General features: G+C 44.3%; 1 long non-coding RNA gene across 1 annotated transcript; it reads left to right on the plus strand.

Moving 5' to 3' along the window:
• Positions 1 to 20,039: 20,039 nt before the first annotated feature.
• LOC146174219 (uncharacterized) lies at positions 20,040 to 44,502 on the plus strand. Its single transcript, XR_014701880.1, has 3 exons — positions 20,040 to 20,135; positions 29,477 to 29,534; positions 44,290 to 44,502. It is a non-coding gene; the product is annotated as an uncharacterized LOC146174219 (long non-coding RNA).
• The last annotated feature ends 27,587 nt before the right edge of the window (positions 44,503 to 72,089 follow it).

The following is a 72,089-nucleotide window of genomic DNA, read 5'->3' on the forward strand; positions in this document are numbered from 1 at the left end:
AACCGGCGACCGCTGGGCACCAAACGACCACCCCCTTCTGTCACTACAAGGTAGCTGAATTCCGGCTGAGCTTGCCACGCAAGTCGAGGGCATCTCCTTTGCGACCGGAACAGCTACCCCCCCTCACTCTAAGGGTGTCTGGGAGTGTGCGCACCATTAAGGGCGCATCGTTAATAATAATCCCCCCCCCTAATTATTAACGGGTGACAATTATTCTGGCGTCCGCGATGAAAGAATTCAAAGAAAATTTTGAGGAACAAGAAGTAAAAAAATGTGAAGAGAAAGAACTCCCAGTTGAAAATGAGTCCTGTCGCGGACGCCAGAATAATTGTCACCCGTTAATAATTAAGGGGGTATTATTAACGATGCGCCCTTAACGGTGCGCACACTCCCAGACACCCTTAGAGTGAGTGGGGGTAGCTGTTCCGGTCGCAAAGGAGATGCCCTCGACCTGCGTGGCAAACTCAGCCGGAATTCAGCTACCTTGTAGTGACAGAAGGGGGTGGTCGTTTGGTGCCCAGCGGTCGCCGGTTCAAACCAGAGTAAGGATCGGAGTCAGAAGTAACAAACAAAACACAATTTATGCACAGCAAGAGACGATACAAAGGAATACACAAGATCACTTGAAATACAACAGACGAGAGGTTCACAGAATACAAACGCTAAGCATGCAACTACAGAATGATTCAATAACACAGGCTTTACAACAGATCAAAGACGAGAGAGTTACACAAACAAACACCAAATTGTTCACCGGGCACTGTTGCAGTCCGACGCCTCAAGAGTCACGATGTGGCCGCCATACGAGACGAGCGCCGCTCCCTTGAAAGTCCGTGGGCTTGCCAGCAGCGGGTGATCCCCGGGAGTCCAGCCGAAGTAGAGGCGAGCACGTCGCAAAACACTGACGAACTGACTGACTGGCTGACTGACTGACTCATCAAGCGGCGCGGTCTCTTTAAATAGGACGCGCCGCGTCTGTTTGTTAGCACGCGTCAAAGCTAGCGCGCACACACACATAACTTCGCTGGTTATAGCTCCCTCTTCTCCTCCAGTCGAGCCGCGCGTTGTCATTGGCCAGGTCCCATAGAACTTTCTCGAAAGGCCTGGCTGATTCCAGTCCGATGAACCACCGTCCTCCCCGGGCAATGGGAAAGAGGGTGACGGCAACGCGTACAAAGCTACGCGCTCCCCCGCGCGGGAAAGGGGGCTTTTTCTCTCCATGCCTTCCACGCGACGCCGTGCGGGCCTCGCGCCGTACCGGCTTGATGAAAATGGGCGCCGATTTCGTGACACAGTCATTGGCACCTGATAATGAAGATTAACAGAATGTGCTTATCTGCTGTTTATGTAAGCCGAGAGTAAGAAAACCTTTTGCTTCAACGCTGTTGCACCAAGCAGAAAACATGAATTCTTCATGAATTCCAATTTCAACGCACTGACTTGGACAAACTAATTTTGTAACAGCGGCAAATTTTACTTTTCATGAACAGTTTGCCCAACCTGTACTAAAAAAGAACAACTCTGCATGATATTGTCTCTTATTTTTGTTTTCGCTTGCAGATGTTTGTAGAAAAGGAAGATGGTGACATGCAAACTGCTCGAGCATACATAGGCAAGGGCTGCTGAAAGCTGCTGTTCTTAGAACCGAGAGCAAAAGGCGCATGTTAGAGATGCTGGCTTGGCAGACACCTGAAACTGCCTTTAATGCGGCGTCTTCCTACTGCCTAGGATCTGCCGACACCTTGTCAGTGGACCTAACCAGAGATCAAGTCCTGGAAGTCTGAAACAATTCTTCCTGTACTTTTTTTTCACTATGTACCATATGCGTACCTAATAAATATCCATGTAACGAACAATTCTGGCGTTTTTGTGTGAATGCATGTATAATTTTAGGATGCTGTATGTATATTATTAGCTGCATGTAAAATACCTGCACCAAAACAAACTCTGCCCCAAACTCTGCCAAAACAAAGCTGCCTCTGCCCCGTAACACCCATCAAATAAAAAACTAGTCACTAAATACAACATTAAACAATAATGGGATTGCCTGGATGTCAATGATGCAAAGCCAGTGGACAAGCTTGGGTGGGCGATGTTGGGCAGCTGATGAGCCTAGCTGGAGAGTAGTTATTAAAAGCCAGTGAGAATGGCTGAAAGTGCATTATATAGGAGCCAGTGGGTATGCTTGGATGGAAGATATTGGTTAGCCTTTGAGTGAGGCTGCACGTCAATAAATAACCTATTCTGCCATTGGTGGCCATTGTAGGAAAGTCAGTCTAGTAGATTGAATTAAATCTTGGCACGGGTAGCGCCCCCATGAAACACCATAATTGGTCCCAATATTGGGGCCGGCTTCCCCCAATACAGGGCTGATGGCGATCGATTGACGCCATGCTACCTGGGTAGGCGCTTTTGTCACTGGCTTGGTGAAGAAAACAAAACGAAAGCAACAAGCACTTCAAGAAACTCAATGTAGAAGCGAGTGGTTCCACCCAGAGTACTCTTCACTGCCCCCTTACACTCGGATACTGCCTCTGGCAACTTTAAACACAGAAGACTGTTTTTTTTGTTAGAGGTTGTAGCTTCCTCTAACCTCTTAAAAGTGAGATTCTCAGTGGAATACCTAAGCGCTGTAACTCACAAGCAACTGCATACGGACCTGCTTGATGTAGTGATGCCAGTGGTATTGTATCGACCATCACACTGTGGAGGGGAATGTAATGATGTCTTAAAAAAGGTTAGAAATGACAGTATGGTCGTCAGCAGAACGCTTTTTCTTCCTTTTACACTGTTGTCCGTTGGCTGTTAAACCGTGGTTGCGGGAAAAAGGTGTCTGTGCAGTGGTCGGAAACCGTAGACCATATTTTTCTTGACTGCTGGGATGCCGTCGTTCTGTGAGATATCGTGCAGAGGACTTTAAAAAGGACATGCCAATTACACCATATCATATACGGTTCTTGCCAGTCCATAAATCCGGAGTGTGCCATATGACTTATTCATGTTGCTTTGCCTCCACTGCCTATGCAAAACGAGAATGGCTGTGAGACACGCGGACGTGGATGCTCGCTCCGCGAGTGAGTATTTCATTCAAAGTGTCAGCACCCTGACCGCCATCTATAATGCCCAAAGTGAGAAACCTGAATGAATGCCAATTTTGAGTGAACTAGCTAACTTAAAGCGTTTTTGACACTTTGTGAACCCTTATTTTTGCTAGAGCTCTTCGTGGTATCATACGTTACCTTTTGTGCTGCTGAAAATTTCATTGTTAACAATAAAATAAAAGTGGAGTAGTGTTTTTGTTTTTCTTTCTCAAATTGGCAAACCACCCGTTTCTAATAGCTGTGCTCATTAGACGTCTTAGTCCGCATTTGCCTCCTTTATTCGCATCGACTGGGAAGGCTCGTCATTGGCCTTTATGGGGATTACTTAAGGAGGTTGCTGACAATTTCAATTTTGTCACTGTGCGTTTCTCTGTAGATTAACCTGTATGGTATCTCGAGAAATAAGATGACTCAGGTTCTCACAGAGTCTTTGTTCTTTACACCGTTGTGTCGGCAGCCTTATCTGGGGTTTATGGATACCACTGCTCTAAAGCGTGTTAGGCAAATGTGCATTCAGGCAGCTACAAAAACGGTCTTTTTCAAACTGCACACCACGACGTTGCCTGCAAAGACATTTCTTCATGATAACGAGATGTTTGTGCCCTGGACGGTGAATCGCCATCTTTATAACGTACCTGAGAATCGATCATTGCTTTATTCTATGCCATGATGCTATATTAGTTTGGGACATACTACAAGGAACTCGTAAAAAGGACATTCAAATTACATCATATACTACTATATTTTTGTCTTCAGACAAAAACTCTGTCGTGCCTTACGATCTATTTGTGTTGATGGGACTTGTCAGTCTTTGGAAAAGCCATAAGATAGACAGGCATGCCCAGCCACCAAGATCGTCCAAATCCGTGTTTAGAGGGCAGTGTGCTTTGCTGAGGAGTGCATATGTGCATATGCTGCACGTGAAGAACCTCAAAACTGGACGCCATACTTAGATGCATGTGTGTGCCTCCCAGAATTTTGATGTTTTGATGATGGTGCATTGTGGGCTAGGGATATGACGTGCTCGTATTAAGCAGCCCGGTAACTTTAGACATGGACAAGTTTAAGAAAGTGGAGTTTTTTCTTTTTTACGGAAGTTTTCCCATGTAATAAAAAAAAAGTAAAGTAGTGGCAAAAGCATCCGCCTCAACGGCGTGCAGACCGAAGTTCGAATCCAAACTTGTCGGTACATGTTTTTACTTCTTTTATAATATTTTTATTAATTTTTTAAACGTTGTGATGTTATTTTATATTGTTGCATGCTTTTTCCAGCCTGTCGACGCGTTTTCTTCGGAAACGATGGCCATCAACCATATAGTAAATTCCGATATCAGAGCTCGTGTGGTTTCATTCCGGACTTTCCTGTACAGTAGAGGAAATTCCTGTAATAGGGTACAATCCTGTACCCAGATCGTGTAAAACAAACCTCCATACGATTTCCTGCATGCATTTTATACAGGAGTTTTCAGTAGAGTATATATATGTAATTGTGTTTGTGTGGGCGTGCGTGTATATGTGTACAAACAGAGAAGCTTTAATACTTGTAAATATCTTTAGAATGCTCTCAAGAAAACGCTAGGACTTGGCAGGCAATGCGCTGTGCAGGTCTATTGCTCCTTGGCACGCTGATGGTTGCATCATGGGTGCTAGTGTTTGGCTAAGCGAGGTTGTCGGATTCAAGCGATTAGACCAAATTCAATACTAATCTTCGTCCCGCGACATGCACGCGTATCATGTCCCTTATTGCTGAGGATGAAACAATGCAACTACATTTTGCTTGAAAATGAATCACGCTTGCCTTGCGTGCATACTGAATATCAGTTTTCAGTGTTATCTTTTGTACAGCCCTGCTACGGAGAACATTTTTAAAACAAACCTTAAGTAGTTAACCCACTGCGGATACGGTCTGGTGAAAAATGGAAACAATTAGCCATACTGCATTTTGCTCCCCACATTGATTAGAGAGTTAGTTTACGCATTGCCATCCTTGTACTGCTTTCTCATATTGTGACAGTTTCCCTACCCAGGCTGTAAAAAATGAACTATATGAAAACGCAATATACAAGTTTTGTAAAATTTTAAGATAAATAAATGAATTGCGAAACATTGTATACTATGGCTGAAAGCAGCGTCACATGTTGAAAGTGCATGAATAAGGTTCGAATTACACTAAACAGTGTGCCTCAGTATTCATTTACATTAATTCGTATGCTGCGCCGTTTAGTGGCGGTAGCAAAATGCAAAAAATAATAACTAATATATTCATTGGAAGCGTGATAAAAGAAGTAAACACAGATATACACTCGAGTTTATATTCGACGATGTGTTATTCAGTGGAGTAGGAACTGATCAGCTGATATAAAGTTCAGACTACGAAACTCTGCTGGGAACCTTGCGCACAGGAACCTGCAGGTTGGTAAAGCTCGTAAATGTGCTGCGCGCGCTCGCGGCAATGTAATAAAATAAATATACCCCATCATAAATACTATACAAAGTTATTTTCGTGTAAACGAGAAATAAATGGCGCTTTTTGATGAGATCCAGTGGTGACCAAGATACAGTAGGCTATGCTTGTCATCAAATAAAAAAAGTAAAGCATTAGTAGAGTGCGCTTCATTGATGTAGTGTGTGTCTGCTCTGTATTGGACATAAACATAGCAAACGCAAAATTATAGTCGTCAAATAATAACAAACAAAATCTGAAGGATGATTGATGAGCTCCTAATGAACCATGTTTTATTATTGTTGACAGAAGTCAAGGAAAATGTTTTCAAACTATCTCTGCTGTAAACAGATCTTATTCCACCAGAACCCCATAGGAGAAAATGCCCTGGTTGACTATTGACGTTTTGCAATTGTTCATAAACATCAATCTTCTAAACAATCTCTGAGTGTTCCTTAAAAACAACTATTTTGGCCATAAAAACAACCTCTACGTTGCACTTAGCGCGTGAAGTCATTATTTCTCAATACGCTCTAAAACTGAAAAAAAAAAGCACAGCTCATATTTTTGTGTGGGAGGGTAGGTTTCGTTCTTTATTTTAGCGAAACATTTATTTAAAACGAATCTGTTTAGCTCCGAAACCTAGCTACGTTTTTTAAGGCTGTTAGTAGTGGTTCCATACCTAAAAGGAGGCCGCCAATCGGAACACACATATTTGATTGCACTCTGCGCAGCAAAGCAAGTGCTGATCTGCATAGTTCAGATGTCCCAGTACGACACTAGCCTCAGCATAACCGGTATCAAAGACTCCCTTGTCCTTCAGCCTATAGAAACCCAACGAAAAATTGCACAACTTTGTCTGTTTCATAATCTGTACTATTTCCTCATCCAACATGCCCTTTCTCACAGCTGGCACTATGTAATTCTCACCGCCATTTTAATTAAATGAGTGGTCAGCGTCTTTACGCTCATACTGATGCTTTCAACGGGTCCTTTTTTTCCAGCCCATTTGCAGCTCGGAATGAATTACCCGAATCAATTACCTCCGAGCACGACGGACTTGACTATACCTGCTGCCCATCTAAACAAATAACTACAACGGTTGCCTTCTTGCACAATTTTTATTCTTTAGAGTTTATGTGATTGTGGTCTGCGTAGCGTTTTTTTCATAATATTGCTGTTATACTCCTTATTGTCTGCTTTAGGAGTTTTTGAATATTGGTTGGTTATAACTTATGTTATCCTAGAACTCTTATTGTATTACTGTATTGTAGTGCCTGTTCTCGTTTTTTATTTACTGACGCTCTTATGTAATACCCCACCTAGGAGCCTTTAAGGGATAATAAATGATAAAGAAAGGATGATGATGATGATCTGGTAAACGACTGTTCGCGGTTGTGAATATGAACAATATTCGCTCTATTCTACATCGCATTTTTGTCACATCAAAAAGTACAAAATGAAGACAGCATTTCATACAAAGCACAGAGTAAAAGGGGAACAATAATGATGTTTAATAATAAAAGTAGTGCATTGAAGTGAACTGCAAGACGTCAGTTCAGTGAAATTCCCCAACGTGGTGAATAAAACAGGTTTTTTAGGGTATTGAGTTGGACGGAGTCAAATAATGGAACGCAGCAGAGGCTATTTTACCGGCAGGGACGAAGAAAGCTTTTGCAGGCTATTTTATTCATTATTGCCAAACTCTTCTATTTGTAATGAAAAAACTAATTCCATAACTTTCAATAAATTACTTCTGTTTTCAAAAGTTATAAAGCCGAACTTACTGAACGCTATGTCTTCCGCATAACATAAGTGAACACCTATACCGGCCGCTGCTTTGCAGCTCGACCATTTTAAAACGCCTATGATTATGCCAAATTTCAGGTCGCACTTTTGGTCAAAATGTTTTTGCAATACTGACACACGACTTGTTTTTCTATATTTCTTCTGAGGTTGCCCTTACTCTTCAGGACGTCGGTTGCAATGAAGCATGGCCTCAGTAAACGGCTGTTTGCAGCGTGCTGCGAGCAGGTAACGATGACTGATAATTGTTTTCAGTGAAGGATGTCAATAAACTCGGTTAAGGATTTTGTGAACTATTCTGGCGTTCATCATTGCAATATATAGCACGTGTGTAAACGATAGACACCAAGATTTTCGCTGGTGACTTCATTCCTGTAGTTGTTTGCAGCTTTATATGAAAGCTTGGCGCATACAATGCCGCTACTGTAACTATACAACGAATTTAGCGGATGCATATAGCTTTACCAAATATACTAAATCACTGATGATCAAGGCTAGTGCCTCTGCAACTACAATGCTGATATTACATAAAGACACCTGGAGTGTCAACACGGAAGGCAATAAACGATGACATTGGCGATACACTCAAATGAACTCGCTGTTGGACTGAATTGTTCTCGCAAAAGAACTACATAATTCTCCGGTGGCGATGACAGGAAGCGTTCCCGTCGATCGTATTGATACAAATGGCTGTTCAAATCCAGAGGGTTCCATTTTAGGGCCGCGAAGAAAAATCCAGATAAAGCTGCCTAGGGTGAATATATTACCCTGGAACACCTTGGAAGCAGGCGCGGGAGATGTAATCAATCTGGACGCCTCTAAACGCATATTTGCGGCTAAGAACATAACAAGGCCGCACCACGCTGCTTTCAGCCTGTATGCACAGAGAGAACGAAATGCAAGAAGCATTGCTTATAACATTTTGTTTCTTGCAAAAAATGTGGCAAATGACCGCGCCTGCTGGGAACAAGGAATAAATATTACAATTTTTTGTGGCATTTCCTGTTTTTAAAAAGCATCTCCTGAATTTTTCTTAAAAAGCAGATCGCAGAAAATAAACTTTAGATACTTAAGCATCAAATGCCTTCAGCACAAGTCGTTGGGATACTGAAGCATAGTTGGGAAGGACCTCATAGTCTAGTTGTTCCACGTACCGGAGGATGTTGTGAGGGCTTTGGGCGAGCTGCAGCATCGACGTCACAGCTTTGTACAGAGTCCACCGCGGCGAATAGGGATGCAAGGCCAAATTCGGTCCCTTGACTTGCCGTCTGCGATGTGTCATCATAAGCTGCGCGTCGTGCGTCTGGTGTACTGCTGGTATTTAATGAGTAACCAAACATGTACACGGGCCTCCTGTGCACGCTGAAGGCAGACGGCGACGTCGATGTTATTCTCGGCTGTTACGCTCGTCAGCATCGCGACAACGTTTGTCTTGGGCCCTTGCCATACACAGGTTGGAACGGGTTCGTTCGGGTTGTCTCATGAACGTTAGAGTTAAAGGCGAAAATTATCTATGGGAAAATGGAGTCGCAGGAGTTGTTTTAGCCGCGTACGTATACATGGCAAGAATGTCGTCAATGGTTCTGTTAGACATTTTTAACCACGTTGGTTTTCGTATGGGGAGCAGTTATCCTCTAGTGGCTTGTCGCACTGTAGTTCAGTTTGCTTACGTTGGCTCCGCACTATAGCAGTTCCTCTGTCTGTGGCGTGTACTTGGAAAACAGTGTCGGTGGAGAACGTAATAGTTGCATCTTCGTTACCGCTTTGGCACGCAGGCACGACGTCCATACGGCTTAGTTAAGCGTGACTTTATATGTCGGCTTGTAGCTCATGCCCTCGTGTCATGCCCTTAAAGTATGAGCTTAGGTGCTCACAATAATGTAGGACCTTACACTGAGAAGGCGTGATAGGGGAATAATGCATCAGGCAAAAGAAGCTTCAGCAGTTGCTTTTGCAAATCAACTAGGGTTAACCAGAGCTAAACTAAAGCCATTTTTTATAATACAATACACATACACCTTATTTTCATCCTGGTGTCTTCTTTTGCGAGTTGCAGTGGACAAAATTGCTGGCCGTACAGCACATTCAGCGCCGCTACTCGAGCGTGTGGACTCCTACCTAGCGCCAGATATGTCTACCATAAAAAGAGGTGCCGTGGCACTTTAATAGAAGAAATTTCCCCACCATTTATGAACATAAAAGTAAAATATATGAACAAAAGCTGTCCATGACATCAGTTTGGAGATTTCATATTAGTCTAAAATGATGGTAAGACGTTTTCACTGTCTTTTATGCTTGCCATCTGATTGCTTAACATTGCTTACCACATGGCAGTATCAATAATGCAGACATCTCTGAATACAGAGATCTGGATTGCGCAACATCTTGTATTCCCGAAAGCATCCGCCCGGCAGAAAATGAAAAGATGAGTCTATAAACTGACCGTATGCCATATGCAAATGTGAGAAAATTGAAGACCTCCGCCACGCTTCCTATTCGAAGAGATTGTTCACTTACTCTGTCCCAGTAAAGTGTTATCTGGGCACCGCAGAACACTGTAATGTGTGCAAGAAAAATGAATTTCGCCTTTCTGCCCTGCTCAAGGAGAATTCGGCAAACAATAGAAATATACAAAAGAAATAAAACGAGGCGCCGGACCTTGCTCTATAACAAAACTTGGTGACTTTTGCCAATATACCAAAAGGCTAGACTTAAGCTTCTACGTAGCATGTCATGCATTCAGTGGCCACGGTTGTCTGCTCGTTACCTTTTGCCGAGCTTGGGAAGGGGACGAAGGGATCCATTTTTGTTTCATAGAACCACTTACTTGGGGTGGTAAGAGGTTCAGAAGTCCCACAGGAACGACCAAGGGTGTCTCGCGTCGCGAACTCACGGTACATTTCCCTGTTTTCGGCAATGTCTGCAGCTAACCGCCGCCATTAGTACTTTTAATTCAGTGCAACGTGGTGCAGGACCTAGAAATCTTGCAGTCAGAAAATCTTCAAAAGCAGACTGTATTTACTCTCTAAGCTTTCTGGGTACAAGAAGCAGATGTGCGCTCCGGTTGGGGGAAAGACGGCATTGTAAGGTGAAGGACAGACGGCAGGTGACTCCTAAAAAGACCAGAAAAAGAAGCTATCTTGTCTTGAATGTAACTGGTTAGGCCTTTTCAGCCGGGTTGTGGACACTGATGCTGTGCACATCTGCTTCTGCGTATCAGTACTGAAAAGGCGTCCTGTTCGTCATCTTAAACCGCGCATCCGCACGGGCACACAGCAGGCACTTTACAACTAATGCTTCCTGGCAGCCTTCTTAAACCGCGCATCCGCACGGGCACACAGCAGGCACTTTACAACTAATGCTTCCTGGCAGCCTTGTAGACAACTGTGACGTTTATTTCTTAAAGGTGCAGCCTTTATTGAGCAACGCGGCAGGAGGGATCTTTAAAATTGGTGATCCAGCACAGTGCGGGGTGGTTGCTGTCATCTGTTACGGCCATCCATGCATGTTGTGGCGAAACTTAAAGCTGGCCCTGATAATACAGACACTATATTTCTGTGTTATCGAATAGTTCGCTGCTGCTTTCAACAGGGAACGACTACTGTATGCAACAACTTCATTATTGGTGCTGCGTATACGACGGAGACGAAAAGAGACAAAGACACAGCGCTGTGTATGTCTCCTTTCGCCCTCGTCGTATGCACTGCACCGATGTCTAACCAACATGCATAAGAGTTTACCTTTTTAACAACATCAGTTCGTCCCTTTGGTAATCGTTGGTAATACTTTCATAGTGCATGAAATTGATGGTAGCTTATAAAAGCCAGAGGTTTAGTGCGCCATGTTCCGCGAGTTTTGACGACTCAGCGGCTTTGACCATCAGTGAGCTTCAGCCACTCCAGAGCTGCGCTGGCTCGACAATGGGAGTAGCCACGTTGTTCGCCGCGGTGGTTCGCCGCCAGCGCTGGTGAAACTACCGCACACATGATCTCCCGCGTTCAGATATTGACTATTTGCGCACTTGGCCGAGGTTTAATCAAGAGCGCACCACTCGCCTAGGCAGTGCACGATTCGCCATGAATCGGAGCAAAGCTCGGCCATCTCTGAACTTTACGCAGAGGACCTGCAACATTGTTAGCAAGCGACATCTGACCACTTCGCAGATATCGCCCAGCGAGCTTCATCTCTGCTGATGTATAGTAATGCGAAGTGCGCTAAGTTAGAGTGCGAGAGCGAGGAAGAGTGATACAAACGGCTTACGTTTGCGAGCCGTTTGTCTCGTTTTTCCTCGACGGCACCATGTTATGGAATGGCAACTAAAGCGTTTCCTAAAACCGCGGTAAATGCAACCGCATTAAGCATGGAATGGAGGCAACGAAGAATGAAAGCGCGGTGTAGCCTAACAAGTGAAGTGTCATTGACATACGGCAAGTCCAACATCCATTGAAACCAAGAGTAAAAGTTTTTTGCGTTGTAAACCTGTGTTTTTGAATGTAAACTTTCAGCAATAGTTTTAGTCACCATGCTTTGGACACTGCAATCACAAGCTATTTTCTGTAGGTCTGCGTGAATGCCATTCTTGCTGACGACATAAACCAGGGCCAGCAGCCTCTCGTAGGCAAAGATGCATGCCTCATGTTCCAAATTGGTCCTTGTCGAATTTATTGCTTGCAGCACCCTCCGAAGTACTTTCAGGTGGTCTAACTACTTACCACAAACTGCAGATGTGTCTTGCTCTTTGTTAAATGGCTATTTTGAGTTACATCTATAATAAAAACCTGTTACGTGTTCATACCGGATTCGGTATACCGGCATAAAACCGGCTGAACTGGCATAAAACCACAAATATCTTACAATATACTTCTGCCCGAGGTCCAAGAAAGTGGACAATATACAATAACAAATACGGTCATATTAGCAAGCACCTCACAAACGAAACAAATAACAATCCTTAGAAAGAATCTGACATGCGAGCAAAAAACACGGTGCAGTGATTCCAAAGTTTAAAGACATTGAGCTATAAAACTGCATAAATACATTTCAACAAAAAAAAAAAAAGCGGAAACTGGACGAATTTTGTACCCGCCCATGCCTATGCCTCCTATGGCCTATTTCTCCTACGGAGGAGGCCTATGCCTCTCTATATTTACAGCGCCTGTATGGCCGATACGACTGTCCATTGCTCTCTCCTGTCTTTTGCTATTTTCCTTCGTTGGATACTATTCGCTCTTCTGTTTGTTGGGGAGATAGATGGGTGGATGTTAGGAGAGTCCCCTTTGAAACGTGTTGGTTATAGTCATCAAAATGCTCAGCCTTTCTTTGTTGTGTGTTTTATTCAGATATCCTTTCAATTTTACTGAGTTTCCTTTTAGGTTCGTGTTATATTTAAATGCAGGTGTTTAATTTCGAATTAACTTCATGTGTCCCCGCCCTGCTATTTTTCCACCAATCTTCCATACGTCTCTTGCTTAGCTCTACCGCCGATTTGTTCACGCTTTGTTTGTTACCCCTAAACCCTACGATCTCGACTAGAGTAACTACGTCCGCATTGACATCTGGATGGATACTGCCACATTCCAGTATAAGATGTTCAATTGCTTCGGGCATCTACCGCAGATAGCACAAGTTTCATTTTGTTGACTTCCTTTTGTAGTTTCGGGTTCTAAGACACCTTGATCTATCATCAGTGAGAAGGGTGGCGCCTCTTGAGTTGCCATAGAAGGTTTCGTTCTTAATTCAAGCTTTTAATTTTTCATTTATGTCTATGGTTAGCTAATTTTTTCATTAATTATTATAATTCTAGGAAGCTTTGCGTTCTTTACCTGTCGTTTAATGTACTTTATTTCTCTTTCCTGCCTGCCTGCGCACCTACCGGTTAGTTTTGTGGTACTTTTCTGCCACTCTGAGTCAATGCTATTTCGGTACAAATATTCAAATGCTTTATCTGCCCACCTATTGTCATCCATTTTCTTGAGGCGTTCTTTGTACAATATTTTGCTCTGAGCTTCTCGTGCCTCGAAAGAAGCCCGGCCCACGTCTGCCGGTATTGCTTCGTTTGTAGTTTTGCCGTGGGCTCCAAGCGCTACCTTTGCCACGAATCTGATTTATTTCTAACCTTGACTGGTCTTCTGCCCACAAGCACAAAACCGCCTTATCGAAGGTAAGCCCTGGTACTATTATTCTCTTTCTAATACATTTAAGTGCTTCATATCTGCTGTACACTTATAATGCCCTGTGCGTCATTATCGCGACATCCCTTCGCCCCTTTGTCTTGGTGACCGACTCATGTTTTCCACCTATACCTGCCTTTTATTATCTATATATACTTCGAGGTATTTATACTCCGCCAGTCTCGGCAATTCACTCCTTTTTATTGCAAATTTTTTATCACTGAAATCTTTGCATACCATCAGATATGACTTAAGTGCACTCAAGGTAAAGTCGACCGCATCTTTCTCCTATTCACATATATTATCCAATGCTTGTAAATCATCCTGGTTATTGGCTAATAGAACATTGCCGTCCGCGAACAAAGCGTTTGCCTTAAGCCCGTTCTAGCTTATACAAGAGATTAAAACCAAGGTTTCTTTCTTTCAGACGTTTTTTATATTCGTCATATAAATTACGAGCAACAGCGCTGATAGCGGACATCCTTGCATTAGTCCTTTGCATGCCTCGACAGTAGGCATACTTTTTAACACCTCCCATGTATTCTCAACTTTATTATCTCTATATTTCCTTTACTACTTCAATTACGTCTACAGTAGGGGCTGAATGGCGCCACACGACGGAAAGCGGGAAGAGTTCATTTTCGTGACGTTATCTTCCGAAAGAGAGCTCTTCACACCTTATGCTTATCATTCTGCCTTCTATATATTGACGTATCATGGAGCGCCCAATTCGTGATGCTGCTGCTGATGGAGCTGCTGCAAGCGCTTGTTTTTAAAGGGGGCATGAGAGTAGGGTGCCGCGGCGTTTTAATCTCTATGAATGCAATGGCAGCTTGTAATAATTTGGCGGCACTCCTCTGCGTGTCGGGCAGCTTCAAAGGAGCGGCATACTCAGATGCGTCTGGTTGGTACTGAAGAATAGTATCTAGTGGAGCAGAAGGGTGACGGCCGTAAAGAAGATAGAATGGAGAGAAACCTGTAGTTGACTGTGTAGCATTATTGTATGTGTACGGCAGAGTGGTCGGAGGAGACGTGCTTTGAAAGAATGTCACCAAGGGTAAGGCTAAAGCGTTCAGTGATTCCGCTAGCCTGCGGATGATAGGCGATAGAGGTTCGGTAAGGTATATTGGACGAATTACTGCAAAATGAGCGAGGTTACGTCTGACGCTGTGGAAGATAGAAGGGCAGCGGTTTGAGCATATCTCGTCAGTTGGTCAACCGCAACGACGGCCCAACGAATCCTTCCCTTTCAAGTTAATTTTGAATGCATCCATTTGTGAGCATATAGAAGCGAATGTGAAAGCAACAGCAAGCGAAACATGTAAAGCATTGGGAACATACAATTGCATATCTATAAATATCAGTACACTTGAAATTTCCCGTTGAGACGAGCTGCTCCAAACAAGTGCTCTACATTAATTTTACCCACAAAGTACCTTTCGACTGAACTGGGGATATATAAATTAAAATCCTATTTTGACGGATGGAGGTACAAATATTGTCGTCAAAACTTATGATGAGCTTCGTGTGTTGATACAACGGCCATTAAATGGCGCTCCCATTTAATGCGAAACCAATGGCCGCTCTTGAAGTTCATTAATGGTTCTTTGAAAGCCTGCATCCGCACTCGCAGGTATAATAGGAACGGGATGTCCAAGTTGAATGTCTCAGCATAAAACCCAGCCAGTTTAGATTGATTCGTGTACTGTTAGTTCTCGACGGTGTTCTCATATTAATGCCTACTAGCGCCCGTATTTACAAACGTGCATCGACTCGACGCTCGCCTTCCAGTGTGCGGAGTGGAGAAAACAGCCGCTGCTCCACTCCAGGGCCGATTTGGATTCGTGATTCCCCCTCGGCGTTTCCTACGACATCTCCTAGAAAACGCGTCCTTCACTTGAAGCAGCGCAAATGGCGTATGGGAACGAGATGAAGACGGACGGCCTAAACACTGTGTGCTGAAGTGTGTAGCACGCTTAGTTTTTCATGTTGAGTAATCCAAACAACCTTAGCAAGCAACAGCATAGTTTTCAATATTGTCACGCGCCTTCGTAGAACGTCGACGGAAGATGAAGAAGAGCGGTCGGGTAGATCGGTGAAGAAGAAAGAAGAGCAAGGGCAAAGGAACGTTGGGACGCTTCTCCGCAGTCCGGTTTGTACCGATCCCTGTAAATAAACCCCCCATGCGTACAAAGCACGTAACATCTTGGTGAGAGGTGCTTGGGTAGCGACCACGGAGCGTTTTATCTACCGAAGAAGCCATAGACTTGCTGGCCTGCCACCAATGCCATCAGACAAGGCTGAAGACGGCAGTATCGAGCAGCCAGGACCATCCACGGCGAACAACTGGCCCCATTATCGAGAGCCGCGTGCTTTTTCCGGAAAACCTGAGGAGGACGTTGATGAGTGGTTGAAGCACTACGAAAGAGTGAGTAAATACAATCACTGGACCGCCGCTAATAAGCTGGCTAATGTGGTGCTCTTCCTTGCCGCCACTGCCTTCGACTGGTTCGATAATCACGAGGATTCATTAAGTACATGGGCTATCTTTACAAGCGAAATCAAGAAAAATTTTGGGGATGAACCTGCAAAGAAGAAGCGCGCTGAACAAACTTTGTTTCACCGGGCGCAAGTACCCGGAGAAACTTGTACTGCATATATCGAAGCCATCTTAAAGCTATGCAAACTCGTCAACCCCACTATGCTTGAAGAAGACAAAGTCGGTCACCTCCTGAAAGGAATAGCGGAAGACGTTTATAATTTTCTTATTAGCAAAGACAACCTGAGCACCACCGCTGATGTTATAAAGCATTGTAGAATATTTGAGGCTCTCAAGTTGCGACGAATTACACCTAAATTCGGAAGACTGGCCAATGTCACCTCTGTAGCCAGTGTTGAAGCCTGTCCTTCAGTTTCCATGGCTGATATAATACGAGAGATTGTACGCGAGGAATTGTCAAGATCTAGGCACGCCATCTGTAGTGAAGAATATGTGCGGCAGAGTTGTGCACCGCAGGCAAATGTTGCCGCCCTGTCCACTCCGTAGGTTCAACCTAGTGGCGCTTCGCATATGGACGATCACCGCAGCTGTACTCAACTTTATGACCACAAGCCGATGGAAAAGAGGCCCGCCTACTCTGAAAATGTGGTTCGTCAGCAGCGAGAGCCTCGCTACAACCAACGTCGCGACTTTGTTAGTGAGGACTCTTATGCTGATCGCTGGCACCCTCAACCTGTGTGCTACAGGTGTGGCATTGCGGGGCATATCGCTAGATACTGCCGCCGTCGTTTTCCAAATGTCCAAGATGTTACGTGCTTTGTACGCACGGGGGGTTTATTTACAGGGATCAGTACAAACAGGACTGCGGCGAAGCGTACAACGTTCCTCTGCCCTTGCTCTTCTTTCTTCTTCACCGATCTACCCGACCGCTCTTCTTTATCTTCCGTCGTTCTACGAAGGCGCGTGACAATATTATAGTGAAACTTGATTTCCCGGCTGGATGAAACGGGTGGCTGTGAAAAGTGGCCGAAAATGCTTTTACGCCTGGCAACAGTCGGTGCTGGTGACCTAGAGTTTATGCAGAACATGACGTAGACTTTGAAAAATGGTGTGAACACTTTGGTTTATTTATTTGGTATGAGACTACTCTCGCCCATTGCCGCTTTGCTTTTTTTATTGCCAGACTTTGAGAGATATCAAATTCATAAAAAAGTAAAAGCCGCCAACTTCTACAAACATGGCTCGGGGGCAAACGGTGAAATCATGCATGCTGCTTCTCACTGCGTTTCCGTGCGTGCACACTGAATTAGGAGCTCTAATTGAAAACGTACTTGATAAGCCCTGCCCTTCGCTGGCCGGTAATATACCTCCATAGGACAAGAACACCAGCGTTCTCCATCGACAGTGCTGCGCGTCCGAAGACGCACACGTACCCTCAGATGATGCTCAAGCCATTGATGCATAGGGTGCAGCAAAGATGTTCGCACAGCTCACCGCGCCTCCATGCACACAAGCTTACTGTATGCAACACGCTGTTTCACCTACGACACGTTCGCCGCCGTCTGGGGAAGCCACCACATAGGGCGCGCCACTGTAGAAGTGCTCGGGCACCGCCGCTCGAGTCCAGCTGCAGGCAATTTCACCCTTAACCTAAAATGCGTTCCTACAATCTGCACTCGATAGACTCTAAAAAGTTATTCAGTTCATTGGCGATGACTTGAAATGTACCCATGCCGCAGATGCGTAGTGTGATGATCAAGTGCAGTACACTAGTGTTGGCGGCTGATCATGGATATCCATGCTAGGCGTGAGGGGTAGGGAAGGCAGGAGCCTAGCCATGGCCACACACATAAAACGACCACGTACCAGATGTTCAGGGTAGCTCTCACTTTTAGCCAATGCTTTAGAGAAAGGTATACCGGTTCAACAAAGTACACACAGCGAGCAAACGATGCGATGTCCTCCTTGTTTACAAGTGGAGTGGCAGTAGAGGAGTGGCCAAGGCAGGGTTGTTGTAGACTCGAGATTCTCGTAAAACTCGAGTTTCCTCTGCCGCTGGGGGAGTGATTCCAGCGGAGGTTGCTATTTGAAACGAAAAATAGGCCACGGGGGCCGCTTGGAGTAGACGTTTGTGCAGTGTTTTCGAAAATGGAAGAAGACACCAGCCGTCCCAAATGAGCGCAACCCGTTTATTCAGACGTATACACTCACATATATACCGAGCGACAGAAACGGCCCCTGGAGAATAAAGAATTCAAACCGAAAACGAAACCGATTATAACATACTTCCTTCTTATTATTTTTTAGTGATTAGTTGTTAGTAGGAATTAGTAGGGAAACCCCAAGACACGCACACTATAGTTATTTACATGTATTTAGATATTTACATATTTACACATATGTACAAGTGCGGACATAAGTAAACAAAGTACGCTTTACTTTTCGAATCACAATCATGCCTTCAGTATTGAAGATAAGAAAGCATTATTTGTACAAGTGGAAGCGCACTAGCATCTTCTACCGGTCTGGTCGTACCATGACTGCCAGTTTCAATTATAGCTATTTCGACGCCGGCGACATAGCAGGAGGCAGCACGGCAGGAGAGGCAGGAGGCCGTGCGGCAGGAGACTGGGGCTCTGGAACGCTGGAAAGCTTGGAGGCATTCCATGTACGGCCATCTCCAAGTCGGAAGAAAGCTGGTCCCCACCTCTCGATCATCTTTGTTGGTGGAGAAAAAGCGCAGTCTCCCTTAAACCGAACTGGTGGTTTCCTGACACGGACAAAATCGCCTACGGCTGTCTTGTCTTCTTGGCAGCCCTCCTTTCGTCCGTGTAGCCTTTGCTGCTCCGCTGTTGACGCCGGACTCATTGACAAAGTCGCGCCAATTTCTTGGCTGGGTCTTCCGCAAATCTTGGTGCTGAAAAGCCCACAACATCCAGCCTGGACCGGGGCATTCTACCAAGTAGAAGAACGGCTGGGGCGGCCCCTGTTGTAGCGTGCGGAGTGCATCGATAAATGGCAAGGCACTCCATGGCTGCTTGGAGTGGCCTTCTTTCGAGGAGCGAGACTTGAAGGATGTTCTTCAACGTGGGATTGAATCGCTCTGTGTGCCCATTCGCTTGGAAATAATACACCGATGAATTCGAAATATGGATGCCTCTGCTTTGCATGAAGATGCAAAGCAGAGTCACCCAGGTTTTTGCTGTGTCAGCGAAGTGGGCTATGACGTTCATCATTTTGTGAAGTCATCCCAATCATTCAACGCACTTACCCTGGAGTAATTGTTGATCCAGTTTTCGAAATATTCCCGAAGAAGTCCATCAGAGATCGTTCTGGAGCCTGGTGACAGCTCAAAATGAGGACGCAAAAGCAGCAGTGTAGCCGTCTTGAGTGTAGCCTCCATGGAGGCAAGTCTAGATCAGCACGAAGCTATATATTACTTGGTAGAGGTGTTCAGAGTGAGACGTCGGGGATACCATTGCATCTTCCCCAATAGTGGGTTACTGTTTAAAGGGATTGTTTAATTTTGCACACCCTGTCACAATGAGCGCTATTCTTCGAGAAAAACAATCGGTAACTGACTTGGGCATATACCGGTAACACAGCAAACTATTCTTGCTTCACACTAATGGATCACATTCTGGACATTTAGGCTTGTAGTCACGTACATTCTTTGTTACGGCTAGGATGCTCATCAGCCTACACAGGCAGTATCCTGCATAAACATTATTTAGGTGCAAGTATATTTCGGCAGCTGTTTCAACTTGTACATGGTGTCTAAACCGAACATCATATGCACTTACACCTGATGACGTGCACGTTCATATAGATTTAAAAGAATGATAGTTTTGTACTCCCTTAAATATTGAGCGTCATTCATTGTATGTACAAGCGAAATGTCATTTTCTATTTCGAAATTCAAAGGGCTTCAGAATTTCAGAGAAATTATATGCCTCTTCAAGTGCGCATTTTAATTATGAATAAATATCTTTGCCTACGTGTTATATATATAATGGTCGCTGGCTGGCTCGCATTGTAGCCTGTCCTGCCTACTTGAAGACAATGACAATTTTGCTTTGTCTGGTTTTAGCACTTACATTTGGAATCTTCGTCGAGTAAGTACAGAGCATCGTATAGGAATACAAAAGGCTGTTATTTGTAATGCAACCTCAGGTCCCTTTCGGCTTCAAATTTTTTTCGTTGCAAGTTACCCTCTATCACTCGCTACAAAGTGGATTTGCCCAGAATTAGTAATATAAAGAAAAATGCTTCTTCAGCGTTATCCAGTATGTCCTTCAAAAATATGCTAAGATCCGCTATGCTTAGTTCTTTGTATGCCCGGCTATACGTATTTAGCCTAAAGTGCTACAGCTGTTCTTGTGACAGTTTTCAGCTCTTGCTAAAGTACATGCTATAGAAGCCTAGGCGCTTCTAGGTACTTTAGAATTCTCTAGGGGCCGATATATTCCCTATATGCTCGGCCTCATGACTGTCTTCATCTGGCACGCGATAATATTCTAAAGTCCTAGATAGTTTTGGCCGGTCAAGACATTTTTGTGGTCTGCTACATGTTTTGGTAACACCATAAGTCGTTTTATCCTAGCATGCCGAGTCGGCTAAGGCTTTTTGCGGTATTGATTTACCGATGTATAGGTTTGGTTTGGTTTGGTAAAACTTTATTTCCCACAGTAGGGGTCCTGGAGGACACTCGGCTAGGCGTCAGGTGTAGAGGGCAGCTCCCACGTCGGCACAGAGAGCCCGAAGCTCTCCGCCGCCGCGCGGGCCTTTTGGACAGCCCAAAGATGATCATGTAGTCGAAGCTGATCATGTAGTGAAGCACTTTTTAACACTTTGTCCCAACTTTCCTTGTTCTTGGCGTAGGCGTCGCTTGATGCACAACCACACAGCATATGGTATAAGTCTACACGGTCACTGCACCGTTCACACACATGTTGTCCGTCGTAGTCTGGGTCGATGTGCTTCATGCGCCAGGGGTTGGGGTTGGAGCAAGCGCAATGTGACTGATTGGCTGCCGGTTAATTTCTTATCCGGGAGGGGAAATGCTCGTCTTCCTAGAAAAAAGTGCTTAGTGAGCTCATTGTACGTGAATAATTAATCTCTGTACTCGATACCCAACCTCCAGTTTCGAGGCGCGCCAGCAGCACCACAGCGGCGCAAGGCGAAATTGCCGGGATCCCGCCCGCAGAGAAGTGGCGGAGTGCAGCAGGTACTGGCCGGCAACACTCTGAGCAGTGCCGAGAAGTGTGTCTCTTGTAATATTATGCAACCGTTCTCAATGGCATCTGTCCTCTTGTCATCGCGAAAAGCAGGAAGCCACATATTTGGGTTGTGTACTGTCACAACAGTTTGCGCAACGCAAAGAACCGGGATCTGCCGGTGAGATTTTACGCTTGCCGGGCAAGTGATATCAGAAGCAGAGGCGCGAAGCATGGATAGCTGCGGTCCGCAGAATGAAGTAAATGTTCCCATTGCTGTAGTGTCAGTTTAACCGGTACCGCGTTGCAGTACTAGTAATCGCAGTCGCGCTTTTGAGATTGACACGAAGGCTGCATTCTTAAACGAAAGCTTGCACGTCTCATCAAAAAACCGATACTGATAAATGAATTTGACAGTGCCGCCTGCAATTAACCGGATAGAATTTTAGCTAATTTATCTTGACCAATTTCGAATTAGCAGCGATAATGGTAAAGAGCAAGCGGAGCACCTCCGGTGTTTGTAACCATCGCTTCTCGTGTTTTTTGTTTTCTTTTCCAAGTTACTAAAACACTCCGCCACCGTTTTTGTCTGTAGGTAGGCATCGCAACTTCACTGGATTGCTACCTTTTCTTGATAAGTTCAGAGAGATTAGCCAACTAACCGGCGTCAGCTGATTTACGTCAGGCTATGCGCCGGCAGCCGCTTTTTATTGGCATCTTATAGTAATGTGTAAGCCAGCACTCAGTTATGGAAAACTTTTATAGCGTTTGAATAGACTATTTGTTTCCTTAGTGCTACTGTGATGTATAGTTTTAAGCTTTATTTTGCTTCAAATTCATTTGGCTAATACGCTGGTATATATTATCTCGTGGTCTTAGTAAGCTAATGGAAGGTACTTTAAATCGTGACATTTAAAGTCGGCGCTGAACGACTAGGCTAATTAAGTGCAGTGTTTTTATTTTATAATTTTCTAGTAAATTTTATTCTGTGGTATTTGCACAATTGTATAAACGGCGCTAATAAAATTACGTTCGACAATTGATGGCAACGTTCACCAGTCAAAATGCTAAGCGTCCGTACAAAACGACCGTTCCTAAGCAAACTATTGCAACGTGCAGCTGCAATGATCGGAAAATTTACAATTTATTATTACATGCAGTTAATCTATATTTCAGTCTAAAAATGAATTTCTCTAAACATAAGTCTGACAAGAGTATTTACATCTGCGCGACGTGTTCGTGCGTGAGCGTTATTGGAATCCCCTCTGGGGGGGGGGGGGGGGGGGCGATATCAGCGATGCTGCAGCACGCACACAAATAAACATGCGATATAAAATGCAGCAGTGATCTGAACAACGCTTATATGCTCATAAGCAAAATGTAAACGCATATAATGATATCCGGTATGACATGCGCGAAACATGGGGTGTTGAGCATGCAAAACCTGAGGCAGCATCAAGCGGAGAGACCCATACAATATCACACTTGCAGTGCGACTTGACGTCAAAAATTCTGGGAAATTTGCATGTACTTACATAAAGATGCACGTAGTGGGTGATACCGCTCACACATGACGCACACTTCTCTTCCAAAGAAACATCGTTATGCTGTGTTATGAGAAATATTTCTGTTTTTCTAAGATTTCCACACCAAAAAAAGTACTTCAAGGTTGCGCATTTTTTTAAAACCGCACTTTAGCCGATACATTGCGAAATAGGGTGCCTCAGCAGCCCGCCTCCCCCGTTATGAAAATCCAGCTGAAGAGGGCGGTGATCACTTGCTCTCGGAGCGTCGCCTGGCCCTCATCAGGATCCCTGTAAACATACATATTGTTGTGGCAAAGAATTTTCCCTTCCTAGTCCTATGGCTAGCTCTAGGGGGTAGGTTGTAGCTTTCCATAGCTTTCTGGTTCTCAGGTCCTTTAGCGTCTAATTTCGAGGGCGGTTGTATAGCTTTTCAAACACCCACACTGGGCACGTACTGTACATCTTTGTGCGTTAATTTCGTTACCTTCGCAGCCACTGAATAACTGAAGATTGCCTTACAGCCACCACAAATAGCACCGTGGATCGGTTGTACTGGCCGATTATGTCAAACTTGCGGCGCAATCCATTCATTCTTCACAGTGGTGTGTCATACGCTTTACTGTACCATAAGCAGATATCTGCTAGTCAACGCTGAGGCTAGCTTATGAGAGGGATTCGAACTTAGGATATACCTTAGGTATTCATTATTTCCCCAAGTGGGTAGAGACTGGAATTATCTGCGTGATGATATTGTCAAGTCTACAACGCTTTTTCATTCATATTTAGGTTGTGCAGTGTTGTTTATGATTCATAAGGACGGTTAAGTGGAATCTCATTATTGATGTGAGTGTTGTTCAGTATGTTCATTATGTGTGTTTTATTTTAACATTCCGTTAATTGACTAGTTTTAAGTCTCTGGTTCGAATTGTTTGATGTTTTTTTGTTGCTTTGTTGTGTTCCTGAAGGGCACCTACAATTTCTGGTCCGTCATTTGGCTTGTTCCTTTTGTATAATACAATCTCCCAAACCTAGCTGCGGCAGCCTCAACCGAGGCTAGCTGTACGTTGTAAATAAATGAAAAAAAAAATTTATCTATACCTTGAATTGGGTGGCTTTGTGTATGTCGTCTTATATGTCTTTTTAAAGTCCGTTCGAAAATTGTGAAGGAACTATCCGTCTCACGGCGTTCCAGGGGAACTTATGCGATTTCTCATTTCTACGGCACATAACTATTCGCGAAGTTGTAGGCTAAGTTGTCAGAGGGAATTGACCCGACGGTATAAGTACCTTTCGTTTATGACGGCTGACCTATAGGACTAGGCATATAAAATAATAAATACCCTGCTAAAACAATATATATATATATATATATATATATATATATATATATATATATATATATATATATATATATATATATATATATATATATATATATATATATATATATGTATACTGTAGTGCGGTAATCTTCGGCTTCTGAGTTCTAGGGTGATTGGGACGTACCCCGCAGCGCCTGCACCAGTTGTAGGTGGTGTGTTTATTCAGTAAACCCAGATGAATCCAGCTGCTTGGGATGAAATCGCATCGGAGTGTCAGGCGCGGTGAATCAGCATGACAGCGACTAAATTCTTCGTCCTCGAGTGCGCCAGCACGTGATGCATGTCAGTGGCTATGATGACGAAGGTTAACACACTACATTTGTTCGCTGGGCGCTCCGTCTCCAGGAGTATGACATTTATGTCATGTATCGATCAGCTCTGAAGCACACGGACGCGGACGCTTTTTCCCGCTCGCCATTCCATAGTGATACCTCGTCTGTCATGTCTGTGCTTACGATTTGTAGACTCTTGCCACTGTCGACATGACTACCGAGCAGAGGAATGACCCGTGGATTAGGGCACTTTCGGATTTTCCTTCAAGTCCTACTCCCGGACATTCATCCAAAGCGCTCGTCCAGCAAGCCCACCACTTCTCCATTCGTGACGGTCTTCTCTATCACCGCAAATATTTGCTTGATGGACAGAAGTGGCTTCTAGTCATCCCGTGTCATCGCTGTGCCGACATTTGTGCTGCGTACTATGATGACCCAGAGTGTGCCCACGGTGGCGTATTGTAAAACCTACATGCGACTACGTCTGCGATTTTACTGGTGTGGAATATACCGTTTTGCACGACATTTCGTGCGCGCTTGCGAATCTTGTCAACACCGAAAAACTTTTCAGAAGTCCCCTGATCCGTTGCAGCCGTTACACTGCCCAGCACGTCCGTTTCACCACGTCGGCATATATCTCTATGGCCCTCTTGCTACTACTTCCGCTGGAAACCGGTGAATTATCGTGGCAGTAGACCATCTTACTCGCTACACTGAAACATCCCCGTTACCCTCTGCCTCCGCAAGAGACGTTTGCTTTGTTCCTTCTTAACAACTTGATTCTTCGCCACGGGACTCCGAAGGAACTACTCAGCGACCGCGGACGCGTTCTCTTGTTCTATGCTCATGAGGTCCTAATGAGAGAATGCCGCATCATTGACCGCAGCGCTACTTCTTACCACCCTCAAACGAATGGCCTGACAGAACGCTTCAACCGTACTCCGAGTGACATGCTGGCCATGCAGGTCAGCGACGCTCATTCAAACTGGGACCAGGTTCTTCGCTTTGTAGCCTACGTGGACAACACTGCAATACAGACCAGCACTGGATTCTCTCCCTTCTTTACGGGCGCGAGCCAACCAGCACAATGGACGCGCTTTTTCCCTACCGCCCTGAAGTCTCTGAATCGACGCCACTCTCAGACTCCGCCCAGTAGGCGGAAGAATGCCGTCAGCTCGCTCGTTCGCTTACAACGGAAAACCAGTGGCAGCAAAAACGCCACCGCGACACCGGCGAGGCTTCTTCATATGCACATAACCCCCTGGTGAGGCTCTGGGTACCTGCCACAACCGCCGGCCTTTCAAAAAAGCTTCTTGCTCGATATCACGGTCCATACCGAGTCCTCCAACAAACATCTCCTGAAAGTACGTAGTTGAGCCTGTTACGCACTCTGCGGACTTTGTAGTGTAGTGTGTAATGTAGTGTGGTAGTGTAGTGTAATGTAGTGTGGTAATCTTCGTGCTGGCGCACTCGAGGACGAAGAAGTTGGTCGCTGTCTCGCCGATTCGCCACGCCTGACGCTCCGCTGCGAGTTCATTCCGAGTGGCTGGATCCATCTGGGTTTACTGAATAATCATACCCTCTACAATATATATATATATATATATATATATATATATATATATATATTTGTGAATTTCTATTGAAGCACATAGACGATTTTTGTATCAGGTAAGATGTGAATGCGCTAGATTATCGTAGTTTATCTAGGTAGATGGTATGTGTTCTAGAGGTTGTCACTGTTTCCTCGTCACCACATTTCGAGGGTACGCTCGTGAGGAGAATCATATTGTATGGTGCCAAAGTTGCCACGAAATATATGATATAAAGCCCCACTTTATAGAAGCAGTACGAGCATGCGTGCGTCCTTTAAGAGCAGCGCATTTAACGCAGAGCAAACGGTCCTAGATTTCCTCATTTCAAGGCTTGAAGCTGGTCTCATTTCTTCTTAATTGGCATAATTGATTTTCGCGCACACAACATAAGTTCTGCTTTTTCTCATGTTTTGCGTGCGTTTAAATTATCATTCTGCCATCTCATTAGTGAAGACCATGAAGGCAATAGCAAATAGGGCTTCTATAAGCCGAAGCAACGAATTGGTGACACAGTTAGACGTAAGATAAAAAGTGGTCTCACAGCAAAAGAATGAAACATCTGTGAGCGGGCATCTAGTAATACGTTGACTGAAATGAAGGAAAATTGGAATCAAAGCGCGTTCGCACTCACTTCCAACGATAACTTTTCCGTTACTACTTTAGTCCGTAGTCAATATCTGCATGGTATGGATACTGCCTCGTCTATTTATCTATTCACACGTTCTTTGTAGATGCCAATACGCTTCATTGGGCACGTGGGTGAGTGTGGGCCCATGCCCTCTACAAATCAAATATAATATTCCCTATCCGTTTGGAGGTACAACATTGTTTAACAACTGCACCTGCGTAAAGGCGAAGAAGCACCATGCATACGCTTTAAACGAGAAACACGACGTGTAATGTGCACCCCGTGAAGGTATTTGACACACGTCAAGCCTATTAGTAAAACTGAAACCGAATGAGTTATTCCGCTTAAAGGTTTCGTGAGGCGAAAAGCTGAAAGCAGCAACTTGAACAGGGCACGCCAAGATGGCATTAGGAAACATGCCAAAGCATAAAATTCCACCACATATCGGACATTGCAGAATGCCTGCAGTGTATAATTTTGACAATGGCTAGATATACCGAGAACGTATGACTACGTCACTGCGGCGGCCATTTTGGGTTGCATAATGGACAGCTTAAGTCTGCAGAAAAATCTGGCCTACTTATTATTACCTGTTTCGGTTTGCAGTGGAGAAGCGGGGCTGTGCATCACAAAATGGCACTCGCGCCAAAACTTCAATACCCCCTTCCAAACATTAACGTGGACAAAGTGGGCTGAAGGCCATCAACAGTGCGCTGCACTCAATAAAGGAAAGAAACAGTCTTATAGCAATAAACACAAGCAGACTAGGTCATTTTCACGAATAAAGCCTTTTTATGTGCAGAGTCCGCAGGTTGTATCCGAAAACATTTCCGGAAAATAATGACAGAAGATAGATGGCATGTGATTCAGTAAACATTTCGAAAAAAAATTCTGTAAGCAGACTCTCGGGTAGTGTCATCGAAGTTCGGTGCCGATTTAATATATTCTTCCTATTCAAGTTGGAAGCTAGCCAGCAGCATTGATTGAAACCGATTGTACAGGTATATGTACAAGCATTTTAGCTGTAGTAATTTTAGCTGTAGAATTCCAGTCCTCCAAGAATAAAGATCGATAGTAAGCGTTAACATCTTGTAGAGACATAACAATCAAGACACAGTTAACACTGGCAGAGTATACATCATTGTTTAAATTCTTAATTTCCAAGACCAGCCTAATTATGATATTAAAGCTCCGCCAATAATGGTATGAAGCGATAGCTTAGGCTACCACCTGGTATATAAAGCATCGCTTTACCTAATTGTAGTAACGGGCCTGCGTGGACTGGGGTAATGCATTCGACTCAGAATGCAAGCGCCTATGTCTTATCGCTATCCTTTTAAACGAAGGGGACGGCCGGGTTGGCAGCTCAAGCCAAATGTAACCGTCCGGCAACCCTATGTGCAATCATTGCTTAATCCTATTAGCGGCCACCTTTCTATCGCCAGGCCCATGCTAAAGACATTTTTCTCACAACACGATGGCGACGCCGGGTTTACTATCGCGTAAACCTATACCAGCCCACGCCGAACACTACTATCGCAAGTCAAATTGTTTTAGTGGAGCTAAACTAATGCTAACATGTTTGGTCGTCGCTGCAGCTCGGGAAAAGAAATATTACACTGTAGTCGTCCATGAGAAAATAATGAATTACTAGACTACGTTGCGTTAGCATCAGTTGGAGAGGTTAGGATGAGAACTTCAAAAAGCAACGCATATTTGCCGCGCTTTTATCATTTTCTCATAATAATATTGTGTACATTACCCACGGCGTTCAGCAAAGGCGTATCACATCGCAAACACCAAACATATGACTGTTCACCAGCAAGCGGTTTTCTTTGTGCAGTAGTGACTTACGAAATTACGTTTTAGGCCTCTGATAAACTTAAACACCCCCCCTCCCCCCCCCCCCCCCCCCCAAAAAAAAATAAAAAATTAGAACCTGCGGATATTCAGCCTAGTTAAAAGAAAGAGTGCAGAAAAAAGCAAGTGCGGGGGAGCATTATAGACCGTAGCACCGCAAGAATATTCTGAGCCAACGACAGATGCAAGAGCTGGAATGAATCCGGCCCTGTGATCAGGCTGTGATCAGGCGTCAGCATGAATGGCGGCTCCTGTGTTGGTGATGGCGCGGATGTCAGCGCGCAGGTAGGGTTGTTCGACGATTCCATATTGTATATGAACGGTACGCAAGACGTTTATCAGTGAGAGTAGTCGCAATGAAGGTGGCAATTATTTCAAAGAAATCAGAAAGACCATTGATAGGGCTATTCACCAAATCTTCAATTTCAGTCCAAATGGCGGTTTTGCATGCTTCTCTGTGGTCTGAGCGACAAGAATATGTGATGAGTGGATAGCAGTTATTCTGTGCTTAATACTAGAGGCATGATGCACAATAAGACCTTTTTGGTATCAGCGCTGCATTTCTTTCTTGACGGGAACTAAATAAATAATTATGGTTGAGAGCTTATGACAGCTAGTTTATTTTTCTGTATACGTGTTAAGCTTGCGCGATAATATAGATTACCAGTCCACTATAATCTACAACTTCCTTTCATGATGGACTAAACTGAGGCTACCGCATGAGTCGTTTCCCCTACTGCGTACTCCGAGGTATCAGACCGTCTTTTAACACCGGCGAGATTACTGGTCAGAAAATTTTGCTCGATTTAGAGCAGAGGATTTCTTTCTTCCCAAATGTTTTTCGTATATTTATTTGTGCTTTTCTGCTGACGGAGTTCCTCACCATCACATTAAAAAAATTTGTTCTTTGTATGTTTGACAAATCTTGTAATACTTCTGAAATGCATTCTTCATAATGTTTCTGATGTTTCTTCCAGAGCAGTTGTTTATAATCCAGGTGGTCCCATTGTAGCACACAGCCAGTGCATGAAGAAGGTATTGTACATAATTTTGCGTTACAGCATATTTTAAAATTTATACAAGCACTTTGTATGACAACATAAGGACATACAGTCCGTACTCATTCAAGTTATTGGTGCGTCAAAAAACTGTCGACGCATGAGGGCTCTGACATGTAACCGGCCAAACAGCACCTGCCAAAGACATGCCGCTGATTTCTTGGCCACAAAGACATCGATGCATTTTGTGTGAAAGAAGGCTTTAAATGGTCACTGAAAGGAGCTATACTAAGCGGATTTATATTGTCTTTTATATTATTGCCATCCCACAAGGATTGGCTTTTAGAAAATTTACAAGTAAAGGCTTGAGAAATGCAAGTAGAAAATCAGTCATCAAAGCAGCAATATTAAACGACCGCTCATCAGCAATAAACAGAGAAAATAATACATAGTGTGGTATTACAACTAGTCCCTAAGAAAAATATTTAAACCAGATGAGGAAACAGAACGAACACAGCAAGAAAGGTATCGTAGCAAAACCCCAAGCTGGACTTGTTGGTTCAAAGTTATAAAAGGATTTGTGGCGCTAAAGGACGACACACAAAAAAGAAGCACTGGACGGCGCTACACTTTCAGCAATACTTTATTTCATGAAAACATAGATTATATACGGCAGGTGACGGGTAGGTCTCTTGACACGAGCTAAATTCATCCAAATCTATCAAGAAAGGCGTATTCATTCTTGTTCAGCATCATCATAACCGAACTCGCTCTAGCGGAATGTAATAGGATTTAATGAGCTGTCATGCAATCGCATCATTGCATCTCTTCAAGACGGCTGTGTTATACGAAAGTGCTCGATACGTGCTATCACTAAATTTTCTGCAATATAAGGGAAGGTTGTAGCCAGTGCCAGTCTTTAAAGCGTTCTTGTACTCCTGTAGCATATCATTATTACATCGGCCTGTTTGGCAGGTTTATACCTTCCAGCAAATGAGAGGAATGCGGTAGACTACTCACTTTGGCATGCTACATAAGGTTTTCTATGCCTCTCGTTACTCCCAGGAAATGCTCTATTATCCTGGGATGTTTTAAAAGTGTAGCGCCATCCTGTGCTTCTTTTCTATGTGTCGTCCTTAAGTGCTGCAAATCCTTTTATTAACAAGAAAGTACATATCGCAACCACAGACGTCTAGAATATGCCACGAATTGCTGTAAAATGTTCTTGTTCGTAAGATAATTACAGTCGGTAACAGTTCTACCATAAAACGAATATTTGAAGAATACTACTAGTGCAAAAATGAGTAATTGCGAAATTATGTCACTGTCTAGTGTTGTAAATGTCATCAAAAATGTACATTTTGTAGAGTAATAGTAGCTGAGGCTACATGATGGTTCTAGTCCTTAATTGCTTGATATGTTCGGTAATCATCTTTAAATTTACCCTTCCGCTACGCACAGCAATCCGTATTGTTGGGTGATTATCCTGCATTGCGGAAATCACATCGCCTCCCGTAGGTAATGCCAGCTCTGGTGACTCGAACGAAATGCTACCATTGATTCGCCGGAGCACCAAAAAAGAATGCCGCGGCACCTCTGTTTTCCTGTGCCCCTGATGTCTAGCTCTTACGCGAAAGCAAGCTGCAAAATGAAAGCAAACCGATGCTAGCTGTATTGTGCCTCTTTTGCGCGCATTCCACGGTGTCAAATGTAATATTGAAGCTTTTCCAATAGGGCCGATCTATGAGTTGAGAGAGAGAGAACACGGAGACACTTTCAATCGCCAATGTCTATGATACTGCATCAACTAGGGTAAAAGAGTATCATGAATACAATGGATAATTCAATATCCATTCACATTATTGGCAACTGTACCGCTAGTGGGTGCCACTTTGAGCGCTAGTCTAACATATATTGATAAGCAACCGACAAATGGCTCTCGTGGAATGCACTCGTAAGGCGGCAGCAATGGCAAGAGCAAATCATTGCTATCCCAAACGACTGACCAAACGGAAGACTGGTGGAGCCAGAGGAACGCGCAGGGTGGCTAACGTGGAAGGAGGAGGTTTTGGCTGGAGTGCAGTTTTGTACGATAGGAAGCCAGCTGCCGCCGAAAGAACTTGAAGACTGGCTATCATAAAAGAAGCAGGCTATATTAAGAACAGGAGAAGGAAGAATTTACACCAGTTCTCTGCCGCAGGAAGAAGCATCAAAGCGGATATCAGGGAAATAGTGTAGCTTGATACGCTGGTAACTATCGCATTATGGCTATAGCGCAAAAAAGCTAACGTGTGACTCCAGATTAAGGAAAAGGCTATGGAAAATACAGAGGAAAAAACAATGAAATGGTAACTGCCACAGGAGTAAGCCGAAAATTGTCTGCCATGGATCAAAGCGGTTGCAGCCAAAGAAGACTAATGCACAACAGGCCTTTGGCTATTGTGGAATGAACCTGCTAGGCGGCTACCGTGGATCGCCACTGTGGCGAGAGGGGAGGATTGTGCTAACAAAAGCGTGTTTGAATACATGAACAATAGTTGCCAGCCGTGGAAAGACTACATAGGGCGGTTATCATAAAATAAGGCGATTGTGGCTGGTATTGCAGTGCGGCGCAACCCCATGGTGGCGGCCGCGCAAAGAACGCAGTGCTAGTTTCAGAAAAAATGGCTAGGATGTGAATGATGGAGTGAAGAGAAGATCGTTGCCTACCACATGATGAAACCACCGAGCAGTTCAGTTCAGTTCAGTCGTTCAGTCGTGTCCGACTCTTCGTGACCCTATGGACTATGTCACGCCATGCCTTCCGGTCTCTCACTATCTCCCTAAAATCACATAACTTCATCTTCAGTGCCTCGAGGATGCCATCTAACCATCGCGATCGCTGCCTATCCCTTCTCCGGCGACCGTCAACCTTTCCCAACATCAAATCTTTCTCCAGCGACTCCTCTCTTCTCGTCAGATGATCAAAATAGCTGAGCTTTAACTTTATAATTTGACCCTCCAATGAGCAGTCAAGGTTTATGGTCGACAATATCGACTGATTTGATCTTCTGGCAGTCGAAGGAACTCTCAAGAGTCTTCGCCAGCACCACAACCACCCAGCACGCACCTTGAAATCAGAATCTCATAGAAGGATCCGAGCAGGCACGAAAGGAAGGTTGTCCTTTTCGGAATGAGCTTCAGGATGGCTGCAGAGATAGGTAGATATTACAGCGGGTGCGGAAAAATACACAACGGGCACGTGCCTCCCTATAAGTACGCGCAGAACGGCTTCCGTACAAGTATGATTTATCGCGTGTATAGAGACTGAAACACACAACGGTTGGTTGCCGCGGGAAGAACACGCATGGCGGCTAATGTGAAAGTGTGATATTGCAGCGTGTGCGAGATAATAATACAAACAGCATGTGGGTATCGTGGGAATGAAAATGACTTTACACAAAGGTAATGTCCTGGAAGAAAGATGTTAATGCATGTACGAAGCAGATAAGTGGCGTAGGAGGATAGTGGGGCGTATGCGGAGGAATAAACAGGAAGCTGTTTACACAGGGAAGAACCGACATGACGGCTACCGTAGAAGGTAGAAGGTGTGAGGGACGGAATAAACAAACGGAATGTTACGGCGACGAAAAGAATCTGTAAGGGAGCTGCCATGAAAAGCGAATAATGTGGCGTGTGTGAAAGGACTAGTAACAGTATCATGGCTGAAGCGGGAAGAATCCGTAGGGCGGCCGCCGTTCAGGGCTAATGTTCCGGCTTTAGAGAGCGGATAAACCATCAGAATTTCGCTGCCATGGGGGGAACTTACAGGATAGTGGCCGTGGAAGGTATATTACGGATTCAGCGAAGGGTAAACCCACATGATCGTGGCTGGCGCAGCAAGAGCTACAGGCCGGCGGCCGTAAAAGGCGAAGGTTACAGATAGGATGATAGGTTAAGCAAATGGTAAGTTTTTGCCGTGCGGAGAACCTGCTGGGCGGCTCCCATGTTACTGTGCATGCAAAGGAATAAACACCTGGAATGTGGCAGTCATGGTTAGAACACGCAGGGTGGCAGACTTGAAAGGCCCACTGTCGCCCTTCCGGTCGAAAATATTTTCTTCACCGGTGACTGCGAGACTTTGCCCCCAGAACGCAAGGCCGCAAAATGTTTTTGAAACGAGTAACTAATAACGCAGTTACAGCCACCGCAATCACCTGATTTTGTCGTGTTCCTCTCCTTCCGTGTCCTCGCAAAAGTTTTTCACTCTCCTGCCCGAGGTCGTCTAGCCTCCGCAAGTCAAATTCCCCTTCCTCCTCCGCATTTGGCGGGAGGTGGGGCGTCGCACTCCGCGAGCGCGAAAAAAAAAACGGCCGAGGGAGCGCGCGCCGCTGGATTCAGTCTGGCCATGGCGAGGGAAAAGCGCGCAGCGAGCGGTAGACACCCATCCTTCTCCCGTCAGTCAGCGAGACGGACCAATGGACATCGTTCCCGAGAAATACGTCATTGCTGCTGTTCGACGGTCCAGCGCAGGGAACGGAAAAGCTGGCTTCCCGAAGAAGAGCATGAGAGAGCTTAAATTTGTATTTTCGTTGCATTGCGGTGCGCGTGTCACTGTAGCATTTTTCACAGACTATCTCCGGTACCTGATTGAAACACTAGGCTCATTCACCTGAAAGGTCCTTCCCTGGACAGTGGCCCTTTAATGTTTGTGGAATTAAGCTCATCACATAGCCATTAAAGCTCGGCACATCGCTAACACTGGAGAAACACGCCGAGCGGCGATGTGGAAGGAAGATGTAGTTTGTGAGGAGGAATAAATATCCGGAAGCTGTCTACCACAACAAGAACCCGCACGACGCCTGGTGTAGCTCCCAGAAGGCTGTATCGGAGGCATAAACAAGAACGTCGATGCTATGGAAAGAATCTGAAGGGCGGCTGATGAGGAAAGCACGTGTGGATTGTCGGAGGAATAAACAATCGGAAGGTGGATGACGCACGAAGATGTTGTGCGGTTGCCGCAAAGGCACGTGCTACGGCGTGCGCCGCACAATAGACAACAAGAAAGTGGCTGCCGCAGGAACAACCTCGTACTGCCAATGCTGCGGACGACGGTTTTTAAGGCGTGTGCAGATGTATAAAAAATTGAACGATGGCTGCCGCGGGAAGTGCAAGCAGGGCGGATGATGGGGATGGCAGACGTTGAGGCGACTGTGGAGGAATAAACAGCCGCAAAATTGCAGCCGAAGGAAGAACATGCAGCGCGGATTCTGTAGGGGCAAACGTTACACCTTGTGTGGAGGAGTAGAGAATTGGAAGGTGGAGGCCGCGGAAAAGCCGCCTACGGCTGCTGAAGTAAAGGCAGATGTTTATTCCTCCTGCGAAGGAATAAACAAAGTACATATGGATATCGAAGAAAAAAAATTAAAGAACGGCCACCATGGAATGCAGATGTTTGTAATGTGTGGAACAATAAAAATCTGAAAGGTGGCTACTGGAAAATCCCACTGTGGGGCTACCATAAAAGGTACCGTCTTGCCAAAAGTAACCAGGCTGCAGGGTATGTTTCGTGCCTCTGTGGTAGTAAATTTATACCATTTTGAAGCTTTAAAACAGTGAAAACTAAAGGATAGTGCCTGTAATTACTTTTTAACGAATTGTGATCCTCTGGGAATTTTTGTTGGCTTTATAATACAAGTGAGAAGTCAAAAAGCAGCCTGGTTACTTTTGGTAAAGACAGTACATGGGATGAGCCTGCTGTGCGGCCCCCGTGGAAACAAATGTTAGAGTTATGCGAAGGAATAAACAACCAGAACCGGGCTGCCCCAGGAAGGACACGCAACTCGGTGGCCGTAGAAGGCCACGGCCTGCAGGTGTGATGGCTTGCATGAAGGAATAAAAAACCAGAACAGCCCGAAGTAACATGAAGATGTGTGCCACGGAAGCCAAATATCATAACGTGCGGGAAAGAATATTATTCAGAAGCTTCCACCGCGTTAAGAACACGATGGACGGCCATTGTGTAAGAGATTATGGCGTGTGCGGAGAAATTCAAAACAAGAGTAGGGAGGAAGTTAAGCCGGAAGATGGGAATTTCGGAAAGAATTCGCACGGCGGACATCATGCCTGAAAGCATTCAGGTAGGAGTAGGAATACTCATCTTAAACTGAAAACGGGAGGAATAACCCTCAAAATGGCTGCAGCGAAAGAAGGATATGTGAATCTGGAACAATCCAACACCTTATTGTGGGTTTCACAAGATGAACCCTGAGCGCGGATGCTGTCGAAGAGTGGGAATATGGCGAAAGTGGAGAAATGCAACGATGAAGCAGGCTCCGGGGAAAAACAATGGTTGTAGTTAAACACGCTGTAAATTAGTTTATAGGAAATCTAAATTAGGCATCATCATCATCCTGACTATACCCACTGCAGGGCGAAGGCCTCTCCCATATTTCTCCACTTAACCCGGTTCTTTGCTAGCTGCATCCACTTGACCCCAGCGAACTTCTTAATCTCATCCGCCCACCTAGCTTCCTGCCGCCCCCTGCTACGCTTTCCTTCCCTTGGAATCCAGTTTGTTACCCTAAGCGACCATCGGTTATCCTCTCTTCGCACCACATGTCCTGCCCATGTCCATTTCTTCTTCTTAATTTTCACTAAAATGTCGGTAACGAGTTATTTCTCTGACACACTCTGCACGCTTCCTATCTCTTAATGTTACCCCTGCCATTTTTTGTTCCATAGCCCTCGGGGTTGTCCTCAACTTAAGTAGAACTCTCTTGGTTAGCCTCCACGTTTCAGCGCCATATGTGAGTACAGGTAAGATGCAACTGTTATATACTTTCCTCTTTAGCGATGCCGGTAAGCCGCTAGACATAATTTGCGAGTGCTTGCCAAATGCGCTCCATCCCAATCTTATTCTTCTTGTTATTTCCTTTTCATGGTCCGGATCTGCGGTTACTACCTGTCCTAAGTAGACATATTCGCCTACTATTTCCAGTACTTCGCTACCTAATGTAAACTGCTGTTCCTTCCCGAGGTTGTTGAACATTACATTAGTCTTCTGCATATTGATTTTCAAGCCTACCTTTCTACTTTTCCTGTCTAGGTCATAAATCAATATTTGTAGTTCATCTCCCGAGTTGCTTAGCAAGGCAATGTCATCAGCAAATCGCAGATTACTGAGGTATTCTCCATCTGCCCTTATCCCTAACTGCTCCCATTCCAAGTCTCTGAATACTTCCTCTAAGCAAGCTGTGAATAGTACTGGGGAGATTTTGTCTCCTTGCCTAACACCTTTCTTTATGGGAATTTTGTTACTTTCTTTATGCAGAACTATGGTTGCTGTGCAGCCACTGTATATATCTTCCAGCACTTTCACGTACGGCTCGTCTATTTCCCTGATTTCGCAATGCCTGCATCACCACCGAGGTTTCAACTGAGTCAAATGCTTTTTCGTAATCAATGAATGCTATGTATAAGGGCTGGTTATATTCCGAGCATTTTTCTATCACCTGATTGATGGTATGGATATGATCGATAGTACAGTACCGTTTCCAAAACCCTGCTGGATCCTTTGCTTGATTGAAGTCTAAGGTTGTCCTGATTCTATTAGCGATTACCTTAGTAAATACTCATACGTAACAGACAGTAAGCTGATTGATCAGTAATTTTTAAGGTCCTTAGACTCCCCTTTCTTATGAATGAGGATAATGTTTGCATTCTTCCATGGTTCCGGTACCGTCGATGACACCAGGCACTGCGTATACAAGGTGGCCAGTTTTTCTAACATGATATCCCCCCGTCCTTCAGCAAATCCGTAGTTATCTGATCCTCTCCAGCTGATTTCCCCCTTTTCATAGTTTCTAATATTTTCTTGACCTCATCCTTCATCACTGGTGGAACGTCTGAATGTTTTTCCCTACCGCCAATCTCATTACAGTTCTGGCTACTTTGGCTACTGTAGAGATTTGTATAAAACTCGTCGGCTACTTTGACTATCTTATCCTTCGTGATGACGTTGCCCGCCTTGTCCCTTATCGCATACATCTGGTTTTTTCCTATGCCAAATTTTTTATTTACCGCTTTAAGACTTCCCCGTCCTTTACAGAATGCTCAATGTTCTCCATGTTATACTTCCTTATATCGGCCACCTTGCGCTTATTGATTATCTTTGATGTCTCGGCCAATTCGGTCCGGTCTGTTGGATTGGAAGCTTTCATTGGAAGATGAGACCAATTGGCAATGGATTGACTTCTCAATAGCCATCTGCCAATGCCACAAAAATCTAGTGAAAGCACTGGTCCCAGCGCGCGAATAGTTCATGGCTGTCTACAAACTTGTAGGGCACATAGCCGGGACCAAACGACAAATAGATTTCGATGGAGTTTTGAAGGAGGGAAATGGTAGAGAGGAGCTTTGTGGCATAGTGTAGGCAGTATTTTATGTTTATGGATATATGCACTGGCATGAATAATGTTCATTAGGATTGTAAAAAGAAGTATATGTAAGAAGTAGGCTTAGTGAGGCAGCAGAGAAGAAAGGAAAAGGAAGCGAAGGGATTAAAAGCTGGCGGTGCCGGCTCATCGGGCTGCAGCTGCGGTGAAATTTTCATACTTGATGCCCGTGGCGAAACTTCATGTATTGGAGCTTGCACTGCAATAATTGGCAGGTCGGCAACCATGGAAGGAGGAGATAATGCAATATACAACAGGAATGGAGATACTGCGGGAAGGAACAGGAAAACAGTGATTGTGGTAAAAAGAGATTATTGCGAAAACAGTGCAATGCCGTAACATAAGGTGGCTGCTTCATATAGAGCTTGTATATTCGCTTCAGAAAAATAGAAAACTATGCCCAAACCTAAGTTACACAGTGTTAAGGAGGCTGCCATGTGTGGAACCCTTATTGACATTAGCCAAAAAAGGAAGTTGTGAGGAGGCAGGGTGAGTGTGATACGGAAAGATGGGCCCTTAAGATCTTGCAGGTTGGCAACTGCGAAAGAGGAGGCTTTTTGGGTAATGAATAGCAGGAAGCAGGTTACCGCGGAAATAACTGCCAAGTCGACCAATATTGAGCGAGGATGCAATGACGAGAGCTCAAGAATGTTCAACCGGACGGTCGTTTCACGGGAGAAAATTAAAAAACTGGCTACTATGAAAACATTGACTATGCCCAGTACGAAGCATGCACATTAAAAGTAGGTTGCCGGCAGAAACAAAAATGGGAGGTGCGTTACTGTGGGAGCAGAGGAAATCACCGATGCAAGGTGGATATGGCGCCAAGAGCTAGCAACGCGAATACCACAAAATGTGTTTATAGTAAGAACGTTGAGAAAAAGTAAGAGATGACAGCAACGATAGGAATACCCAAAGCAGCTTCCTCCGAAGGAGGAGGACATAGGGTGAGCGAGTGAACAGAATAGGGGAAGGTAGCCTCTTAAGGAAGTACCCATAGGGCGGCTTTTTTTGGAGGGAGGAGCTGAAGGCAGGATAAACAAATACACAATAGATGTGGCTTGCTTCCGGAAGAGCCTATAGGACAGCTGCCGCAAAATCTTATTATTATGGGAAGAGTATAGAAATGCACTTCGGCAAGAATGTGCAGGGCAGGTACGTTATAAGGAGACTGTTATGAAACAAACGAGTACACAATGTGACGGGCGGCTTGAGCAGAACATTCAAGGTAGCTGCCACAAAATATAGACGTATTTGCAAAGAGCGCCGAATACACAATGAAAATATGGCCGCTTCAGCAAGAATTCGCAAGTCAGCTACATAGAACTGGGTGGATAAGGCGAAAACAGATGTATACACAACGCTAATGTAGAAGCTGCATGAAGAACCAACAGGGCAGAAAAAAGTCCACTTTGACAAGAATCCGCAGGTCAGCTACTTAGAAGTAGATGCTTATTTCAAGGAGCAGATGAATACACATTTACAAACGTGGCCGCTGCAAGAACCCAAAGAACAGCGGCCGCACATTGCAGATGCATTTAAAAGGGGAGGGAAATGCACAACGGGAAAATGGCCACTTCGGCAAGAAGGATCAAGCTATCTAACTAGAAGTAGGTGGTTATGGCGACGCAGATGAATACAGAACGCAAACGTTGTCGCTGCAGGAAGAACCCATAGCGCAGGTTTCGCCCGTTGTAGATGTTTTTGCAAATAGTTGGGGATTGCACAACGGAGAGACGGCCCATTCGGCAGAAATCCGCAGGCCTCTACTTCGAAGAAGGTGGTTATGGCGAGAAAAAATGAATATAAAACGCGAACATGGACGTTGCAGGAAGAACCCATATGGCAGCTTGCGCACACTGTAAATCTATTGGCGAACAGGGAGGGAATTAACCAAAAGGGAAAATAGTCACTTCGGCATGAATTCGCATCCTCGCTTCTTAGAAGTAGGTGGTTATGGACGGGAATACGCAACGCGAACGTATCCGCTAAAGGAAGAACCCGCAAGGCAGATGCCGCATATTTTAGATGTATTTGCCAAGTCGGCGGGAATGCCCAATAGGAAGATGGCCACTTCGGCAAGAACACAAGTACCTCACCGTGAAAGGAGATAGTTAATGCGAGAACACAGAAATACACAACATAAATGTGCGCGCTTCGGTCAAAACCGGACAGAACCCACAGGACAACTGCAACAGAACGTAATGTCATAGGAATATTGGAAAAATTCCAAGCAAAGGTGGCCGCTTCCGGAAGAACCCACATAGATGTTGCATTGGAAAGAGGAAGGTAAGCTGAGAGCAGAAGTATTAAAATTTAACGATAGACCGAGAGAAAAAGCCCAATGGATGTCTACTGCTAAGGTGGAACGTTTTGGGAAAGCAGTACAAAGGCGCGAGGAGCGTTCGCCTGGCCACAAGCCAGATGTTGGTTATGGTAGATGGAAACAGTTAACATCGCGATTCCCGGCGAACACGACCTTTCTAAGATAAACTGACTTGCAAAAAGAACATTTGCCATGGACTATCAAGCATTTGAACTACCTAAATTCGTTTTCCGATCCTCTTTGCAGACTACATCTGTCCTACATATATATGAACACTCGCTCGGCAATAAACGAGGATGATGCCATCAGTACCTTTTTAAACCAATTTAGTTTTAAATTTAGTGCAATTATGCTGACTGAAACATGGTACTGCGATGGCTGGAATACCCTTATCATGCATGGGTACAGAGGTTTTGTTCCTAAACGTGCAGATCGAAGAGGTGGTGGTACTGCAATCTATACAGCTGTGTATAAGAATTATGATATTTTGCCTTAATATAGCAAAGTGACTGCATACTATGAAATGGTGTTACGAAGCAAGGATAAAATGCTCACTGTTGTATACCGCCCTGCCAGTGGCAACATGTCGTGCTTTCTCGAGTTTTTGAAAAATTTTTGGAATATGTATCTGAAACCAAAATGAAACTAAAATATGTTCTGGGCATTCTAACATTGATATTTTAGAAAACAGTAACGCAGCTTTTGATTTCACTACTAGTCCATCATCAACTCTTTTTACCAACATAATCTGTACAACCACTAGCGTCACGTTGTCAAGTACATCAGCACTAGATCTTATTATCACTAACATTGAAACAACTATCCACCGTGCCTGTACAATTGCATGTGATGTAAGCGACTACTGCCCGATGTTCGCGTTTTATTCCAAGACAACAAACGAGAGTATGACAGTTCGCGATTCTTACTATTTCAGTGTACCACAGCTGACTCAATGGAGTCATTTAAAAACCAAATAAGTGCGCATGACTGGTCTTTTATAAACACAAATGCGCAGTCAATGCATATTCCGCTGTTATTCAAAAACATTTGTGCATTTATAATAACAGCGTTTCCCTTTCAAGAAAGGCACACGCTGTAAGAAAATAAAAAAGCCCTGAATTACGCGATGTCAGAGGATAATGATAAGGAGCGTACCATTCATTCCTGAGCACGCGTTCGCCAGAGGGTTTGAAGGAAGTCGAAGAGACACAAAATGAACTCAATGCCGAGATTAGACGTGCAAAGCATACGTATTATCATCACCTATTTGCAGGTATATCTAGAGATCAACCTCATGTAGCTTGGAAAGTAGTGAACAAAGCATTGGGCCGCAGCAACTTCAACTCAGCTCTAGATAAGATCATCGTTGACGGTAAAGAGCTGGCCAGCATGTCGCTTGCAGATTACTTCCATAATAATTTCGTTAGCATAGGCAAAACAGCACAGCCTGGGACACAGGATGAAAATACAGTTTGCAACCCGGTAAGCAGTTTTTTTATGGAACCCATTGATGAAACAGAAGTGTCCAGAATATTTAGGAGTTGAAGTAACAGAGCTGCTTTAGGTTGCGATAATATACAAATTAAACCGGTTAGTACGTATTGCAATTCCTGCTTCCAGTACTGGTGCATATATTTAACTTAATTTTTGAATCTGGCGTCTGTCCTGCACATATGAAACGTTCAAGAGTTTCGGTCATTTTCAAAGGTGGTGATAAGAACATCGCGACTTATTATAGGCTAATAAGCATTATTCCCCTTTTTCGAAAGGCCTGGAAAAGCTTATATTCACACGTCTCACGAAATATTTTGTGCTAAACAATGTCTTTAGCGATGATTTACATGGTTTTAGACCTCGAAAACCAACCGAAGCAGCGCTCATATCTGTTAAAAAAACTGTGTTGAATAATTTTCATTAAAATTTTTTTACCCTCGGCCTTTTCGTAGATTTTGCGAAAGCTTTTGACTCTTTAAACCACAGAATTTTCATAACAACGCTATTTCAGTACGGAGTACGTGGCACACCTCTGCAATTATTAAATCATACTTAAGTGACAGAAAATAAATAGTAAACTTGGGAAATCACCGGTCGAGTTTTCTAGCAGTGACTGAAGGTATTCAGCAAGGAAGCCCACTAGGACCGCTGTTATCTAATGTCTTTATCAACGATATTGTACATATTGGCCCATCATTTTGATCATTTACGCCGAAGACTGTTCTATACTCATGCCCGGTTCAGATGCAAATTTGTTAAAAGAGCAGTGTCAAAACCTCCTTGTAAAGTTATCCTCATGGTCAAGGCCAAACGGTCCAAAAGTCAATCCATCAAAGATGAAGATAATTTTCAGAGCCAAAAACAAAGCATATCACTTTGACCACCCTATCACCTATGAATGCCTGAATATATAAATAGTTGAGTCCCTTAAAATATTAGGTGTCACATTTAGCAGTAGTCTAAACTGGGAGATGCATGTTGCAGACATATGCAAGAAAATTTTCAAGGCAGTTGGCGCTGTTTCACGTTGCGGCGCAATTCTTGCAATGCACATTGAGCTCCAACTACATCAGGCATTATTTGCTTCGCGCGTATACTAATGCCATCTTTTGTGGGGAACCGCAACAAATACTAACAAGCTGAAAATATTTATCCTAAAAAAACAAAATCATCCGGTGCATTGCAAACCATTAACACCTCTCTCACTCCAGTCCCTTATTCGCGACCTTTAATATCATCCCTGTGTCGTGCTTGTACAAATTTGGTATATTATGCTCATATCATCTTTCACGAAGATCCTTCCACGACTATTTGATTGCCACCTCGTTATTAAAACCTCACGAAAGCATCATTTCAACAAGAAACTCTGAAATTGGGTTCATCACGCGTTTCCGCACTAATTAAAGATACCAGTCACTAAAACATAACCTCCCAACACCACTGAATAGGTGTATCTAGGATACAAAGCCTACGCTAAACCAGTTGAGGAACCAATTTATTAACATGTAGAATAAAAATCACATGAGAATGTACTCTGCATTGGTCTAATGCAGCACATTTGTTAAAGTGCTATAGAGTTTTAAATACTGTATAACTGACGAGTGTTTGACATTTCATGTGGTATCAGCGATTATGTATTTGGAATTGTTTATTTGTAATCTGTTTTACATACTGTGTATCTTGGTTGTTTGAACGCCTGTGCATCGCACGTGTGAAAACGTGGTTTTTCTTTGTTGCGGTTGTGTTTTAATGAATTCCTTTCATGCTCACCACGCCGTACCTTAATTTTTAAATTTTTTTGCTGTAATGGTCACCTGGCCTTGGAAAGCTTGTCGAGCAGCTTTTAGCCCATGTGCTCCAACCAGCAAGCACCTGGTGAAAATAAACGACTTGATTTTAAATAATTTGAAGTAATATGGAATGATGTACTGTTGGTACCGGTTATCTGTTACACTTGCTAGTGGTTTTCTGTGTCAACATTATACTAGGGTCTTACAGACGTGTAGTTAGGATTCAGTCCTTTGTGTAAGAATTGGAAATGCGAGAAATGAATATATCTAAAAATTGTATATATGTCAGAAGAGAGTTGAGAATCAGATGCTTGGTTTCGCGTCTAAGGTATACTGATTCTACAGTAGGTTCATTTATTTTTATGTGTTTCAAGCAGTAAATTCATCATTTCTCCTTGCTCAACTTTACAATTTTAGATTCAAATATTTTTCATGTTCATAATTCAAATAGAAGTTTGCTGTTTTCTGGTTTTGAAGTATTATGCTTATTACGACAGCAACATCTGAGAAAACGATGTAGTTTAAAATTTCTAAGCATGTTTTAATTGCCTTATTTGTGCACAGAGCACTGTTCACAAACATGCAATAACGGTTTCATTTTCCTGTCACAATACAGGATAACTGAATTGAAACGCGAGACATCCCTTGTCAGGAAGCGTAAAGTACATTGTGTGTAATTTTTGGTCAATTCCTATACAAATGGTTAATCATTCCCTTCCACATTTTCTTTATTTTTTTGGCATGTAGTGCAATACCCGATATCCAGGATTTGATTGCAAGGAGGGCTGCAGTTGCCATTATAAGAGAAGTAACCGTAATATTGGGTTATGCCTGGGAACTCACCTCCAACCCCGTAAAGGATGGATCCCTGTACCTCCTAGACGCCAAACGGTCGTTTCAGGTATCACCTGGACTTGAAGGAGTGAATTGTGCTTCATATTAAAACATATTTATGCCCTTCGTTTGCAACTTCTTTTTGTCAGTCCGGGAACTCGTGTAGAAAAGGTACATGCTCCCTCAGTGCCAGAAGCTATACAGAGGGAGAGTGGCAAACGGACAAAATGGAGGAGAAATATAGTTCATACATCTATTTTAAATAGTACTTCAATATACAGTGTTAGCTACAGCAGCTCCAAACTCCTAAATAAATACTAATGCCAACTAGTTCTAAGGTTAGGTGGTTCCAATCACGTGAATTTAGCTGAAGGAATGAATGCGAGAAGCATGTCGTATACCATGCCACATTGCTATTTTCTGGTGATAATCAATGCGGTGGGTACATAAATGGGATTAGGAGTGGGGTGCCCAAGAAGAGCTGGAACTGATACAACTTCTAGAAATTGAAGATACAGAATGCATTTCAAGGCAATGTCAGCAATGGGAAGTACAAATTAGACCTAATGGCCTGTGCCTGTTCTGCTGTAGTTAACAAATATCAATGTGGTTATACTCGACCTTTTTGCAATCCCTAATTAAATTCTTAAAAGTAGGATACCTTACAGCTGAACCATACTGGAGGTTAGATTTTAATATTGTTTTACATATGAAGAGTCTCAGGTGACAAGATACATTAAAATGGCCTGGCTTGCGATCAAATTTTTTTTTTTATATTTTATTGCCATGCGAAATACAGTTTCTTCGTGAAAATATTGATCAAGAAATAGGTTAACAGCCCTTTTTCCAGAGTCTGAAGAAGAGCGACTCAGTTCCCACATTCAGACATGATGCTAACGCACAAGAAAGACACACACGGCAGGTAGGCCGAAAGGACACACGCTAGTGTACAAGAAATAATGACTGTCAATGCTATTAATTGGGTTAGTTCGTGTAGAAATTCAGACATGGTGCTAGCGCACAAGAAAGACCCATACTGTAGGTACGCACGTGTACAAGAAATAATGACTGGCAATGCTTTTAATTGGGGCTAGTCCTTGTGCGCTCTTACAATGTCTGAATGCGTTCACGAACTAGCCCAATTATGAGCATTGACAGTCATTATTTCTTGTACACTAGCGTTCATCCTACCCGCCTACCTGTAGTGCGTGTCTTTTTTGTGCGCTAGCACCATGTCTGAATTCGTTCACCAACTAGCATAATTAAAAGCCTTGACAGTCATTATTTTTTGTACAGTGGCGTCTGTCCTATCCGCCTACATGCAGTGTGTGTCTTGAATGTGCGCTAGCACCATATCCGATTTCGTTCACCGACTAGCCCAATTTAGAGCATTGACAATCATTTCTTCTACAGTGGCGTCTGTCCTATCCGCCTACCTTTAGTGTGTGTCTTTCTTGTGCGCTATCACCATATCTTAATTCGTTCACCAACTAGACCAATTAAAAGTATTGACAGTCATTGTTTTATGTACACTGGCGTCTTACCTGTCCATCTACCTGCAGTGTGCGTCTTGCATGTGCGCTAGCACCATATCTGATTTCGTTCACCGACTAGCCCAATTTAGAGCATTGACAGTCATTATTTCTTGTACAGTAGTGTGTGTCCTGTCCGCCTACTGTAGTGCGTGTCTGTTGTGGGCTAGCACCACGCCTGAATTCGTTCACCAACTAGCTTAATCAAAAGCATTAAGAGCCATTATTTGTGTACACTGGCGTCTGTCCTGTCCGCCTACCTGCAGTGTGTGTCTTGCATGTGCGCTAGCACCATATCTGATTTCGTTCACCGACTAGCCCAATTTAGAGCATTGACAGTCATTATTTTTTGTACACTAGCGCGTGTCCTGTCCGCCTACCTGTAGTGCGTGTCTTTCTTGTGCGCTAGCACCGTGTCTGAATTCGTACACAAATTAACAAATTAATAGCATTTTCAGTCATTATTTCAGTTACCACAATCAGTACAGATTATTTAGTACACTCGACAAAAAATATGCGTTCTCGCAACCATGGTTTAATAACACATCATGCAAAGAACACAGGAAAATCACACTACCACACAAACACTCACTGGGAATCTACATGTTCTTTATGCGACATTAATGGAAACCTGTTTGAAACCGTCACATATGTCACTAAACAATCTTCGATCATATCTCTCTCTTCAAACTAGGGCGCGGACAGATAGCGTTGCTGTTCCTGATATCAATATATTACTGATTCAAATAGTTGGTTTCAGTGGCCTCATGGGTGGCATCACTGCAGGTGATCATATGGCGGAACTATATGTTTTGGCAATGACGTAAGCGCTAGAAACTAGTGTATCAGAGTTGCCTGCCATATAAAATGCTTTAATTTGTGTTCAAAAACCTATATGTCAATGAAGCTAAGTATTAGAGACTCCTGTGATTATCTTACAAGCGGGTAAATTTGGTTGCTAAACGTCGACATTCGTTCAAGAAAATAATTCTTGATATTTGTTCGTTGCACGAAATGTATTCTGCAGAACAGGTAATAACGTAAACAGTGTTGGTTAAGACTTCTGCATTAGATGGATATTGGCTTGTGAAACCTGCACTTTGTTTGGGAGAAATCTGTGGTTCCCTAATAATGTTCACTGAAACTGGAAGACCAGAAATAGAACACCATAATTGAGCAAAACACCAGCGTTATTCACTTCATGTTACCATAATGAAATTCTCACGTCTGTAAAAGTATCTATTTGAAGCTTATCCTCTCTGTACTAAGCTCAGTTTTGTACAGTAGAGTTCACTCCATGGGACAATAGCGAGAGTGGAGGCATTGCGAAGTGGTGTTCATATGTGTCGACCTACACTTTCCTGTTCGTGAGGTCAATCTAAGAAAAAAAAACTCGAATTTGAGTTCCAAGACAGCGCTATATCTGTTGATCGGCTATGGAGGTAATCTCCGAGGAAACGACTGGTTCTGCTTTCCTGTTAATTGTTTACTTATTCAATATACCTAGCCACCTAAGGCGGATAATTAAGTAAGGGGCACATGAACAGTGAAATACAAGTTATTTATATGTCACCTCAGGTACAAGATTATAAAAACCCAGAATACAACAAGGTAATGAAAAAGACAAATAACACCCTATGACACACTTCATTTAGTTCGTGAGCAACTTTTCCAGCGCGGCTCGAAACGACGCCCGGTCAACTTCAGAGGCAATCGTGTTGGGAAGGCTATGCAATAGTTTAATGCCAGAGATAGGACATACGATAGTGTACAAGAAATAATGATTGTCAATGCTCCTAATTGGACCAGCTGGTGAATCAACTCAGACATGGTGCCAGCGCACAAGAAAGGCACACACTGTAGGTAGGCTGATAGGACACACGCTAGTCTACAAGAAATAATGACTTTCAATGCTTTTATTTGGGCTAATTCTTGTGCTGTAGTGCCATATCTGAATTTGTTCAGCAACTAGCCAAATTAGGAGCATTTAAAGTCATTATTTCAGTCACCACAATCAGTGCAGACAAATTTAGTACACTCGAAAAAGTATGTGTTCTCGCAACCATGGTTTAATAACACACTATGCTAAGAACACAGGAAAATCTCAATAACAGAGAAACACTCACCAGGCATTTACATGTTTGTTACGCCACATTAACCGAAACCTATTTAAGACCGTCACAAATGTCACTAGTTAATCTTCGATTACTTCCCTCTCTTCTAACTAGAGCGTGGACAGATGGCGTTGCTGTTCCTGATATCAATAAGTTACTATGATTCAAATTGTGTGTTTCAGTGGCCTCATTGGTGATATAACTGCAGATGGTCATCTGGCGGGGCGATATGCTATGGCAATGACGTGAGCGCCAAGAAATAGGGTATCGGAGTTAGCTGTCACTGTAAATGTTTTATTTGCGTTCAAAATTCCATATGTCAATAGAGCTAAGAATTATAAATTCCTGTGATGATCTTGCAAGGAGGTAAAGTTTGGCGCTCCACTTTCGCATTTGTTCAAGAAAATATTTATTCATATTTGTTTGTTGCACGCATATTATTATATTATTCCGAAGAACAGTTAATAACGTAAACAGTGTTCATTAAACTTTTGTATTAGGTTTATATTTCTGCGTTTTTGCAGGGTAGGCTTCAGGCAAACAACTGTTGATAGCTACCTGAGGGCTTAGGACCATTCGGACCGGAGCGTTCAATGACGATGCGCTGTTTTGTTGCGCATCCGCGCAGATTAGCTTTAGTGTACCGGTGTACCACCATTATTGAACCTGAAAAAGTTCCTTCCATGTCAGCGGCATCGAAAAATGGTTACGGTACACGTTGTTATTTGTATTTCTGCACGCGAGGAGATAGCTTCGCCAAATTCCCGGTAGGCTTGAATATAAATAACGTCCTCTATTTCATTGTAATCAAAATGCTAAAATATGTGTAAATAAAATGCCGCTTTATTGAGACTCTTGCAGTGTTTGGGTATAACACGCTGCAGACGGGATCAATTTTCTTGGGACGCTTACCTTGCATAATTAGGGGTGGCGGCACTAGCAGCTCCTGTAGCCTCCACCGACCAACCATAAACACTCAAACTAGTCAGGCCATGTTCACCGGCTTAATCACGGCACAAAGAGTAGGAGAGGGGCACGCATCATCATTATGGCCGGTCAAAATTCCGTGTTTGATCATATTTTGGTATAGAACTTGCAGTCTGTAGGAGTATATGATTGAGAAATACTTCCAGAAGCACCATCCCATCACTCGCGCAAAGCGCGAATACAAACGCTGACTGATTTACGAATGTAAAATTAAAAAAAAATATCAAGGGAACAAAGAGCATATATAGCCCAATCCCTACTTACGTGTGCTATGATACAAGTGTCGTAGGAAAAGGGTGACCGTTCAACAACAATGTGGAACAAAGACGGGAAATGATATGAGCTGTGATATGTCGCTTTAAGGCCAAATATCGCTGCAGATATATTTCGATATATATGCAATTATATAGTTAGGCCAAATTTCCAATTTGTGGCTCTAACTTCAAAATAGTTGAGTATCTCTCGTGAGGGATCATGCATTCTTCGGCGTGCTTGACCATTTTTGAAAAAATCGTGCTCTAAAATGCGTGAGTGTGGTAGGGTAGTACGTTATCGATGACAATGAAACGATAGCGGCCGCAAACAAAAAGGAGAAAACCTTTATTAAACAGTGTGGTAGTATTTTACGCGAACGTCACGAGGGGAGAACCGGGTCCCAGCTGGTATGATTATAACCGACGTACATAGCCAGCTTGTCTCCCAGAGTGCGGTTAAAACATTCTTTAGGCCATGAGACTGAGGGTGATTAAGACTACAAATTTGATTATATACATTGAACGCTCGGAGTAAGCTTTGATGACAGCATACAAAAAACGCTGCCTCTCTCACTGAGCAGCTGACGAGGGGCGCCGTGACTAAAGACGAACCGCCGCAGATGAAAGGATGTCACATCCTGGGCTGTCGCAGCAAGAAGGGCCGCGGTTTCAGCATACCGCTTCAGGTTAACAATAGCAACAATAACCCCTCGTTTGCTAGATGCAGCGTACGGGTGTGGTAAGTATAAATTCGAAGCTAACGCGGTTGAAAAGATGAGGGGGGGATTAGGGGTTGCAGCTCAGCAGAAGTACGGTGAGTGGCCGTCTTGTGGCTTCGGCAGTCGAGGCATGACCGCACGTGCAGTACTTCAAACGAAGCTGTACATACCGCGCCAGTAGTAGCTGATTTGAAGGGGCGGATACCTCTTGAAAAGACCTGCGTGATCGCATTTAATGTCAGCGCGGAAAAAGGAGCAGATGTAATGCCTTAGTTGTTGGGAATGAGAAGCAATCTTCGTCCATCAGAATGGCAATTACTACGGCATAGCAGGTAGTCGCGGATTTCAAAATGTGATGCATGACGACTAAGGCCCCGTGATAGTGTAACCGCCAATGACTTGGAGGAAAATACGAGAAGAGTCCTGGTCCAAAGACTTTGGGCAGGAGATAGCGCAGGAATCTAGATTTCTCTGAAGCTGGCCATTACGGCTTTTACGAGAAAATCAGGAAAGGCATCCCCGTCCTGAAGCTTGTGGCCCGACCGGTAGACGAGGCGGATGTCACATTCATAGAGAAAGCGCCCATCGAGCCAGACATCCAGATCTTTTAAGGAAGGAATCCAGCAAAGAGCTTGATGGTTTGTAACGAGCTTTAAACGATGGCCATATACGCAAGGGGAAAACTTTCCTTCTGCCCACACAATAACAAACAGCCCTTTTTCTGTCTGAGAGTAGTTCTGAGTCTCGGTAAGTGCGCAGCTTGCATACGCAACTACATATTCACCGAATCCAGATTTGCAGTGGGCAAGCACAACACCATGACCAATACCATTGGCGTCTGTGTAGACTTCAGTCGAAACCGTCAGATACATAATCGGGTACAATCAGTTGCTTGAGGTTTCTGTGCTTGTCGAGTTCTCGATGTTTCCACATTGCCCACGCGTCCCGTTGCATAAATACTTCGGTGACTTAGGAGAAATCCTTGCATGTTTCACTGGATCGTCTAACGGCAGAACTGAGCACGCATAGATACATTATTTTGATATAACCGCCTGCGCATCGTGTCTGAGTGCGCCAGGCTTTATGCGGCATGCCAAGTTTCATGTTGTAAGTGTGAGCCGAGTATAGAACGTGATATTTATTCAAGCGGCCGTAGAATCAAACTGCGGAGATATGTTTTGCTGAAGAGGAGCATGAAAACAGAACGACCGTTCCCGCTGGAACACTGGACGTGCTACAACGGATGCCTGGTTTCACATGCGAAAAGATGCCTGGTAGTGAAGGCATTGTGAATACCCGTAGTTATTCTACTTGTCAATTCGCGCTCCTAGTGGCTTTTGAAGCAGAAACTTCATTGGACATGATGCAGCGATTTCGCCGTGGCACCGATTCAACCGTGGGTTCACCGCTATTTTCACTTTCACTCACACTTCCTCCCTTTCTTTACGGCATGAGTCAGGTGTCCAGAAAACAAGCGTGACAGTTACTGTGCCTTCCCTCTCCTATGAACCAAATAAAAACGGAGAGGCCGCCCCGGGATGTGCGATGTCACCTTGAACAACCTTGAAGTTCAGAAATATACTCCGTATTTCTTTTCTTAAAAAGCAATGTACAATATACAAGAATATTGTATTGCATTAAAATATTAAAAGCAGTTTTTGTTGTTTTTTGTAGCAGCCGCCGGAATATGGCCTTATAACTGTGGTTGTGACATGCGACTCTCGAAGATTCCGACGACTCACGCGTGTTTCTGAAATGTCCCAGGTTATGTTAGCCACTGTTCGCGGCTTTATCTTGATGTTTCTTCCCAGTCTTTCAAATGAGCGTTGACGGGTGCGATAGGCATTCTTGCTTCGATGACTGATGAGCAAACTTGTTGCTATCGCCTCCGCCAAGTTGCTTAGTTCTTTTTCGGACGCAAGTCACTCCAATCAAGAGCTAATTTCAGCGCTGTCCCGCCTGTGTCCTCTTTTGGTGTCTGCGGCCTTGTCAGCACTACGTGACATCTGGTGAAGGTGCTGAATCTTGACACTGTGACGGACTCCTAAGAGTGCACCCGTCGAGATGAAAGCACCCTTGGTTTTCGTCCAACCAAGTGAGCGTCCGTGCTTCCAAGGACGACCGCACGAGGATGCAGAAGACTGGCTCGACCTGTTTGAACGCGTGGCAACGTTCAACGCCTGGAACGGCGAAGCGAAGCTAAGGCACGTATATTTTGCTTTTGAAGGATCTGCCCGTATATGGTATAAAAATTACCTGGAAGCTTTCAAAGATTAGGAAATTTTCCAGACTGAAAGTTTACGGCCTTTGCAAGCGTCATCCGCAAGGACCGATCCAAGGCCCTACTTCATTCAAGACCAACTCCCAAATGAGCCTGTCCTGGATTACATTGAGTAGATGAAGCGCCTCTTTCGCCGCGTTACCCTAACGTGGCCGAAGGTGAGAAAGATAAATTTTTAATGCCAGGCGTTAGAGATTCGATTTTTAAAGCTCCTGTAGAAGTCTGCCAAAAGCCGTGGTGAAATTTGAAACCGAAGGGTCTACCATCGAGAACACTATGGACACCCGGATGCACCAATACGAAGAACCACACGCACCGGCCTGCGCAAGTCACACCAGCAACGCATTTGTGAGCGAAGCTAGCTTTCGGGACCTTATGCGGGAGATCGTCCAACAAAAACGCCGCCATCCCAACCACCGGTGGCGACGCTCGCGGGCCTCGTCCTTGAAGAAGTCAAGCATGCACTGGGGGCGGGGGGGGGAGGGGTGTTTCTCAAGTGACGGATTGACTGCTCCTGTTCAAGAAGCAGCCGCTATGAACTCCACTGCTGCATAACGTCGTCCTGCACCTTGACGGAACCTTCCTGGCCTTCGTCGTTACCGTCCTGTTCCCGAAAGCCGCCCCTTAGGCCCCGCCCGTCAAGCCTACTAACAACCTTCAGCGGCCTTCGTCTTCAGCGGAAAGAAGCTTGCACCGAATGGCCTCGCTGGGCACACCTACGACAAGCTGGCCCCTGAGTGCTTCAGACAAAACGTCCCAAACGAGTAGTTCGTCGCGAACTTCAGTTCTACGATGAAGTAATCAACTGCCTGCTGGTGTCCCCGTGGGCGTTTATGGAAGTTATACCGCTCTGTGACTGCCGAACGCTTCGGCGCGTAATAGTTCAAAAGCGCCTGTTTTATCTCTTGATAAGCTTTCTTTCGGGAGCGTCCGTGAACGTCAAATTCCGAACAGTGGCATATGCGCCGTCACCCAGTATAGTGATAAGCACGTCCGTCTTGCTTTGCTCGTCCAGCTTATTCACTCTCGCGAAGGCCTCGAATCGCTCAAGGTAGATAGACATGTTACCTATCGTGGTGCAGAATTCCGACAGACGCGCGATGAAGGGGGCTGATTCTTGGACGGCGTTCATGACGGCAACTGTGTTTTGCCGCTTGAGTCAGGACCGGTAGGTTGCCAGCGGCTTGTCGGTACACACACGGAACACCAACGAACGCTTCTCCTTACCTGGACAAGCTATTTATGCTATTGTGGTCTGTGTGTGTGAAAAACGTTATTGAGTAGAGATTAGGGGGGGGGGGTATGTAGGTGAAGTCCCTGGTCTGGGACTTCAGCGGCTGCCGCTGCTATCCATGCCCGTGACAGGAGGGCTCGTTGGGCCTTTATTCCAGAGCTGGATAGGGCAACCTCCCACCCCTCAAGTGTTGGCACTGCATTTGGGTAATCTAGAGGAGACCTGCCAACTCAATTCATTGTGGGGGTACTAATGTACAGGTTGCCATGGTCCTTTGCTGGTTATATTATGCGACAAGAAAAGCTGCTGTTCATTACATCGAGTAAAAGCGCAGTGTCCGCCCCGACGCCTGCCGAGCCTACGGGGCGTGGTTGCAGCCAGCAATATGGTGTCTGCGGCCACGAAAAGCGCGGGGTTAAAGAACTTTTGCGCGTGTAAACGATTGGCCAATGGGAAGAGGCAATGAGCACAGGAGAGTGAGAGCTGGCGCTCGGCCAAGGATCACGTTACTTTAAAAAGGTGCAGGGCTTTAACCACCTGTGTCAAAAGTGCCACCACAGAAACAACCTTTACTATTATTGAAATAAGTTAGCTGCAGATAAACAAGTTTCTCCTAATTTAAACATGAATGCAGTTATCGCTTGAGGAACTTCCCAGCTGGGTTTTCTCCTCAGTTGCTGAGGAACGTCGTCAGGTGGAGAAATGTAGCACCGACGTGGGGAAGGTGAATGGCGGCTGGAGGAGTTGTTGCGGCCAGGAAACAGAGGGCTGTTCGGAGAGAAATGAGTACGTAGTGAATGCTGACTCTCGGTCAACAACCGGATAATTCGGGAGGTGGACGAGAGATTTTTATATGACGATGGCAGTTCCACACCACATGACCTGCCAATCTACAAAAGTAACAGATGGGTTGATTGGCACTCGTGTGTCAGGTGTGTCGCAGGTGAGTAGGATGCCGAATAAAAACTCCGGCTGCTCGAAAGGGAACAGCAGGTAGTGCGTAGATAGTAGGCTTGTCGAGGCGGGGCTTATTCAGGTGGTCTGCCAGCAATTTCCACATAATTTAATTGGGTAGAGAGAGGTTGGGGTTGAAGAGTTTCAGGAAGGGCCTCAGCAATTTGTTCTTCAATAAGTTCGCGCAGTTTGGATTCCGAGTGTGGTGGGCGCTCTTGGTGGAGGTTAGTGAGGGAGAACTCTCACGCAACTCCTCGAAGGAAGCTACTGATCGGCGGCAGGGGTAAAGACTGGTCTCCTGCATATTTCAGGTGAGCAAGAATCACGACATAAGCGCTGTTCTCGCGAATCAGAACGTGCTGCTTGCGTAGTTCGTCGAAGCTTTGGCAAAAAGTGAAGACTTCATCGACGGTGTGCAGATCTCGCGCAAGCATCGGAAATGCGTCATAATCGATTCTGTTGAGTCTGTGTTTCAGCTTTTAAGCTTCTGAGTTGTGTGCTTTGACTCGCTAGAAGAGATCAACGATATCGTGACATAGCCTAATATATTATATAATATATTTTAATATAGACCGCGCTCAAAAACGCAGTTCTGCCCGGAGGTTTCCGGCAGCATGCCCGCCAAAGACGTCTGAGAAGTTTGTCTTGAAAAATGACCACGCCGAAATGTGCGCCTTCTGATTCTGCTACCGCAGATTTGCTAAGCCACTGAGGTAAAAATTGCGTTGTTAAGTCTGAGTTCCGCAGCACAAGCGACGGCGGAGCCCGCTTGGATGCCTTGGCAGTTGTTTTTATTTATTTATTTAGAAATACTGCAGAGTCGCTTGACTCCAAGCAGGGGTGGACATGAATAAAACTACATCACAAAAATACATCAACAAAGGCAATCACAATCAATTACAGAAAGTCAAAGCATGAAACTTATCACATAACATTGCTGGCTTCTGGCAGCGCATGAAGTGGTAACGAGCGGCTACGGAGTTTCAGGCCGAAAAGATGGATTGTACCAACGCATACACGAAATGTAAGGTGGAGATTTATTTGTAAAGGATTTGCAACTGAAGCAGACGTACAAGCTGATGCGATCAGCGAGAACAGCCAGCGGTGGGCACAAGATGAAGGTCATGTGCACGAGCGTAAGCCCACCTTCTCTAGGGTAAGTGTATATTCAGGCTAGATTTCAAAAAGTGTAGCATATGCCTTTCCTGACCAGTGTAAGCGATTGCTGAATGTTAATGCTAGGCTTTTGAAGTACCGCCAAATAATATGCTCAACTTCTTGTTGAAGCGTCTTTGTTTCTCACACAGATAGTTTGTGGACAAGAGTTCTATTTATTTGGATTTACATGATCAGATTTCTTTGCACCAGGCAACAGGGCGAGCAAGTGATGAGAGTTACTTAATTGTTCGCATAAGGTCACTTTCATGTCATACGTATCGACTTATTACATGCGCTGCAGTCTCAGACGAAATCATTAGGTTAACACAATTTTTGTTCTAAAATATGTTTTTATTAGCTTTACAAACTTTCTTTCAGTGATTTCTGGAAGGTTTTCAGCATTCTTGGTAGCTCCATACAATTTCCCAAAATACAAAACTGTGAATCAACGGTGGAGGAGAAAGATGGAGAGATAACATCAGTAAAACGCTGTTACGTCAATCAGGATCTCACTGATGACATTTGCTGCGCATTGGAAATGACTATTTAATTATTTCTGCACGGTCAAAAAAAAGTGTTACTTCTTAGTACACAGCATTGCTCCATCTGATGAACTCCTTATAGATTCGGGTCATAAAACAGAGATTTAATTTATGAGAGAAGATGCAAATAATAGTCTGGGAGACACCAAGAAATCTAAAATGCTTATGACTTGTGTGTGTAAAATGGACCCTTTTGAGTGGTGTCTTAGTTAACCGTGCTTCAGCATCTCTATAGCTTTGATGTATCAATGAAGTCTCTACCTAAATTCTTTTCACCTAAAGTTCTCGGAACGTTCAAAGATGTGCTGCACCATCGAAGGCCTTAAGGTACATAGTTTACTTTTTGTAATTACCAGCTTCGGATAAAGGCAGGCACATTATGCACTTAACATATGTGGGCTGGATAGTAAGTGATAGGCTGAGCGTTCGCAGTTTTGGGAAACCGAAATTTGAATAAATGTTGGCAGCTGCTGCAATTAGGACTTTTATATGGCCGCTTAGGCCTAGTGAATATTGCCTTATGGAAGAAAATTGTCGGCAGAGAAATATTCATTTAATGAGGCGATGACAGGGTCGTTCGATGTATTGCAATTTTATATTTCTGTGAATATTAAACGTCAAAGATTCTACTTGAAAAGTTGCAGTGCCTATCGTGCGGCACATCTTGCAATAGACACTATACAAATCGGAATCGGGAAACTCCTCCCATTGAGAGCCACCGCCATTTTGAAATGCCTAGGTTACGTCACAAGAGAATAACAGGCGGACTGTCGTCTGCAATGTAGGTTGCAATATCAAGGAACTTGTCTCCTTTTCTTTCGTGGAATTTCGACATAGTGCTCATCCGTCATGCAGTAGTGCATGAAGTTGAACATGTTACGTCACAACAATGACAAGGTTTGAGGTATGTTTTCTTCATCATCATCATCATCAGCCTGATTATACCCACTGCAGGGCGAAGGCCTCTCCCATATCTCTCCACTTAACCCGGTTCTGTGCTAGCTGCATCCACTTGACCCCTGCGAACTTCTTAATCTCATCCGCCCACCTAACTTTCTGCCGCCCCCTGCTACGCTTTCCTTCCCTTGGAATCCAGTTTGTTACCCTCAGCGACCATCGGTTATCCTCTCTTCGCACTACATGTCCTGCCCATGTCCATTTCTTCTTCATAATTTCCACTAGAATGTCGGTAACTTGAGTTATTTCTCTGACCCACTCTGCACGCTTTCTATCTCCTAATGTTACCCCTACCATTTTTCGTTCCATAGCCCTCTGGGTTGTCCTCAACTTAAGTAGAACTCTCTTGGTTAGCCTCCACGTTTCAGCCCCATAGGTGAGTACAGGCAAGATGCAACTGTTGTATACTTTTCTCTTGAGCGATACCGGTAAGCTGCTAGTCATAATCTGCGAGTGCTTGCCAAATGCGCTCCATCCCAATCTTATTCTTCTTGTTATTTCCTTTTCGTGGTCCGGATCTGCGGTTACTACCTGTCCTAAGTAGATATATTCGCCTACTACTTCCAGTATTTCGCTACCTAATGTAAACTCCTGTTCCTTCCCGAGCCTGTTGAACATTACCTTAGTCTTCTGCATATTGATTTTCAAGCCTACCTTTCTACTTTTCCTGTCTAGGTCATCAATCATTATTTGCAGTTCATCTCCCGAGTTGCTTAGCAAGGCAATGTCATCAGCAAATCGCAGATTACTGAGGTATTCTCCATCTACCCTTATCCCTAACTGCTCCCATTCCAAGTCTCTGAATACTTCCTCTAAACAAGCTGTGAATAGTACTGGGGAGATTGTGTCTCCTTGCCTAACACCTTTCTTTATGGGAATTTTGTTGCTTTCTTTATGTAGAACTATGGTTGCTGTGCAGCCACTATATATATCTTCCAGCACTTTCACGTACGGCTCGTCTACCCCCTGGTATCGCAATGCCTGCAACACCGCCGAGGTTTCAACTGAGTCAAATGCTTTTTCGTAATCAATGAATGCTATGTATAAGGGCTGGTTATATTCCGAGCATTTTTCTATCACCTGATTGATGGTATGGATATGATCGATAGTAGAGTACCGTTTCCGAAACCCTGCTTGATCCTTTGCTTGATTGCAGTCTAAGGTTGTCCTGATTCTATTAGCGATTACCTTAGTAAATACCTTATACGTAACAGACAGTAAGCTGATTGGTCTGTAATTTTTAAGGTCCTTGGAGTCCCCTTTCTTGTGAATGAGGATAATGTTTGCATTCTTCCATGCTTCCGGTACCGTCGATGACACCAGGCACTGCGTATACAGGGTGGCCAGTTTTTCTAGCACGATATCCCCCCCCCGTCCTTCAGCAAATCTGTAGTTATCTGATCCTCACCAGCTCATTTCCCCCTTTTCGTAGTTTCTAGTGCTTTCTTGACCTCGTCCTTCGTCACTGGTGGAACGTCTGACTGTTTTTCCCTACCGCCAATCTCATTACGGTCCTGACTACTTTGGCTACTGTAGAGATCTGTATAGAACTCCTCGGCTACTTTGACTATCTTGTCCATATTAGTGATGACGTTGCCCGCCTTGTCCCTTATCGCATACATCTGGTTTTTGCCTATGCCCAATTTCTTCTTTACCGCTTTAAGGCTTCCCCCGTTCTTTACAGCATGCTCAATTTTCTCCATGTTATACTTCCTTATATCGGCCACCTTGCGCTTTGCGCTTATTGATTAGCGGTGGCCTTGTGGTAGAGCATCCGCCTCGCATTCGGGAGGTACGGGGTTCGATCCCCAGTACCGCCGGGTAACCACCGGTTTCCAATGGGTACAAGATTTCCCCCGGCCTGATGCTCGGCTCTTCTGGGGTGAAATGCTTGGGAAAAGGGGCCATGAACCAAACATGTTGGTTCATGGCCCCTTCTTTCTTTCTGTTTTCTTCAGAGCAGTTATAATACGGTCACAGTCATGGACTGCGCGGTTAGGTTTCTTAGCTTATTGACGGACTGCATGATCTGTCACATTGCACTGGCGATGACAGCACGACCAACGGTCGCTTATTGTCATAGTGTTTAGTGGGAGGTTTTTGGCCCCGCAACTCCAGCGAAACAAATGATCGGACGGCGGCCCAATCTGTTTTAGTCAGACCGGAAGCCAAGCGAAAATCTGACGCCCTGTGATTTAACGGCCTGAACAGCTGCTCTTGTCTGTATCTTAACCACGTCAGAAAAAAAGAAACAAGCAGGTACACCTCATATGTTTGCACCTTAACACTCATCGGCAATGACCTTGTCCACAGAAAAGTTAGTAGGCGACAAACTTACGCCTTATTCTTCAAAGAGTAGTCCTACTGCGCGTCCATGGGGTTCGAGGATGCAATTTCGGCGAATAAGGAGTGGGCACTGCACACAAGCTTTAGCTTTCAACGATAGAATGTAGGTTTGGGATAGTGACCCGAATCCGAACCCTTTTTGCATCCCACAATGCGTGAACATTGAGCGGGAAGAGTAAAAATGACCCGGTCTGGTGAGCGATGCTGAGGCCAGCAGGCAGCTGTCGGTGCCGCTGGTCGGCACCCGGCGTATGTAGGCTGTGTAGCATCCTCGGTGCTTCATTGAGAGCTGTTGTTGTAGTTCGTAAACTCGTAAAATCAAACTGGTTCAAAAAGAGGATACGTTTTGCCAGTGCTAGCTCAGCTTGCATTTTATGCAGTGCGAACGAGCAGCATACGTCCGCTTACATAAACATCCATGTAAACAAACATGATGGGGCGCGTAATCCTCGAATTTGTGCAGTTCTGCTGAACTTTAAGAGCCTAACACTAAATGATAATTCATGTTTGTTTACCTTGAAGCACTAACGAATCATAGGCTGGACAAGAACCAGAAAAACGCAAGGTTAGGCCGCAGTCACGCGCGCAGCTGCGATGGAGTGGAAACGGAGATGGCGGCGCTTGGGCTGCTGTTAGTTGGTGTGGGCAGGGAAGTGCATTCGAATCGCATTGGGTCTTGCGATCATGCCTCCGAAGCGGCGTGGGCTGCGTATACTTTCTTGTACTAGCCGTGTCCAGACTGAACAATGTTGAGCAAAAATGCATTTGCCAGATTGTAAATAATATTATACGGGCACATAGCAGCATCTCGACCATAAAATGCAAGGTAGCGCGTCGTTCAAAAGTTTTCTCCCCTACCCTAACGTTCGGAGGTGTGCTCTCACACCAACCTATGCATACTTGTATTCTTCTTTTAGTTTGTGAATATATACACATGTTAGCTACCTGCTCGCTAAGCTATATATATATATAAACAGATCAATTAAGGGGAAATGAGGGTGCTCGTTATAATACATGAAGGAAAGAAGCCAACAATCGGCGAGGCCAAGGAAAGCGTTGGAGATAGTACTTAGTCTTTTTTATTGTTTTCTTGGATTATCACAGAAGTTAGTAATGCAATCTGTTTAGGGGAAAGATAATTAAACACAAAGTAGAAAAAAAACAACGTGCCGATGGTGGGAACCGAACCCACGACCTCCGAATATCGCGTCCAGTGCTCTTCCAACCAAGCTACATCGGCCGCTGTCCGCCCTGCTACTTGCTTGGGTATTCAAGTTGTCTGTATACGAACCTTGAGACTGTTCACCAGCGCCACCTTCAACCATAGCGGCGGACGTGGAACGTCCTTTGTTACCGCCAGCGTCACGTAGAACGTGGTCAAGAGTGAGGGCGAAAGCTGTGCTAGAACCCTCTTACCTATGGCTACCTATGGCTTCAAGACTGCCATAGGTAGCCATTTTCCTTGGCCTCGACGACTGTTGGCTTTTTTCCTTGATATATATATATATATATATATATATATATATATATATATATATATATATATATATATATATATATATATATATATATATATATATATATATAAATGTGTGTGTGTGTGTAATATGTATGTAAAGAAATGACGATGCTTACGCTCGAGCCGCATGGCCACCGCCTGGACATAGCCTCGCGCCAAGCCAGTCTCGTCGACCTCGTTTTGCTCTTACGCCCACTTGAGTTCTCAGGTTTGTAGACATAGACCCCCATTTATACCTGGTGGAGGTGCCGGGTCCGAACTATCCTGTCAGCTTGAAACTCCGCAGCAGCCCATTACCACCTTCCGCACTGCCAGATGACGTTACCAGTCAAGTTACATAAGTGGACTCGACTATTATTTCCCATGGCCCTCTCCCTTAATGGCAACCCACTATCTTCAGCGGCACCGACGCCCAAGAAGTAGAGGTGCGGCTCACATCCTATTAGCGGGCGAGAGCGTATAACAAATGGAACGCGGAAACAAAGCTCAACAACATGAATTTCTGTCTCACTGTCAAAGCAAATATGTTGCACCAGAACCATGAAGCTGACATTGCATCATGGTCTTTGTTCAAATCCAGCTTCATTGAAGTTTTCGGTTACCCGGCATTCAGAAAATTTCATGCTTAGCAGCGCTTGCGTGCACGATCTCTGGAGGTCAGCTTGAAGTTCACGATTTACATCTAGGATGTCTTTGAGCCCAGCAAGGGAGTGAATTCATAGACGTTACAGGCCTATAGATCTATGACGTTCGCAAAGGAATCCTTGACAACGCAGCTCAGATGTTACTAGCTCAAGACCTGCCCACCATAGCAGAAATCGCCACATTATGTCAATCATTCAAAGAACTGTGCAAGACGAGGGCTCTGACGCGCGAGCACGCAGCACACATTTTGCGCTTGCTGAGCTGACAGATGCTAACGAGAAGCCGTAGCTTCTGCCGCAGATTGAGCTTCATTCGAGAAGTTGCTCCACAGGTCCCTCTTCTTTCCGTCATCAAGAACTTTCACCGCACGTGACAATCAGCTGCATCATAATATTCAAAAAAAAGGCGGCGAAAGCTATTTTCAAGCATCTCAGCTCATACCTCTGGCGACTCGTTGGCATGTGCGGTCATGGCGGTCCGCCCAGACCACTTGCCTATGTTCAGCCAGCTGATTTTATTCGATCACGTGCTCAACTGTCAAAAGTCTTGCGCGCGAGTGACAATTGTCCATCTGCTACTTCTGCATTTTGCCTGGTGATGTGGTGCGTAAATGCCGTCGACGTATGGGCCTCTCTCGACCGCCTTCTGAAGTCTGCGGCTACATGAACCAGTGTCAGTTTTCGCTCCAGCTGAGCTATCCCAAGACAATGCCTTCTCTTTCCTGACCACATCGCTTCTGGTAGTAGTTCATCTTTCCAGTGTCGGTGCTCCACTTCTTCGAAGTAACGTCGTCCTTCTGCAATTCAAGGGGAAATAAAAATGCAGCAGTTTCTGAGGCGTGAACTGTGCTTTCGCCGAAATTTCAAACGCCTCGTTCATCTGCACCTAATTTAATTGAAGATTGCGTAGAGGGTGATCCTGTGCGCTGGTCGGCACTGGAGCTATGGTCTCTGTTATGGATGCAGCGCTTTGGTACTCTTTGCGGAAATTGAAGATACCCTTTATAACCTGTTTTTACTAACTACAAGTGCACACCTAATTCAGCCGTCAGAAGCGTTTACTGCCCGTGCCCTTGTCTAAGACATTTTATATAAGATGGAGTTCAGCGTCTTGCCATCAAGCTCAGATGCGAACATCTTGGGCTCGGATATTTTATCGCTCCAGAACGCAGTCAAGGACTGTACTCGGGCTCAAATAGCCCTCTCTTTGCTGCCATGTCACGCGCCGAGCTCTGAAATATACAATTCTTGTTGGTTCCAAAGCTCTTGTCTCCTATTATCCGATATTCCTGCGTGCTCATCTGTGATTGTGCCCTCTCCTATGACCGTTCGTGGTACGAGTTTCGAGTCACGGCATCCTATATTTTTCTTCACTGCCACTGTCTGCCTCTGCCGTACACCCTGCTCACCGTATCTCCAAGCCTCAGCTAGTTATGGGTTTTGAAACCGTTTTCAAGCCTCCTCGCTTTGTACCCCGACGAATGTATCAGTACCATGTGGCTCCGTGATGCTGTTTTCGACTTCGACAACGCCGGAGGTTCACCATCGCTCAACATTCATGCACTCAGCCCAACTACTAATTCGTAGTTCCCATTCTCGACAGATAACTTTTTCGCTCTTGATGCGTCTATTCCTCCACCGCAACGAACCCTGCTTCCAGCGATCCACGACGAGTTCCGTTCCTCCTTCAAGTGTCAGCAATCTATTTTTGGGGCGCACGTTGACTGTTTAGCACCACATTGACACTGGTCCCCATGCCACACTGCTTTAACGTCCATATCGTATTTCCGCACCGGACACTAAGTTATTGAAGATCAGGTGAAGGAAATGTTTTAAATTGGAACTATTCGGAATATTAAGTTGGAAGCATCATTTCGGACACCTGATGGGCTCTACGAGTTCACGCTCGAGCATTTCGGTTTATGCAACGGCCTGGTAACTTTTGGGCGAATTATTGGTACAGTTTTGCTTGGCCTAAAGTGGAAGACCTACCTATTCTATTTGGGCGATATTGTCATTTTTTAACCCACATTTGAGGCGCATCGATGTCGTCCTAAGTGCGTTGTGAAATGCTTCACAAATGCAGACCTGCAGCTCAACTTAAAGAAAGCAGTTTTACTGCCAATGAACTTTTTTTTTCGTGAAGTTATTTCCAAAGGCTGTAAACACCCTGCCCCCGCTAAAGATATGCCATGACGTCGTTTACTAAGCCATTCGTTGGTAAAGAACTACGAAAATTCCTCGGGCTTTGTTCGTATTTCAGGCGGTGCATTCTCATATTCGCATTAACCTTTGACTCAACTGCTGATCAGCGATACCGCATGTTTGGCTTGATTACCTATGTATGGCTAACGGTACAACAACCTGCGCCGTTTCCTCATAGCTCCAATTTTGCTTACGAAATCCAAAGAGTGGTGACGGTTAGGATACGCCTCCCCTGGGAACTCGTCTGCGATGCCCCTTAAAGAATTTTTGGCGACCAGTCAGGAACAATACGAGAAGGAATAAACTGTTTGCAGCAAATTTGAAACACTCTCGGTATTTCATTATGCATGTGAAGATGATCTGGTTAAAAACCAAAAAAGTGTGCTTGCTGCTTCTAATTGTGAAGTAATCAATAACGTAACAATCAACGTTGTCCCATATTATATTGCTCATCACTGTAAATTTAGGCGTCAAGTACAATGGCTATCACTCTGAAAGAAAAAGCCTTCTTTTTTATCTGTCTTTCTCTCTGTCTGTCAGCATATTTCCTGTCTGTCTGCCTCCCTCTCGGTCTTTGTTTCCCTCTGTCCGTGTTTCTCTCACTTTCTCTGTATGTCGGCTTGTCTGTCTGTATACAAGTCTGCCTGTGTCTACGGTCGTCCTCATTGGTTCCAATCTGGCAAATGGTAGTTGGCAGGTAATATATAAGGGTACTGCTGTGTATACCTTTAAGAAAGAAAGTGTCATTGCCGTATAATAGGGAGCAGTGAAATTGACACCTTATTAAAAGTAAAATCGACATGAACGGACACTTCGACCCCCGACCAGGACGCGCTACTCATAATATGGGCAGGAAAGTCAATCGTGCACTTGGGTTTAAGTCTGCTCTGCTTTCTTTCGATTGCTCCTGATAATTATGACAGGATATGGTGCATTAACAGGTGTAACGCAATTCAATTATACTGAATCCATGAAAAGATAAGAACATCCACGCAAAACCAGGCTTAACAATTCTAGGTGTCAATAATACTTAACTACTGCGTGATTTTTATTTTGTTCACATTTATTCTGCTGTGGGTTATGCTGTTTTATATCCCCAAAGTGGCTCAGGCTCTGAGAGGCACCATGGTGGAGGGTGCCGTATATTTTTTATACCTTAAGGTTTCAATATGCACTCACGTCGCCCTCTACAAGGATGGCTAGTGTGACCTCTTCGTTTCATAAGCGGTCGACGAGTTCAGGGTCAAACCAGGCTTATCAGATTTAGAAGGCGTTAGCGCAAACTTCTGCGCCATTTTGCTAGGTCTTAGTTTACTCTATATGCACATTAGAAGTTATTTCAGGATATGTTACATTTTCTTACTTGTATCTCCTTCATCGACATTTTGACACATTTTTAAAAGTGAATTCTAACTATCTATTTTCCTATTCTGCAATTAACTGCCGCTGTGTGCGACCTTATGTATAGAAGCGTCACCTTCACTTTGCTAGCTAAAGCTGATTAACGCCGTGTTTGCAACAATCACAAGCATGGCACTGGCAGGCGGAAGTTTGCAGCTAACATGGCCAAGTAAGAACAGGACATAGGGCTGCCTGAAATTACATTTGCCAGGAGCTGCAAATTCAGCCCTCTCATTTCACATGCTAGGATGATACTAGAATCAGCCTGTGAGGAGCATTGCATTCAAATTACTTCTAAGCCACGCAGGCACGTTCATACAGCTTGACTTATGGGGTGATTTATATGTTGGGTGGTACACTATGCTTTCACGTCACACCCTTAAAGGCTGAGCTTGTCTATAATAGTTGGCTCCTTTGTGAAATCGATCTCGAAGAACGAGAAGTTATTTACAGAGAGTGCAATCCTTGAGGCTGAGAATGTAACATCCAGCGAAAACAATAATCCCAGGTAACATAACGAAGTGAAGAAACAATTCTCTGCCATGTGAATACAACAAAGTGAAGACGGAAAAATACACTGTCTGGTCTATACAAGAAGCGTCATTTAAAGACAAAGCACTGCGTGAAAACAAACGAAGCCGAAACATTCAAATAGGCATATGTGATATTTTACGTCAACAATTAGGATGGCGGTAAACGAACACAAAAAAGGTTGACTCACTGTTATGTTAGTTATTCTATACCACTTAATTACAGTGTTTGGAAAAAAATGAATATTCAAAAGGAATCATTGTTTAGATGCCATAATTTCAGCTAGAATACCATCAACATCGCTAACTTTGTTCTTAGCAAGGCTGGCTAAGGTTCTTTCAACTTCACTCTTAAGGCTGCCCGTCTCGAGATCAACAATGACAACCATCGTATGTTGGGTTTGCACATCCGGGTCCTTCTTGTACAGGTTTTCTGTGTATTCCTGCCACCTCTTCTTTATCTCTGAGGCTTCAGTGAGGTCTCTGCCTCGTTTGTACTCTATCACGCTCATCTTAGCACAGAAGCTTCCTTTCATATCATTTATTGTCTTATAAAGAGCTCTTGTGTTCCTCAATTGGCTGTTGTCCTCAACTGTTTGGCACTGTGTGTTCAAGAAGGCATTCTTATCTCTTCTTGGTATTTTATGAAAATCCGCATTGAGAACCTCGTATCTTTCACTTTCACCGATAACTTTTGCCACCCTCCATTCCTCAGCTATTTGCAAAGCCTCTTCAGACAACCAGTTTTCTTTCTTGCATTTCGTTTGCTTTGGAAATACCTTAGTAGGAACTTCTTATACCACGAATATCAGTACACATCTCTTCAGGCTCTCTGTCGTCTAGATCTAATTCTTGAAATCGATTCCTCACTTCCTTAGCACATTCTGATAGAATTTGATCCATATCATACCTAAAGGCCTTCTAGTTTTCTGCGTTTTCCTTAACCGAAGCTTAGATTTGGCAACAAAAAGCTGATGATCGGTGCCACAATCGATCCCAGGCCTTGTTTTTACTGCTTGTAGAGCGCTTCTCTATCTCTGCCGGCAAAAAATATAATCAATCTGACTCCTGTACAGACCGTCCGGTGAAGTCCATGTGTACAAGCGCCTCTTGTACTGTTGAAATTGAGTACTCGCTATGGTCAGGTTGTTTTCTTGACAAAACTCTACTAGCCTCTGCCCAGCTTCATTTGGCTCACCAAGACCATACTTGCCTGTAATTCCGGATATTTCTTCACTCCCCACCTTAGCATTCCAGCCTCCTTTTAAACAAAAAGGACGTCTGATGATGGAGTGCGGTCTAAAAGCATTGCAGGTCAGCATGAAATCTCTCAACGTCAGCTTCTTCAGCAGTAGTGGTTGGTGCATAGACTTGGATGACTTATGTTGAAAGGGTGACCTTGGATCCCAAGTGAAATCATTTGGTCGTTTTTGGGGTTGTACCCTAGCACTGCTTTGTCCATTCTTCTGTTTACTATGAGAGCGACCCATTCCTTTTACTGGATTCGTGCCCACAATAAAAGACATAATGGTTGCCGGAATTAAATTCTCCCATTACGGTCCCCTTGAGCTCGCTGATACCCATTATATCAATGTTCAATCTATCCATTTCCCGCTTGACGACATCCAGTTTACCTTGCGTCATAGAGCTTACATTCCATGTTGCTATGGGATATATCTCCTTGCAACGCCGGACTTTCAGGTCGCTTCCCCACAAATCCACAACTGAGCGTCCTTTTGGCTTTAGCCCAGCCGCTTCATTTGTTCTGGAGCTACTTTGCTCATCCCCTGTAACATGTGGGACGCCTACCAACCTGGGGGGGGGGGGGGGGGGGGGGGCTAATCTTTTGGCGTCATATCATTATTGCTATTTTCACTGGCCATGAGGCTTTCTTGATAGGAAATACTGGAGTGGGTTGCCATTACCATCTCCAGTGAATCACATTTTCTCAGAATGCTCTGCCGGGACCTGTCTATCTTGGGTGGCCCTACGGAGCAGAGCTCACGACTTCATCGAGTTTTGCAAGCCACTCCGCCACGAGAAGGCAGGGATTCATGAAGGGGTAATCGAACAAACGAAAGTCAATCAAAACAGTTTTTTCGAAATTATTTACATGTATAGTTTTACTTATTTATCTGCGTAAAAAGGAAGAAGGTGTTTGTTTTTTCTTGTGGAGATGGCAAAAAGTTCCCAGCAAAAGCAAGCAGGAATAAAGCGGTGGAGATTTTAGCCTGCAGCATTTGTATATAATCGATCACTTAATAGCGAGCAGTTGTATGTTATTCGTATTTATTAAATATACGTAATTCGAATGCGTCCATAGAGATTTGTGATAATTATTTATGAGAAATAGAACTTTAGAACCGTGTTGATAAATTACACTTATAAAGTAGCGTCATATGTATATTTTTGCGCCTCTCAACGTAAATATTGCAGAATATATGAAGAAGTCTTACACCGATACAATGCCACAGACTAAACTCTTTTGATTATGTTTATTGTTTGCCATGTTAAATTCTACTACCATATATTCTTTTTTTCCTGCACTCATCGAATAATAGGATTCGTTGTCAGAAACAGAAATTGTACCTATAATTTAGAAATGTTTTTGATTGTTCCTGTTTGATTCTGCCTTTTCTAGCTATCAGATCGTGTTTCTCTTTTCATGCTTTAGTCGGTTAAAGCTTTCTGTTTAGCACAATGGCTACCCTGCGTGAGTGAAACTTTGGCTGGAAGTATGTATATACAAAAAATAAACCATGCTCTCACGACGGAAACAACAAGCTGAGCCTCCACTACAAACACAACGGCAAAATCCCGCTTATTCCTATTCCAGGCAACTGCCGCATTAGAAACTCCTAAGTACGCCTGTCAGCTTTGTTCGCTACTTCAAACCTCCATGCGGCGCCAATGTTCACAAAACGTTTGCCAGAATTATGACTCTACATTTTGTGTAACAGCGTTCTAGGGAGGCGAGTTATAAGATTCCTGTTTGCATATGCGATAATACTCTCACGATGGAGACTACCTTACAACATGAATTCAAAATGGCGATATATGCATTTAAGTTCTATACATGCAAATAAAAGCTTCATTAATACAGCTTCCACACACCACAAGAAGCTCAGCAAGTTACGTTAAATACGCCTAAATATAGCTCAAACTTCATACTGGAAGAATGACCTTTAATGCATGACGAAAACATTTGACAAATGTATCCATAATAATTTCGCCTATATACACGAAAGCAGTCTTAATTGTATCTGCGAAATTTTCTATTCAACACTTCATATTGATACTGAAAGCCTTCACAAAATTATTACCAATAATCGGCTTGATTTCAGATTTTCAAATATTAGTTATATTATAACTATACGTTTTAAATATTTAAGATTTGAGCTTTGTGAGGCCAACTGCTTTTCCACACCTTTGAATAATAAAGGTGTAGGGAAGAAATTTCAAGATATAAATTTGCTTAAGGATGGCAAATGTGACTGAAAAATTGTTAAGAAACTTACAATTGATGTAAGCATGAGTGCAATGAAAACGGAATATCGGCGCTAACGAAATATAAAAGGGTAAGTTGCCTTATCTCGCAGTGACGGCTTATTGCAGTATGCAATAACTCATTATCGCTACGATTTTAGGAAGGAGTACCAAAATTCAAGCGTGACCTATATGTAAGTATAACGTTATTAGGGAGCCGGCAAACGACGGGTTAAAGCATCGTGACGCCGGCCAAGCGTTTACCCGGGGTTATAATGCTTTAAGTTAAAGCATTCGCTTTCGCCCCAAGCGCGAGAATCATCTGTGTCTCGGAATAATCTCGCGTATTCACGTTCGGCTACATATGCTTTCGAATTCTCCTATCTAGGTACTGCATTAATTGCACATTTGTTACGGCACACGTATACATTTATGTGTGCTGCCGTATATTACCACATTATTTCAAAATGCAAATGCCTTGCATAAAAATTCTGGATGGCACTTTGCAATGCTAATGTGCGACCAGGCGAAAGTCTTTATACCACGGTGGTCTGTATCTCTCCGCTACGGCACCTCTTCCACTTTTTCTCATTTCACTCCCATCTTCCACCCTTCCCATACGGCGTGGTGAAGGTGTCCGCGGAGAAATGTGACAGATGCTGCACCTTCTCTTTCCTAGAAATTTATTTGAAACGCCGCTGATTTCTGCTTTACTGCATCTGCTTCTGTTTCTGTATGCGGTTTGGTGGAGGAAGCGACAAATAAAAGGCGCGACCGGCGAAGCTTACCCGCCAGGGTAAGCTCCGTATATTCGTGAATAGCCTGGTGAAGTAATCGGTCATCACGAGATGTGGTTTCATGATGATGTAAGTCCCGGGTATTAACAGATGGGCTAATGTGACGTCACGATGACGACACGTCCGGGCATGCCCAATGCCATCATCAGGTAATGATGTCAACAATCTCGTGGTATCTGGCGATGAAGTGAGTTACTTCTCGCGGAAGCACTCACTCACGGAGGGAGATTATTGTGCCTATAAATCAGCCTTTTGCCTTGAAAAGCTTCGTTTCATCAAGTACGGACATACGTACCTGCATAGCCTAAGCGCAATACGCCTGACTAGAACTTATAAGGTCCTGAAGGGCTGAATTCTGATGTGATTTCTCCATTGAAAGCGAAGTCTTGTTTAGCAGCTTCTCCCTAACTGGCCGTGTTATGCGTTCTCGTAGTGTTAGATAACCCGGCAAACAGTTCAAGCACGCTCGTGTTGTCTGCCAGCTGCTACCGGTCAGAGAGGGTGGCAGATCATCTACTGCAAATAATGCTGGCAACTTCAACGCTCAATTTTCTAGGTCTTCAGGACTAAAAAAATTCTTGGGTGCAAGATACGCATGCGCGATACGCGCATGCGTATCGTGCAAGATACGCATGCGCAGTGCCTACCGGCAACGTCATGCACTGACCACTGCCGGTGATACCAGCACGTGCCGGCATCGATCAGCCACTATAAAAGCGAACACCTTCTATCAATAAACGTTCATTCTGTTCTGGCATGTCCGGACTGATACATGGTGTCAGAAGTGGGCCGGCTGTTGGCCTTTCGAACAGTGTCTTGAAGGAAGCAGGGAACGTCCGTGCTAGCCGCCAGATAATGGAGCTACTCAAGCCGCCTGACCAACTACTTCTGTCTGGGAACATCGCAAAGAAGTGGGCGTTGTTTAGACAGAAGTTCGAGCTCTTCCTGCAGGCTACAGTGTCCACCAAAGAACCAAGGACGGAAGCGGCTAAGACGGCTCTGCTGCTGAGTGTTGCTGGGGACGAGGCCCTTGAGGTATTTAATAACTTTACCTTTTCGGAGGAGGAAAGCAAGGACGACTATGCAACGGTCGTGAAGAAGTTTGAAGTTTACTGTCAAGAGCAGCAGAATGAAGTGTACGAGAGATACACGTTTCGTTCAAGAATCCAGGCGGAAGGTGAAACCTTTGAACATTTTTTTCGTGACCTGCGGAAGCTAGCCCAGAGTTGCAATTTTGCAGCATTGAGTGACTCAATGATACGGGATCAAATAGTATTCGGCACAAGTAGTCCGAAGGTCCGGGAGAGGATGCTTAAAGTGAAAGACCTTACGCTGTTTAAGGCGGAACAGATCTGCAAAGCTGCGGAAGTGTCATCGCAGCAAAATGAGGCCTGGGGCCAGTTAGAAAGGCAAGTGGCTTCAGTGAAACAACGTCAGCGTTTCCGTTGTGGCAAGTGCAATCGAACACACGAGCGAAAAAAGTGTCCAGCGTTCGGGAAGACATGTTTTGCGTGCAAAGGGGCCAATCATTTCGCTGTCTGCTGCCAGAATGAGTCTGCAGTCGGTGCAGTAGTTCACGAGGAAAGCTTGGAAATCCTCAATGTCAGGGTCTGCACTGTCGAAAGAACACCTGATTGGATGGTTGCAGCTAAAGTAGCCAATCAAAATGTTCTTTTCAAAGTAGACACTGGGTCTCAGGCAAACTTGCTGCCCTATTCGGTCTTTCGTAAATGCAAAGCAGAGACAGTCCTGCAGCCAAGCAGCTCCATTCTTCGGTCCTACAGCGGGGACGAGATTAAACACTTCGGCACGGCGACCTTACCAGTGGTGATGAACGACAAGTCCGGAACTTTCACTTTCTTTATCGTGAAGAAAAGCAAGCAGTCAATACTTGGACTACACGCAACTGAGTCGCTGGGACTGGTGGTGCGTTCGGTGGAAGCCGTGGACACGGAGTGTTCTGAAAAAGTACTGCAAGAATTCCCGCAGCTCTTTCAAGGTACCGGCTGTGTTGCCCGTCCATACCGGATGGTTCTGCGCGAAGATGCCATAC

Source organism: Amblyomma maculatum, chromosome 11, assembly GCF_055883805.1.
Source record: "Amblyomma maculatum isolate TAMU_Amacu chromosome 11, ASM5588380v1, whole genome shotgun sequence".
Lineage (NCBI taxonomy): Eukaryota > Metazoa > Arthropoda > Arachnida > Ixodida > Ixodidae > Amblyomma > Amblyomma maculatum.